We start from the raw sequence: 71,829 nt of genomic DNA, 5'->3' as shown, positions 1-71,829 counted from the left end.
TGGGCCCTGAGGTATAAAAACAATAGCTAGGACAATCTTGGAAAACATTTTTTAGGTGGCTTTGCATATAAACAAATACTTAGAGCACAAAAGACCCACATATTTTCTACTCTTTATCTTTTTTCTATTAGCATTTAGTAAACAATGAGATTTGTTGGACCAATGAAGACCCTCCTGACTATTGTTACTGCAAGTTGTACCAAAGATTATTAAGGAAAACAATTCAAAATGTAGAATCACAGTGATTTAGCAGTTTTTAGCCTTCTGTGAAAAGGTGAAGCTTTTAATGATTTTACTCATTTGTAATGTCAATGTATACTGATGATTCTGTAACGTGCCTCTGACACAGGCAGACATAGCTCAAGCAGCATGCTTGTCTGTTTCCCACTTTTGCCTCTTGGAACATATGCTGAACAAAATCTTCCTGCTTTACTATAACTTTGTGGTGATTTTACCCTAGGACAATTTATAAGAACAATCATTGACAAGCTCTTTCCTGAAATTATGTGAATGGAGCATTGCCTGGAAATAGGGAAGTAAGCTAGGTAACATCTTTAGATGTTCTTCTTAGGTCTACAAGAATCGATGTTTCAGGAGAATCAGGGGTGTCTCGATGGCTTGATAACACCTATTAGTGTATCTTTCCTATGTGAGATGGTACAATATCATGCTGTTTCATTTTGGTATGCTGACAAGTGGGAGGGAATTGGAAGGGCACCAGGGGCTGAGCTGTTGGAATAACCAACTTCAGTTTTAATGGGCAATGTCTAATTTATGTCCCAATGTGTGTTCAGGGTTGCAGGTGCAGATGTCAAGATAGAAATCTAGATATGGTGATGTGCTGCAGGCAAGCTGCCCTCCCTGTTGGAGCACCTGGGATTTACAGGTTTGCAAAAGGCCTCCCCATGCAAGCAGCTGTCAACAATGATGGATGCCGAAATCTCAGGTAGGAGGAGGGCAGAAGGAGAGGCTGAGTTCTGGGAACCTGTTGGAACTTAGTTCCATTCTCTTCATCCTTAACTATCCAAGGACTAGCAATTTGTGATTCTTTTCCAGGTTGCATGGAAGATACCTGAGCCAAGGCACAAAGAGGTGACGTGAGAGGTAGCGGGAACAGTTTAGGAATGATTTGAGAGGGAGTGATGGGAGAGGGGAGATAAGAAGATAGAGACCACCATGGGGGAAACCAAGAAGTAATTTGCATGTCACTAAAACAGTAGGATAATTTTCCATTGAAAATACTATTTTGAACAAGAAATTCTATTCTCCAGCTCAAGTACCAAACCCCAATCACCTTCTCCTAATTTTCAAAGCTGGAATCTTTTCATGGCCTTCCCAAATCCCCCTGCCTACTCTGTCTTTCCTTCCGTTCTCATTCCTTTCTTTCCTCTTTAAAATCTAAAAGAGATTTGCAAAGAAGCGTTCAAATGTTAAGACCCATAGATACTTGAGGGACAAAGAACTAAGTTTTGCCTTTTATATCTGGTTTCTGAAAATAACCTGAGCAATTAAGGTGTTCTTTGTCTTTCTAAAATAGCCAGGCAGGTAGGGGCTACACAGGCCCCACACCAGATGAACTAACCACAGGAAGGAAGGGGGCGATGTAGTCATGCATATTCATTGATTGGATTGATCAAAGCTATGCATTTAGGCCCCAGTCATGCATATTCATTGAGGTTCCAATGGCTAAGGGGTTCTAGGCCTTGGAGTTCTCTTTTGGGAGTCTCTTTTGGAGACCATCCATGAACCAAAGAGAGTGGCACATCCCCGAGAACGATGGTGGCCCATAGCAAGAGCTCTCTCAGACCTTGCCTGATACATCTCTTCACTTATATCTTTTCTGGTTATAATAAATGGGTAACTCTAAGTAAAGGGGAAACCCTGGTGGCTTAGTGGTTAAGAGCTACGGCTGCTAACCGAAAGGTCGGCAGTTCAAATACACCAAGCGCTCCTTGGGAACCCTGTGAGGCAGTTCTACTCTGCCCTTCAGGGTTACTATGGGTCAGAATCAACTCCATGGCAATAAAATGGTTTCAGTAAGTATGGGTGATAGTCTCTGAGAAGTTTGAGAAGCCCTTGCGACACAGTGGTTAAGAGCTACAGTGTTCAAGGGCTGCTAACCATAAAGGTGGGCAGTTCGAATCTGCCAGGTGCTCCTTGGAAACCCCATGGGGCAGTTCTACTCTGTCCTATAAGGTCCCCATGAGTAGGACTCAATGGCAAAAGGTTATAGAAAATTAACAAACCCACAAGGGTCAATGGGATTCTAATTTAGTTCAAGGTAGCTAATTTGGAGGTGGGCTGCCAATCAGATGATCCGTGCGTTTATCATAAGAATTGGTCCAGGGATGAGCAATAACCCAAATTTAAACCCCAGCCACTGTTTATCTCTAGTGCCACCTTCTCCATGAAGCCTGTCTTGCCCACTTTCTCCAGCCCACAGGGTTGCTTCCACCTCAGTATTCCCAAAGCAACAGGCCCCATGCCCATGAAGTTGGCCCAGGTCCTGTGCTTCAATTCACTCTCATTGGGCCAACTTGACCAATCACTAGGGCCCCAAGGGCGTGTCATGAGCCTTACAAATTCAACACCCATTTCTTGACATTTGGAATGGATGTGCTCAGCACTGAGCTGGGCTGAACCCTTTGTGTGCCTCATAGTTTCTATTTATGTAAGAACCATAAAAACTGTAGCATTTACAGCTGGACAGGACCTAAGAGATTGAGCCCAAAACTCCATTTTTTTTTAATGAAAACTAAGCCAACAGGGAAAGTGACTTGTCCAAGGGCACTCAGTGAATCAGAGGCTGATTCAGACCCCAGTGCCCTGACTCCCAGCTCTCTCCACCACACTCTGCCTCAGAACCAGCTAGGTGTTTCTACATATGAGTTAAAAGATTGAATCTTTGCTCCTACTAAAGATGAAAAGGAACGGTAGCTCTGCTACTCACACAGAGTTTGGTATGCCAAAACCCTTCACCTTCTCCAAGGCCTAGATCCCACCAGATATTTACAGATGTCAGAATCTGCCTGGTGGCCTGTTGTGATAAAAATGCTTTTCCCCCATTGGCATTTAATCATCTATATTCTGGTATTAGATTCTCTAAATTTGTATCCTGGATTCTTCCATTGACTATCACATAGAGAAGTTTGCAAGTATCTCTATGACTCAGTTTCTGCCTCTGTAAAACAGGATAATACAGGTACCATTCAGACAACTCTGTCATAAGCCAGTTCTGATGTAAGTCAAATACTTCTTTTTTTTTCTTAGTTTTCATTATTATTGCCTTTTATTATAAGTATCTTTATAAATCTGATTTTTATTTGTCTTTGGGGGTTGGAAATATTACATATAAACTTACAGATATATTTTACTACAGACATGTTGTTGCTGTTGTTAGGTGCTGTCGAGTCGGTTCTGACTCATAGCAACCCTATGCACAGCAGAATGAAACACTACCCAGTCCTAAGCCATCCTTACAATCGTTGTTATGCTTGAGCTCATTCTTGCACCCACTGTGTCAATCCACCTCGTTGAGAGTCTTCCTCTTTTCTGCTGACCCTATACTCTGCCAAGCATGATGTCCTTCTCCAGGGACTGATCCCTCCTGACAACGTGTCCAAAGTATGTAAGACGCAGTCTCACCATCCTTGCTTCTAAGGAGCATTCTGGTTGTACTTCCTCTAAGACAGATTTGTTCGTTCTTTTGGCAGTCCGTGGTATATTCAATATTCTTCGCCAATACCATAATTCAAAGGTGTCAATTCTTCTTTGGTCTTCCTTATTCATTGTCCAGCTTTCACATGCAAATGATGTGCTTGAAAATACCGTGGCTTGGGTGAGGCGCACCTTGGTCTTCAAGGTGACATCTTTGCTTTTCAACACTTTAAAGAGGCCCTTTGCAGCAGATTTACCCAGTGCAATGCGTCTTTTGATTTCTTGACTGCTGCTTCCAAGGCTGTTGATTGTGGATCCAAGGAAAATGAAATCCTTGACAACTTCAGTCTTTTCTCCATTTATCATAATGTTGCTCATTGGTCCAGTTGTGAGGATTTTTGTTTTCTTTATGTTGAGGTGCAATCCATACTGAAGGCTGTGGTCTTTGATCTTCATCAGTAAGTGCTTCAAATCCTCTTCACTTTCAGCAAGCAAGGTTGTGTCATCTGCATAACGCAGTTTGTTAATGAGTCTTCCTCCAATCCTGATGCCCTGTTCTTCTTCATATAGTCCAGCTTCTCAGATTATATGCTCAGTATACAGATTGAATAGGTATGGTGAAAGAATACAACCCTGATGCACACTTTTCCTGACTTTAAACTAATCAGTATCCCCTTATTCTGTCTGAACAACTGCCTCTTGATCTATGTAAAGGTTCCTTATAAGCACAATTAAGTGTTCTGGAATTCCCATTCTTCGCAGTGTTATCCATAATTTTTTATGATCCACACAGTCGAATGCCTTTGCATAGTCAATAAACTACAGACATACATACTTAAAAAATACACAAATTATAAAAATTGACTCTGACAATGAAGAAGAGTTAGACAACATTGGCATTTGGTCAGTGCAGTAAAAACTCCACTTGTGGAAGGTTCTGGATCATCTGAATTATCCCTGTGAATTATCCCTGTGAATGGGGATAGTGTTTCTAGTCAGAAAATTAGTGACAGTTGTCTGTATGGTCCTTTTCTTTTTTTCTTCATATATTTGCTGCCTCCCAAATCTGCCTATTGACTTAAAGCGATCAGTGTTTGGGTTCATGTTTTCAAGCACCTGAAGCCCCTGATTTAGTTTAGAAAAAACTTCAGCTAATCCTTTCACTGTAAATCATAACATTGAACATCTGCGATTGAACATTTGAGAATGACAACGTCAGCAAATGACGTGCTCCAACATTATACATAGGACATATTACTAACAATAAGATATACAAAAAACAGAGGTACTAACTGCAGTTCATGGTAACTCGAATACATCATAAGTTGGGAACTACCTGTAGTTCCCACCTCAAAAGAGATTGGTAAGAAGGAAATAAGCTAATGAATATAAAGGCCTTAGAACAGGCCTTCCACATAGTAAATGCTCAATAAAAATTACAGTATTTTTACACAAATAATGCACACCCTCTGCGTTTGTTTGCTGGCTTCCCTGGGAGATTTTTTCATTGGCACCGCTATGCCAATTTTTTTTTTACATGTTGCCATGAAGAAAAATTAGCATAGTGCTTGCCAGGATGCCTCGAGGGAGGGAGGGCACAGCTGGCAAACAAACATAGAAGACTGCACTTTGTTTGCTTAAAAATAGGTTAGCTGTTAATCTTATCATAATACTCTCCCTTGTGATATTTCTCATGGTTGTCTTGCACTGACATTTCACTCGTAAGTTGATGTTTAGCTTTTTATGAATGTTCTACCCTCTTCCAAAAGCTTCTTCATGAAAGACCATGTCATAGTGATTTATATCTTCTACAATACCTAGGACGGGACTCTACAGTCAACAAAGTGAATACTCAGCAAACAACTAGGGGAAGGCAAGAATTTCCTCTCTAGCAGCCTTAGGAAAGCCTGATTATCTGGCTTGCTAAATGGAAGTTCCAACAAACTAACTTTAAAAATTGGCAAGTGTGGGAGAAGTTCCAGGAGCTCCTTAAAGTGGTAGGGACAAGATAACTGTTGTTGCTGTTGGGTGCCATCAAGTCGATTTGACTCATAGCCACCCCTTATGATGGAGTAGAACTGCCCCATAGGGTTTTCTAGGCTGTAATCTTTACGGGAGCAGATCGCCAGGTCTTTCACCCATGGAGTTGTTGGACAGGTGTGGAACTGCCAAACTTTCAGTTAGCAGCCAAGCACTTAACCTCTGCACCACCAGGGCTCCTTGTGTCAACTACAGGCAAGACCAAAAGAAACGGGGCTCCACTGCAACTGAACCGGTTCGATATAGGCATCAAGAAGAACTTTCTTGCTCTATTGGGGCTCTGACACAGTCTTAAAAAAGGAGTTGGTGTTTTCTGGAGAATTTTAGAAAAGGCGAGACTGCTGTATTCCTAGTATGGTTGGAAAGAGGTCTTCACTGCAGACAAATTGGTAAATGTTTGGTGCTATTTTGCAGGCCTGGGATTGAAGGAGAGAAAAGATACCAGATTCCTGGGACCCAAATCCTGGAAGCCAAGGCCTGAGCATCCCAGGCAGATCCCATCTGAAGCTCCCATACCAATCACCAAAGACGTAACCAGTGCTTTCTCTCCAGGTTGTGATGGAACAAAATGGTTTTGGGGGCAAGGGAGACAGAGATAAGGTTGTCAGAAATTAATGACATTATTTCCCTACAGCAATCTGAGCTCCTTGGGTGTAAGGTGTAGCATAAATACCAGGTATTATTACTATGAATCAGAATTTCTTCTCTTCAAATCCCTTCTTCACCTGGATGTTCTAAACAATGAAACATTTCTAGGAAATGGGAACAGAAGACATGAGAGGCTGTTTTCCAATTGAGCAGAGTGTTTTGGGTCCTTTCAACCAGGCTTCCCAAACTTCCTTTCTTTCAGGGATCAAATGCTATGGACTGGCCAGACACCATTCTGTCTAAACAGGAAATTCCCTCTCTCTGACCCCAACCTTCTCCTCTCTTCTTCCTCCATTTTATTTACCCTTTGACCTGAACATAATATAAATATTTAATCTCCTTTATTACCTGAAAATTATTGGTATTTATTGAGTTTATTCAGTGATGTTTCCTTAAAAACAAAAGAAAACAAAAACTAAAGGATTGAGTCAAAACAACCAGTTTGTCTGATTTTTCCACTGAGGTAATCCCTTTTGGTATTCAATTTAGATCATTGACTACTTGTTACCTACAAACACCAAAGATTTTCCCAGCCCCCTTGCTTTTAGCCCTTCCTCACCAGCCCCCACCCACCCTTTTCTCTGCCCTGCAAAATCCTACTCACTTTTTCAAAATCCATTTCACAAGCCCCCTCCTCTGTGAAGACTTCCCTGAGAGCCCCCCTTCCACCCTCCACAGGCTGGATCAGTCTCTCCTGCCTCTGTGTTACCAGAATGTTTTGGGATGGTTTGCCCACAACATAGGTCTTATCACAGCTATCCTCCAGGATCTACAGGGAAGCATTAAAATGGCGGTGTCCAAGGGAGACGCTAGAGTCACACTTGTTAGATGATGTTGAGTTGATTTTCAACACATAGCAACCCTGTGTGACAGAGTAGAACTGCCCCATAAGGTTTTCTTGCCTGTAATCTTTATGGAAGCAGATCTCCAGGTCTTTCTCCCTTGGAGACACTGGGTGGGTTCCAACCACCAATCTTTCGGTTTGCAGCCAAGCACTTAACTGTTGCACCACCAGGGCTCCTTGGAGTCACACTACCTGGCTTCAAATACAGACTCTACATCTATCTAGTTTTGAGACCCAAGGCAAATTTTTTTTAACTTTTCTCTGGGCCAAGGACAGCATCTTATTCATTTTTGCTTGACAAGTTTCTAGCTTCTAAAAGATACTGGAGTCCCTGAGTGGTGCACACAGTTAATAAGCTGAACTGCTGGCCAAAAGATTGTAGGTTTGAATCCACCCAGAAATACCTCAGAAGAAAAGCCTGGCAATCTACTTTTGAAAAAATCAGCCATTGAAAACCCTGCGGAGCACAGTTCTATCCTAACACACATGGGGTCGCCCTAAGTCAGAATTGAATTGACAACTACTAGTACTGGTTCTGGAGCCGTGGTGGTGCAGTGGTTAAGAACTTGGCTGTTAATCAAAGGTTGACAGTTTGAATCCACCAGCTGCGCTTTGGAAACCCTGTGGGGCAGTTCTACTCTGTTTTATATGGTCACTATGAGTTGGAATTGACTTGATAGCTACAGGTTTTTTGGTTTGGTACTGGTTCTAGAAGATACTTTGCAGTACTTGACATTGGATGGGAACAGATAAGGAAGAAAGTGAAACAAAACAAATGAATAGAGATATGGAAAGGGGAAATTAGAAGAATGAAGGGAAGAGACGGGGGTGGGGCATGAAAGGAGTTTTTTTTTTTTTTTAAGAAAAGAATATATCATTTAGGAGTGGTTGAGACGTTAAACATCTATTTCATAAGTTAGTATCTCAAACCTCAACCTAACAGCCCTCTATGAGTCTATGGTTTAGGGCATGAGGATTAACTTTTCAGTTAACTCTGTTCCTACGCACCAGTGAGGTCTGGGCTGAGCTCGGCTGCGAGACAGGATGAGACATGAGCGGGCTGTGCAATCTGCCGTCCTGGCACAGCTCACAAAGTCTGCCTCTTGGGCAGGACCTGGCTCCTGGGCCCCCTTCCCTGCTAAGCCAGATACACCTAACCCAGAGCTGGAAGGGTCCTGTTACCATGTAACTCAGGATTGTCCTATCCTTTTAACACACAAATTAGACCAGGCCGCTGCCTCCCAACCCTTTCCGCTTCACTCAGGATACAGTCTAAGGTCTTTGCCATGGCCTTGGGCCTTGGCTACTTCTCTGCACTCTGTCCCCCCAACCTACCCCTTACCAGCTGCCTTGCTGTTTCTTGAATACGCCAAACAGCTCCTTCTCCAAAGGCCTTTGCACTTGCTGCTCATTGAAGGACTCAGTCCTCCAGGTAGATGCATGGTCTGCTCTCTCTTCTCATCCAGGGGCCTGCACGAATGGCACCTCTCAAGAGACCTCTGCCCTGGTCACCTTATCAAAGGTAGGCCCTGTCACTCTCTTTCTACTTGTTCTTCTTGTTGTTAGATGCCATTAAGTCAACTCGTAGTGACCCTATAGGACAGAGTAGAACTGCCCCACAGAGTTTTCTAGACTGTAATCTTCACAGGAGATCACCAGGTCTTTTCTCCCATGGAGTCACTGGGTAGGTTTGAACCACCAACCTTTGGTTAGCAGCCAAGCACTTAACGATTGCGCCACCAGGGCTCCATTCTCTCCACTTACCTCACTTTATTTATCTTCATCACATTCATTACCTATTTGTTCACTGGTTTATTTGTCCACTGTCTGCCTCCCCCTCTAGATGCCCCGTGATTACAGAAACTGTATTTTGTTCATCACTGTATCATCTGAACACCTGGCACGTAGTAGGAGTTCAGAAAACAATTGCTGAGTAGAAGAAGAAATAAAGGAATTGAACCCCCTCATTCATGATGAGGAGCCCAGGGCCCAAAGCAGGAAGAACTTATTCAAGATCACATTCTCCCGCTTGCCTGTGGCAGATCCTGGATTCACCCCATGTTACCTGGCTCCCAGATGGAGGCCTCTGCACCGCCTCATCTGCCAGTAACACCTGATCCTCACTACTCACTCCCACACACGCCCTGGGGCGGACTTTTAAGAAAGGTCTTAACCTCAAAAAGCTCAACTCACAAGTGCACTCAGTTCCCAGTTTGCTTCCAATACTTTACCTGAGTCTCTTTTCACCCATTCCTCAGGTGCAGTTCTGCATGCAAAAGAAAATGTGCTCAGAATACCACGTAAAGAAGATCACAGGCTGAAGGGTGACCAGTTATGCTCTATCTATACAGAGGGCAGGACAGAAGTCCTATGGGTTTGCTTAGAATGAGGTGAGAGGGCAGAAAGAGTCTCTAACAATGAAGGACAGTTGGGACCTGAAATGAGTATCCAAGACCAGAGGAAATATTATTAGAACCCTTCAGAGACAAGGTATCCCCAAGCCCCAGCAATCTATTTATGTAACATCCATTCAATCACCAGCACATATTTAATGAGTGCCTACAGCACACCAGGCACATCAAGGGCATTTTTGGTGTCTAAGGGGGGACAGGAGGGGGGGACTGGTGACGCAGTTGTTAAAGCACTCTGCTGCTAAGCAAAAAGTCGGTGGTTCAAAGCCATCAGCCATTCATTCTGTGGGAGAGAAAGATGTGGCAGTCTGCTTCCATAAAAATTTACAGCCTTGGAAACCCTATGGGGCAGTTCTACTCTGTCCCGTAGGGTTGCCATGAGTTGGAATCCATTTGAAGGCAATGGGTTAAGGGTAGGCACGTGGGGGCAGGATGACCTGTGAAGCCTCACCAGCCCAAGGAGCCTGATACTGTGTGACTTTGTCCTCAAAGAACCTCTTCCTAGAACAGCTGCTTCATCTGCTGAAGTGCTACGCACCAGCAACAGGAAGTATCAAACAAAGTAAGTGACACAGCCTTCCTCCTCCTCTTCGCTCTGCGTCAATGACTTAGAAAACAACACCACATCCTAGAGTCCTGGATGCTGGGCTAGCTGAGCCCTCCGCTGCTCATCTTGTCCGTTCCTCTGGTCCTAAGAATAAACAATACTTTCTTTGACCAAGCAAACATGGGTCATTCTTAGAGACTCCCCAGCCTAGTTAGTCCCACAGCCTCCTTTGTTCACCATTCAGTGACTAGTTGCCCTTTCCATCATAAAGTTTTTTCTGAAGCCTGCTCTCCTACCTTCCTGCTACACTTCGTCTTTTTTATAGTTAGTCTCAGTTAGTCACCATAGACCAGTTCTCCAGACATCTAATCCTCTTTTATACCACTTACTAAAGACTGCATTTAAAAAAAAAGAAAAAAAAATCAATTAGCCAAAATATGCACTGGGCTTTAATTACGTGCAAAACTCTATGGTAGGCTTAGGGAGAAGCAGAAAGAAAAGGCAGAGGAAACCACAGTGTGTCTGGGGACAGAAGACCTAGGTTAAAGTCCCAGCTCAAAACTTGTTCCCATGAGAACAAATCCCCTTCCTCATCTCATGTTTAACATCTGTGACATGGGGTTATCAAATCTTGCCCCATCTACCTCACCAGATCGTTGTGAGGCTCAATAAAAACCATGAATAAGCAGAGTTTTATAAACTGTAAAATTCCATAGAAATGTGAGTCAGATGCAATGTGGTGTAGTGGAAAAACACTGAACTGAAAGCCGCAGGTCTGAGCAGGAACCAAGTACTGACAACTTCACTTAGTTCCCCTGGGACCTTGGACAAGTCATTTAACCTCCATTTCCTTATCTGTAAAAGGGGCATAAAGAACCCCTGCTTCATGGGCTTTCTGTAACAATTAAGACACCACACGCAGAAGCACGCATCCTTGGCTCCTGGTACCTGGCAGATTCTCTCTCGGTTTGTATCTGTGCGTTCATTTGCAGGAGACGAGGGGAGAGTAGTGCAAGCAAGATGAACAAGACAAGATTGTAATAGCTTTGAATGCTGGGTCTGACCAGGCATGAAGGGTCAGCATGAGGTGTGGTAAGACAGGAGACTGAAAGGACTGTGAAGGGAGGTTGGGAGGTGAATGGCAGACTAAGGAGCGTGGACTTTAGAGAGCCATTTATGGACATTAAGAAGCCATTGATAACCATGGAGGCTAGACAAACCCCTGAAACTCTGGCCCTGAGATAATCTTTAAAACTTGAACCAAAAATATCCCCAGAAGTCTTCTTAAAACCAAACAATAGTTTAGCTAAACTAGTAGAAAATGTCTGCCTTGAGCATTATGCTCTTTTAAAAATTATCTATATGGGATGAAACTGACAACAGCAACTCAAAAGATTAAATAGGAAACTAGGGGGCGGTGTGTTTATGAGAATGAGAGAGGAGCAATTCAGAAAAGGAGGGTGAGAATGGTTGCACAGCTCGAAGAATGTAATCAAGATCACTGAACTGTACATGTAGAAACGGTTGAATTGATGTATGTTTTGCTCTGTATATTCTCTATAACAACAGCAAGATAAATAATTTTTTTTTTTTTTAAATGCAAGAAGAAGAAGAAGTCCTTGATGGTTTTAGAGCAGGAGAACAAGAGGTAAAAGTATTCCTTTCTTTGTGGGAAGTGGTTCAGGAGTCGGGAACCTCCTGGAATTGCAGGGTTCTCCACTCCAGGGCTGGAAAGCTAATCTGATGGAGCAGAATATGGGATTCAGATGCTCAGGACCTGACTAGCACCTCCTTTGACATAGCTACAGCTGGAGCAAAACCTGTCCTGATTTTTAGAACTGGAGCCTTGTGTTAATCATATACAACTGCATAACAAATTACTTCAAGGATTAGTGGCTGGGAACAAAAATAAACATTTATTATCTCACAGTTTCCATGGGTCATAAATCTGGGAGTGTCTTAGCAGGTCTCTAAGGAAGTTGCAATCAAGATGTCTTCCAGGATTGCCATCATCTGAGGGCCTGACTGGGGCTGAAGGATCCACTTCCAAGGTGGCTTCTCATCCTCCTAACAAGTTGGTGCTGGTTGTTGGCAGGAAGCCCCAATTCCTAACCACGTGAACCTCTCCAGAGGACTCCTTGAGAGTCCTCATGAAGTGGCACCTCAATCCCCAGATTAAGTAAGCAAAGACAGAGCAAGGCACAAGCTACAATGTCTTTTATGACCTAGCCTAAGAAGACACACACCATCACTTTTGTGGTTTTCTATTGGTCACACTGATACTGTGTGGGAAAGAACTACATAAAGGAGTGACCAAGGATCTTTGGGAGTCATGTTGGAGGCTGGCTCTCGTGGCGGGGATGGTGTGACATTGAAGAGAATGATCATGAAACCAGATAGACCTGTGTTCATATCTCAGGTCCTTGACTTACTCCCTGTGTGGTCTTAAGCTTAAACCATCTCTGTGGTAGATTGAATAATCTTCCCTCAAAATGTCCACATCCTGGTCCCCAGAATCTGTGAATATATTACCTTATATACAAAAGGGATTTTGCAGATGTAAATCAAATGATCTTGAGATGGAGAGATTGTCCTGGATTATTAGTATTAATATTAATAAGGTTCCTTATTAAAAAGAGGCAGTAGAGATAGAGAAGGGAGAAGGCAATGTGACAACAAAAGCAGAAATTGGAGTGATGCGGCCACAAGCCAGGAGCCATGGAATGCAGGCCACTTGGAACTAGAAGAGGCAAGGACCAGGTTTTCCCTCTGGAAACTTCGGAAGAAACCAGCCCTGCCAACACCTTGATTTTGGCCCCTTTTCTTAGTTATCTAGTGTTGCTATAACAGAAATACCACAAGTGGATGGCTTTAACAAAGAGAAATTTATTCTTTCACAGTCCAGGAGGCTACAAGTCCACGTTCAGGGTGCCAGCTTCAGAGGAAGGCTTTCTCTCTGTGTCAGTTCTGGGGGAAGGTCCTTGTTATCACTCTTCCCCTGGTCTAAGAGCCTCTCAGCACAGGAACCTCAGGTTCAAAGGACACACTCTGCTCCTGGAGTTGTTTTCTTGGTGGTAAGAGGTCCCAATGTCTCTCTGCTCAACTTTCTCCTTTATACTTGGAAAGAGATTGACTTAAAACACAATCTAATCTTGTAGATTGAGTCCTGCCTCATTAACATAACTGCCTCTAATCCCACCTCGTTAACATCATAGAGGTAGGGTTTACCACACATAGGAAACTTCATATCAGATGACAAAACGGGAGACAATCACACAAGACCAGGAATCACAGCCCAGCCAAGTTGACACTCATTTTGGAGGGATACAATTCAATCCATAACAGCCTTTAAGACTCATTTTGGACTTCTGCCCTCCAGAGCTATGAGAGAATAAATTTGTGTTGTGTTAAGTCACTAAGATTGTGGTAATTTGCTACAGCAGCAACAGGACACTAATACAAGCCCTGGAAGGTATCTAATTGGCGCCTGGAGACCAGGAAGGAGAATGGGTGGGCAGAGAGACAGTACAGGGAGGAAGAGGGGCAGGCTACACATTACTCCAGTACATCAAGGGAAACCCACCACCTTCTTGCAAGACAGAGCGACAGCCCTCATTCCGTAGGCTTGGCAATGGCCTGAGCAAGAGGAATGGATTCAAGACCAAAATGGGGGTGGGGATAGAAAGCAAAGAGTGACAGAGGGGTTCTGAAGTCGACCGGCCAGGCCTCTTGATTTCAAGTGCCTTTTCCTTGACAAGAAGTAAAATTGTGTTGGCCCATTTCCCCAAGATGGACATAATACAGATTTCTTTCTCTCTTCAGAACAGGGGCAGAGAAAGGAGCTAGGACAAAGTCAAACCCATCTCTTGAAGCCTCCAGTAGAGAAGGAGGAAGCAGGAGGTTCAAATGAAGGGCTTACCACAGACAGCATATAAAGAAAAGCACAGCATTTGGTGGTAGAAAATGTCCTTAAGTCCCAGGCTCTGCTACTTGCTGTCTGAGTGGCACTGAGAAAGTCAGTGTACTTCTCTGAGCCTCAGTTTCCTTATCTGTCAAATGAGTTTGGTATGGGGATTACATAAGTGAATTCATATAGTATGCATGTCTCCACAGTGAGCAACCAGTCGCATCAATTCTGACTCGTGTGTCCGATTACAATTGTACTTCATAGAGTTTTCAACAGCTGATTTTTTGGTAGTAGATCACCAGGCCTTTTTTCAAGGTGCCTCTGGGCGGACTTGAATCTCCAATCTTTCGGTTAGCAACCAAGGAGCGAAGGGATGACCAATGTCATGTAGAAAGCATTCATTAAGTGCTTATATGCCCCAGGCAGTGTGGGCACTAGAAAAATAAGACACAGTCTTGTTCTTAATGAGGTTGCGTTCTACTGGGGGAGACAGACAGCTTCCTGTGCAGCCTAGAGTGGCATCTAGGACAGACTAGAGAACCCTGAGACTTATGGCGTTCTCTGATAAGTAAACAAAAGGCCACCGCTGGAGCAAGATAGACTTCACCTGCATAACAGTGCTTGCCAGGACTAAAGAAAGACAATGATAAAAGGTTGATGCTATTCTCCAGACACCTCAATTTCCCCATCTCTAAGAAAGCAACTGCTTTCTGGTAGGTACGGAGACTTCAGTAAAAATATGCACATAGCAATGGCTCCATTCATGTCAGTTGTTGTCAGGAACCCAAGCTTTAGAATCACATAGTTGTTTATTCCAACGCCTGCTGACCCACTTACAGACTGTCTTATCTTAAGCATGCAGCTTAAATTCACTAAGTATCAGTTTCTCATCCATGAAATGGGACTAGCTATCCCTACTTGCAAAGTTGCTGTGAAGACAAGAGGCATTTAAATGTAGCCTGCTTACCATATGGTAGACTCACAGCAAATGTGACACCTGGTAATCTACTTCTGAAAAGTAGCCAACAAAAACCTTATGGATTACATAATATTGTCCAATATAGTGCTAGACCAGTTCCTGGAGGGACCAGTCCCTGGAGAAGCACATCGTGCTTGGTAAAATAAAGGGTCAGCAAAAAAGAGGCAAAGCCTCAGCAAGATGGATTGACACAGTGGCTGCAACAACGGGCTCAAGCATAACAATGATTGTGAGGATGGCGCAGGACAGGGCAGTGTTTCCTCTTGTTGTACACAGGGTCGCTGTGAGTTGGAACTAACTGAACAGTACCTAAAACAGTACTAGCAGAGTAAGTACTAGAAGAGGGGAGCTCTGGTGATGCAGTTGTCAAGTGCTTGGCTGCTAACTAAAGGTCAGCAGTTCAAACCCACTAGCAGCTTTGCTAGAGAAAGATCTGGCAGTCTGCTTCTGAAAAGATTTACGGCCTTGGAAACCCCATGGGGCAGTTCTACTCTGTCTTGTAAGGCGGATATGAGTCTGTGGCAATGGGTTTAGTGCTAGTAGATGAGCCCAAACATACCAACTACCATGAAGATGGTGTAGGACCAGGCAACATTTTGTTCTGTTATGTATAATGTTGCCATGAGACAGAGCCAACAGAACAGCAACTACCAACAACAATTATACTCATTGGCCAGGACCACCTGCAGGGAGAAACCCTCACCCAGGATGGAAGTCAGAAGATGCAAAGAATCCCTCTGTTCCTCTGTGACCTTTGCCACTCACCCAGCTGACCCTGCTCAGGGATAAAGGCTAAGGTGCTGAACTCTTGCTCTATGCGAAACCCAACAGCCTGGGTAAGGGTGAGAGGAACAATTACTGAGCCAGGAGCAGGGCCAGCTGGAACACCTACAGGGACCTGGCTCAACATGCAGTCACCTCCAAGCAGCCTCGCTAACAGATGGTGCTTTGGTTCAACAGGAAAGCAGTGAATCCACCTCCAAGGGCCCTATCAACTGGTTACAACTGGAAGTTCTCACTGGTAGGGAACATCAGTCCTTCCTGCAGCAATCCAGCCTCCGGGTGGGGCAAGAAGGCAGGTGTGCCTTGTCTATGAACACAACCCATGTGGTCTCCCTCAATAGCAGTCATAACAGAAGCTTATGTCTATGCTCATCAGTTCCAGGTATTATGCTAAGCAACTTTCTTAGAGAGGTATATCACAATTATACCCATTTGCTAGATGAGGAAACTGAGGCACAGAAATTAAGTAACCTGTTCCAGGTTACCCCAGCTGGTAGACAGAGAATCAAGATTCAAATCCAGTGGCCTGACATTGGATCCCCAGCTCTTCCCCACCAGGTCATACAGGCACACTGCCTTGGGCACCCACAGGACAAGAAAACTGCCCTGATTGATGATCATGGGCCCTGCAATGTGGTTGGAGGCAGGACGCCTGCCTGCATGGTGATTCTGAGATGGCAAGAGCCTGCCTGCCCAGGTGGAACCATCCAAACTGCTCTTCCCCCTACAAGACCCTGGCCCGCCTCCTTCCTCCTGCAGTCCCTTCTCCATCACTCTCACCTAGGCCTTTGAGGAGCTGCCTAAGAATCCCTGGTGGTGAGAGACCTGCTTCAGCCAAGTCCTTCCCAGCATCTTCAGGTCAGCCACAGGGAGAAGACTTCTTGGCCAAGAACACTAAAAAGTTTCAAACCCTTCGCAATCCCCTTCCAGGCAGGAATTAAAAGAAAAAGACCAACTGAGAGGGAGGAGGAGCAATCTGGAGACCTGAGTTTTCCTCCAAACACTGAGCCAGCCTTACATATCCTGAGGGCTGAGCCTAACAAGTTGCAACGCACCAAGAATTATTTCCCTCCAGCTGCAGCAGCTAATTATAAGGAACAAGTTGAAAGGAGAGTTTCAAACTTTTCGTGACAGTGCAGTTTTCTCTTACTCTTCTTTCTCTCTCCTCCTCCACTCCCCCTTCCCATTCTCTCTCCTTTTCTTCCACACCCTTTTGTTCCTGGTGACCCTCTCCCAAAGGCTACCATAGGCTGTGTGCACTGAGCTCAGAATAGTGAGCCGGAAAAACCTTCCAGAGATCATGGAATCGAATTCCTGCCTCCTCATCCAAACCACCTAGGACCCAACAGCATCCTCAAGAAACACATTCATAAGTGATCTGGCCAGCTCCCGGTCTTCAAAAATAACATTTATTTCTCACTGTACAAGTAAAGCATCTCATGCATAAAGGTACAAAAAGGCCTTTAAGATCCTCCATAATCCCAGCAACGAGATAGAACACATTATCAGTATTTGGATGTGCAGTAAACCCTTGGCATTCCCAAGGATTATATCTTAAGATCTTCACGAATGCCCAAATCTAAAAAAATGGAAATGGTAGGAGAAACTCCAAGAGTCTTTACAAAGAGATTCTTAGCTCTACATCTAACCTGCATTAGCAGAAGCCTAGGAAACCAATGCCTTAGTTTGAGGCTGGAGGATGAATGATGTGTCACCCATTTACAGACGAGGGAACTGAGTCCAAAGGGATATATTTATTTGACCACAGCCCTCAGCAAAATGGGAGTTGAATGTGCAATGCAGAGAAGGGAATGCCTTGGCAGAGTCAGCAGAGGACCGGATGGTGCCTGCGTTGGCCAGTAGCTTGGAAGCACACAGAAGCCAGCAGGCAGGAGTCCTGCTTTCCTGCTTGCACCAACAGGTCGAGCCCTCTAGCTTGACCAAACCTCAGTTTCCTGGGATCCAGAGCCAAGTATATTGTCTGGCTCTGGGGAATGAGATACTGGCGGGGCTGAATGAATACCTCCTGGTCCAGGCGGTCCCCCGCTGAGGTAGTGTGTGTGCTCCCAGGCATTAGAACTGGACTCACATATCCCTGGAGAAGGTAGCCAAGAAGGAGGGAAGCAGCTGCTTGCCCTGGTTGCCACAGGAACACTTGGTTACTGAGTACATGTCCTCCCCAGGCAAACGGCAAGAGCTTGCCAGAGCTGGAGATCTGTGACCAACCTGCCTCCTCACCCCTGCCCCGCACTTAACATCACTTAATCCTGGTCAAGTCCTCTAGCAGCCAGCATCGAGCACTGGCAAATCTTCCTCAAACAAAGAGATCCAGACAGCCCGGCTTGGCGTGTGAGCTTACTCCACCATTCCAGGGCAACCACGGAGCTCCAGCAGCCCTTGGGAGTTAGTTGCAACCTGCAATGCTGCCTTTCCCTCCTCCCTCCTGCAGGATGGAGCCTAGGGTTAAAAGCTCTGGTGGCCACTCCCTTCGCAAAGCTTCAAGCCAGCAGTGTGGAGTTTTCCACTCCTCGACCTGCCCTGCCGCGCGGACTGACTCAAACTCTGCCAGGTTTCCCAGAGCCCCAGCCCAGATCCTGTTCTAGCCGCACCCACAAAGCTCTCGTTGGATGCCCCTCTCTCTTGCCCTGGAACCTCAAAGATTCCATTTAGTCTTCCTCCGCCACACCTAAGCTCCTACAGCTTCTGTCTTCATATTTTATCTCCTCAGTGGTTCATCAGGGAGAAGAAACAAAACGAGAGCAATCCTAAATGATGAGAGAAAGACAAGTGGAACGATCAACATAACTACTCCAAGAATCCCAGCTAGCTCTTTCTTCCAAATAACCTACTGGGGAAATTTAATTAAGAAGATAAATCACTCAGGCTTCAAGAGGCCATTTAGAATTCTCCGAGGAAAAGGACTTGGAAAATGTCTGGAAACAGAAAATTAATAATTTTGGAATCGTTTGGGGGGAAAAAAAGTAAAAACACTGAAATGTTCAGCTATTGTGTCCTCCTAAGACACAGACCTATCACCCATCTGTCAGTTTGTCACACTGTGGTGGCTCGAATGTTGCTGTGATGCTAGAAGCCATGCGACCAGTATTTCAAATACGAGCAGGATCGCTCATGGTGGCAGAGCTTTCAGGCTAAAACAGGCTAGGAAAAAAGGCTTACCAATCTACATCCAGAAATCAACCAATGAAAACCTTACAGACCACAACAGAACATTGTCTGACTCACTTGTTTTGGACATGTTATCAGGAGGGATCAATCACTGGAGGAAGACATCATGTTTGATGAAAGAGAGGGCCATCAAGGGTGAGGGAGTCCTTTAGTGAGATGGACTGACACAATGACAACAACAATGGACTCATGCTGGCGATTGTGAAGATGATGCATGACCAGGCAACATTTCGATCTATTGTCGACTTCTTCGGAGTCAACCCAAAGGCAGCTATTAATCTATCTATCTGTCTATCTACCTATCTATCTAAACTGCGGGTTCATTTTACATATACATCCTTCCTGTTTGCTTTGGTACCATGCATCATGCATATAAACATACATGCATTCCACCACCACACAAAACTGAAGATGCCAGGGCGTGTGCTCACCTTAGGTAGGCTTCCCAGATTTAACAAATAAAAATACAGGACACCCTGTTAAATTTGAATCTCAGATAAAAAAATAATTTTAATATAAATATGTCTCAAATATTGCATGGCACATACTTATACTAAAAATCATTCATTGTTTATCTGACATTCAAATTTAAGTAAGCCAATTTTTTTTTCATATAAGGATGTTTAAAGTATTTCACAGGATGTACTTATGCTAAAAATGATTGTTTATCTGAAATTCAAATTTAACTGAACATCCTATATTTTTATCTGGCAGCCCTAACGCTAAGGCATCTACCTTTCAGTCCCCGAGAGAAGTAGCTTCATCTACCCCCACATAGATGTTCTACTCATGAACATGAACCTTGATCCATTGTGAATATGTTCTATTTTTTTATAGTCATCTGAAAATTATCCAGGAAAGGATCTAGGAGGAACCCTGGTGGCCCAATAGTTAAGCACTCAGCTGCTAACCGAAAGGTCAGTGGTTCAAACCCAGCAGCCACTCTTCAGGAGAAAGACCTGGCAATCTGCTCCCATAAAGATTACATCCTAGGAAACCCTATGGGGCAGTTCTACTCTGTCACATTGGGTCACTATGAGTCGGAATTCACTCGACAGCACATAGCAAGAATCTAGGGGAGGGTGAGCTTTTCTTAGGCCTTTGTCTGTCTGCCTTACTCCTGCTTTCACTCCAGAATGTGACCAATGACTCAAAGAATGAGGCGTAGGGGTGCTCAAACCCACCAAATGTCAAAGACCTTTCAGCATCCCCAAAGCTATCTCACTCATTTTAAATTCTTTCTCCACAGTAGTCCTTGCTGGTCCTGGCAGAGAGAACTTTGGTTAAGAAAAGACTGAAAGCATTGGCTCGTGTAAAGAGTTTTATTTCCAGGTGCTAGAGAAAATCAAAGAAGTGACAAAATCCAGAGATTGCTTTTTTGGATTCTAGGGTGACAGCTGTCCAGAACAGCAGTGGGGACGATCTGCTGCCTTAGCAGATCTGTTGCCGAAGGATTAGAGGCGTGTGTTGTGCTGTTATGAATGGCCTCTACCCTGTACTCCATACAGACCGACCATGGCCATGGAGACAGGGTCTCAGGGACATCACTGTGCCCTTTCCCTGCACACATTCTTTCCCTGGAGAGCTGTGCATCCTTTAAGTTGATGGGCTTTCTCTCCTAGTAGAGAAAAGTCTTGGTAGGGTTCCTTGAAACATCTCCCCTGGGGCCTTTCCCTTGCTGGGCACAGGTTGACAAGGCTCCCTGATGTTTCTGACTCCTTCTGAAGTTAGCTCTGCCCAGGGCTTGGGTCTCTAGCTGGCAGATTGGCAGCAAGCCTGAGATAGTGGAGGAAGGAGGTATTCTCCCCAGGTTTCCAAAGTTGACTAGCCTCAGAGGGCAATACCGCCAGAGGTGTAACTAGGGTAGGGCAGGTATTGTACCAGCCCTGGACGCGTGGCACCACCGAGTATTTTCTATTAACCCGGTATCACCAGCGACATGTTTATGGAAAATGGCACCTATGGAGCACTGAAATTGCGCCCCGTCCAAACATCTGATACCCCTCTTTTAGGAAACTTTACCATTATATCCGCTCAAAGTCAGTCTTGTTAATCTTGTTGATCTTTTAATTAACACATTACCGTGCTTGAGGAAGGACGTTAGGCCATACTGGGTTAATGGAAACTGCTTAGTGGCTCCACACACCCAGGGCCAGTGCAATATCCTAAATACGCCACTGACTGCCAACCAGCCTTCTTCTGGACTTCTGTTTCCAGATTGTCAGAATGGATTTACTTAACCATCCAGATATTGTCAAGAGGATGAAAGAGGTGACGGCTGTCAATAGATGGTGAGCTCTCAGAAGGGTAGAGCCAAGATCCACAACATTGGGCAACATTCAAGAGTAAGATATGGTTTAAAGCTTTCAAAATAGACTCTATGTCAGTTTCTCCCCTAAGAAACTCAAAGTGTTTAGGATGCGGGGGAAAAAAATTCTGGCCTTCTGGAACCCAAACAATTTGTAGAAAAGACAGAGAGCTACAAGGATCCTGGAGGGAATGAAAAGAATGATGATGAGAAAAGGAGTTGAAACTTCAGCAATAGGAGTGAATGTCTGAGGACTGGAGGAGTTTCCCAAGAAGGAAATATTTCAATGGGAAAACCCACAGAATCATGTACTCTTATCCTGCAGCATCTTGCAGGATGTCTGTGAAGACATGCATAATCCCAACACTGTCCAGATGGGAGAAGAAAAGGACTTCAGGGAGAGCCTAGCATCAACAAAATCATAAAATCCAGGAAGATGTTTTAATAAAGGCTCTTGTGGTTGCAAAGAACAGAAACGCTCTCTAACTAGTTCAAGGAAAAAGAAGGGTTGTTGAATGTCATGGAATAATGAGAAAGCCTCCTAGGACTCTGGAACAGGAAAGTTGAAAGCTTTTATGATCCAGGGCTATTCTTGTTCTCGCTTGTCTTTAGCTTATTGGTTCCATCCTCCGCCTTGCTACTGAATATTTGTTCATCTTGTCCTTCTTCCAACATCCCAGCCTCCTAAGGTTTCTCAGCTTCAGTGGACACCACCAACTGGTCCTTTCTTCTATGTCTCATTCATAGTTATGACAGAGGGAATCTAATGGGCCTGGCCTCACTCCTGGGTAGGGCCTGGTAGGGTCAGTTGTCCTCCCCTGAGACAATCACTTTGATAAGTCGGGGAAGGTATAAAGCAAGGAGACACACTGCCCACAAGCAGAAGGAGGACAGGTAATGGTAGCTCTGCCTAGTACAGAGGAGAGGGGAAGCCAAGGCTCTTTTTAAAAGAGTGACCACCCGTCACTATCTAAAATGAGTATGATGAAGAGTTGAAACTTTAGACAGAGTCAACCACTGAAGAAGGTTCTCCCTCTTAAATGGAGTTAAATGAGATGCAGACACTAAAGGCAATCTACCACCAGAATTGCCCTAAATGAGTCAGAATGGGAAGGAAGAGGAAGACCAAATGGGGGGAAGAAGGGATATAGAAGGACAGAATAGTACAGTGATGGAAGAAGTTTGGCCTGCTGGGGTAAGGCAGGGCGTGGGGAGAAAATGAAAGCCAAGGCCATAGAAAGTACTCACTTTAAAGGACTGATTTTTTTTTTCTGCTGTTGGCGTTCTTTGTTCCTGCACAGATGTGCCTATGAAAAACAAAAAGATCCCCACCGTTGCTCCAGCAACAGGCAGAACCAGAGCCCTGCAAGGCCTCTGCCAGTCAGGAGCTTTTCTATCCACCCCCTGCCCCCAACATTTCCATTGTTAAGGATGAGAGGCAGAGGCCTGCGGAGACACACCACCCCCAAGACATGGCAGAAACACAGAGCCCTCAGTTAAACTGGAAGGGCCGCTAAAGGGGAGCAGAGAGGGGAGCAGTGGTCTCTACCCACTCACACCTGGAAAGACAGAAGCAGAGACCAACATCGAGGCCTGAAACTGATCCAAAGAGAAAAGAGGGGAGAGAACAGGAACAGAGAGAAATGCTCAAAGCTAAAACAGACATCTGCACCCAGCCCTAGAGATCCAGAAACAGACACACACACCCCCCTGGAGATCCAGAAACAGTCACGCACATCCTCCTAGAGATCCAGAAACAGACACACACACACACCCCTAAAGATCCAGAAACAGACATACACATACACCCCTGGAGATCCAGAAACAGACACAGGCACACACCCCTGGAGATCTAGAAACAGATGGACACACACATAGAGATCCAGAAACAGACACACACGTATACCCCTGGAGATCCAGAAACAGACACACACACACACACAGATCCAGAAACAGATACACACACACACACACACCACTAGAGATCTAGAAACAGACACACACACACATACAGATCCAGAAACAGATGCACACACACCCCTGGAGATCCGGAAACAGATGCACACACACCCCTGGAGATCCGGAAACAGATGCACACACACACACAGAGGTCCAGAAAAGGATGCACACACATCCCTGGAGATCCAGAAACAGGCACACACATTCACACTCACACACAGAGAGAGACCAAAGCTGAGGGCTGCCTTGTTTATTCCCAAGAACGACATCTGGATTTCTCAGTGAGATCCTGACTTGGGTCTTCCCCTCATTTTCCAGCTGGATTGAACAGTGAAATGCCTGGCGTGAGAGGTGCTGTGAGTCAGCCAAAGATTCCAGCTCTGTGCCTCTGCCCCCTGTTCTGCCCTTTGCCAGACCACATAGCCTCCCTCCCCCTCCTGCCAAGCCTGGCTTAGCTCACCGTACAGGTAACACACTTCAAAGGCACGGGGCAAGACTACAGTGCCAGGCCAGCCTCAGGAAGAGAACAGATTCCAAAGGCCTCAGCCCAAACACTCCTCCTCAATTTTCTTGAATGTCTTCCCATCCTGACACTTTGAATAACTGCTGGAAGTTAAAAAAGTTAGAACTGAAAAATTCAATTTTTTACTGGGGCTGTCAGCCTCTTCTGCACTGCGGGTCTGTGGAGCTGTATGATTGTGAGGTTGACCAGATGTCAGCCAATGCTAAAGCCCAGCCATGCAACAACAGAGTTTGTGTGTTGTCCTCCAGAGTTAGTCCTATTCCCTGGGGCCATCAGAAATACAAAGGGTCACTTAAGTGACAAAAAAACATTCAGCATTTCTTATCAAGCTGTGTATATTATGGGGATGTCCTGGGTATGGGTCTTAACTAGATGTGATCTTTCTTTCCTATAGCCCCCAGGCTAGTTGCGTGCATCTCTCTTAAGATATTACCTTTAGGCTATGTTGTATTAACTATATGTGTCCAGTCTCTCATAAAAAAAAAATTATAAAGATCCCTGCAGTCAGGAAACACTCATATCTGTGTCCCTTGTAATGTGAAGTGCCTGGTGCTAACGTGCTCTCGTTAAACGTCTGCGGACTTCAGTTCTGTTGCTAGTGGTCTCCTCTGGCTTTTTTGAAACACAACAAAACTTGAGAAGCATAAAACCAATGTTCTTCCTCTCTTAAATCCGCCCCTTCTTGACAATTGTGTCAACACATGAGATTCAGCGCTGGCCCAGGGGCTCTCAGACTCTAAGAATCATATATGAGCCGCGTGTTAAGATGGGTGTTTTATTTATCACCTGTAACAGTGTTAGCCATTACAGCTTTCTGCACCTAAGGAAGTATCTACCCTATATCCACATTGTCCAATAATGTAGCCGCTAGCCACAGGTTTTCCAAAAGAAAATTAGGATAAAAACAGAATTTAGCTCTTGGGCTGCTGTGGGGATTAAATGAGACAATCCCTATAAAAGGCTGAGTGCGCTGAGTGGCATACGTTAAGCATATTGTATAAATATCAGTTAGTATATTGTTTTCATTAATATTATTAGTATCATCATTACCATCACCATCATCCGGCTTAGAGTCAGAAAAGAGCTTAGAGATCTTCTTGTTCTACCCTATCTTTTTACTGGTGGGGAAACAGAGACCAAAAATGGAATTGACCTGCCAAGTATTATTGGAGGTGTTATGACCCCCAATGACCATGCTTTTGTGTAATTCTGAGTGTCAGTGGGGCCTCTAACTTATCTCTAAGCAATAGAATGTGGCAAAGGTGGTGGGATGTCACTCCCATGATTAAAAAAAAAAAATTCATGATTATGTTACTTTATATGGCAAAGATGAAGGGATTTCACAGATGTAATTAAGGTCCCTAAGCAGTTGGCTTTGAGTTAATCCAAAGGGAAATTGCCCTGGGTGGGACTGACCTAGTCAGGGGAGCTTTTTTTAAAAAGAGTCTAGGGTTTTTTTGAAATCCGATACTCAAAGCAGGAATTTCTCTCTCTCCATTACTGGCTTTAAAGAAGCAAACTGCCATGAATTCTACAGCCCCAAGGAGGAGGCAGATCACTCCCTTGTTGAGCGTCCAGATGAGGAGACAACCTGGCTGACACCTTGACTTCAATCTTGTGACACCCTAAGCAAAGAATCCAGCTGAGCTGTATTTGACTCTTGATGTGCAGAAACTGTGAAATAATAAATGGGTGTTATAACCCTGTACATTTGTAGCAATCTTTTTCACAGCATAGAAAACTAATTCAAGCATATACCTAAGAAGGGCAAAAACTGTATTTTTTTTAAAGTGTAAATGGTGTGTGTGTTTTCAATCTCTGCCTCATCCCTAACTCATTCTGGCTTTAGCCTATCCTTAGTTCGTTGTAGGATTCCCTAGTTGGAGCAAACAATTAACACGCTCAGCCACTAACCAAAAGTTCGGAGGTCCAAGTCTGCTCAGAGGTGCCTCATCAGAAAGGCCTGGTTATATATAGAAATTGTTAAAAGGGAACCTAATTTGCTGTGTGAACTTTCACCAAAAAGTCAATAAATTTTTTTTTAAAAAAGAACCTAGCAACCTAAACCCACCACCATCCAGTCGATTCCGACTCATAGCAACCCTACAGGACAGAGTAGAATTGCCCCATACAGTTTCCAAGGAGCACCTGGCAGATTCGAACTGCCAGCCTCTTGGTTATCAGCCGTAGCACTCAACCACTACGCCACCAGGGTTTCCACCCAGTGATCTACTGAAAAATCAGCTGTCACAAACGCCATGGAGTGCAGTTCTACTCTGACACAAAGGAGGTCACCAGGAGTCGGAATTGACTTGATGGCAACTGGTAGTTTGCTGCAAAAGGACTGATTGAGCCACTCATTGTCACCAACTGCCTGGCAGGTTTTCCAATCTGTGTTGCTTTGACAGTGATGGCATCAGCACGTCTAGCAATTGGCCTGCTATCCTGGGTGAAAGGTTCTCTGTGAGGTTTCAACTTCACTAGCTCCAGCAAACCTCCCTGATCTTCCCCTCCTCTTCTAGTCCCTTTAACACTTTTTTTAAGTCTCCTCAGCTGGCCTCAATTTTGCATTTACTTTTCCAGTGTCTGTCTTTCCTGCTAGACTGTAATCTCCATGTGGGCAGGCGCCACATCTGTCTTTTTCATTGCAGGTCCTAGCCTAAGGCCAGGCACAGAGCAAGGACTCAATAAATACGGCTGAGCCTGACTGAGGGGAAACTCCCAAGAGGAGACCATGCTTGAGGAAGCTCTTTACTGAGGAAAACTTGTTGGCCTGCCAGATAAAGGAACAAGGCCATTACCAGTTTATCCTATGTTGCCCCCAACACACATTTACCTGTAAGAGCTCTGGTTCCAGTGTGGTACGTGGCATGCAGACAGGCACCTGAAAAGTATTTCGTAACTGACCACACAAAGGTGGACCTAGAAATGGAAGAATATGACCCAAGGGTACCCCAAACTTCTCAAGTGGCTCTGGTCCTGCCCATATTTCCCAATGGGTTTTAACCCAGTCACATCTTTCTCCTTCCTGTTGCTGTCCACATCATGTGACTAAGAGAAGCCCACCTCCTTATAGCCAATATATGTGGCAGATACATATGGTAGACCCCCATCCAGCAGAAACTAGAAAGGAGATGGTGAATTTACTTACGTTTCTTTATGCATGCTGGATAATTGGCTTTGGGTGAGGAGTTAGGGACACTACAGAGACTTCGGGTGATGTTTCCCTGGTCATCCCCCCCACCGCCCAAGTTCAGGGAGGAGCTTACCCAAAAGAGCTGCTCTGGTTGCTCTCTCAGAATGGAGGGACCACTCTGAGAGTCTGATAAAAGCCATGGTCATTACCCACCCTCCAACACCCCCTGCAAATGCATCTCTCTGTCATTCTCTCTCTCTCTCACACACACACACACACACACACACACACACTCACAAACACACGCGTGCACACAACACTTCAGCTTCTGCTCCAGAGGCTTCCCAGACCCCCAGAATATAAACGTGGATGTCTGAGGGTCCTGCCCTGAAGGCTTAAAGGTTAGAAAAATTACACAGAAAGCACATGGCTGGAGAGCGGAAGTGGAGGCTGCACTGCAGGGAAGTGACCTTTCGCCAACCCCTCCTCCCACACCCACTGCCCTCTCCCGTTGAATCACAGGTAAGTATGTGTCTCCTCTGGTTTAGTACCTGCCTTGTACAAAATTCCTTGTGTTCTTGTCTTACTTCTATTACCAGACTAGAAACTTCATGAGGGCAAGGACTAAGATCTTTGATTATTTATTTATTCATTCATTCACTCATTCATTTATTTATTTTGGTATCTATACCAGAACTAAAGTGCCTGCTCCCAAATGTTGAACTGAATTGAGGAGATAAGAGTATCTCCTTTCTAGGCCATCCTCTAACATCCTTAAAAATCTTGAGCATAGCTGGCCACCCTACTAGGCAGCAGGGCTGAAAGCTTAGAGCTCCAGAAGATGCCCTATGTCTCTTAGGGCCAGGTGAGAAGAGGAGCAGGCTCAGACATGTGGGGTCACGGTGCTCTTGTCAGCCACCTCTCTCTGAAATGCTGGCCAGAGAGTTGGCTCAGCAGCCCTGGCCCTGGGAAGCACTTCACTCTGGGAAGAGACCGCCGATCATCCAAGTCTGACTCCTGCCTCCTGAACTTAGTCTGATGCTGCCCAGGTGGTGGCAGGAGGTATGGCAGGAGTATGGGTGCCCTGCCTCCTGCTTCCAAACCACCTCCCTCTTTCCTTCCTTGCACTCCAGGTACATAGCTGGCAGAGGGTGGGTGAAGGCACCAAGGAGCAGGTTTGATCTCATTGACAGGCCTCCACCTGCCTTCACTGACCTTCCCCCCTGCTGGTACTCTTTTTGGTCAAGATGAGCAGGGAATACAACTGCATACTTTTCTGGTGCTCAGACTAAGCCACTTCAAGGCAATTGCATGAGTCCTCCCTCCTTTATTACCAAGCCCTCAGCTCATCCCAGTTGCTTCAAATGTTCATTTCTCTCTGCTTTGGCATGATGACCACTCTTGACCTCCTTCACCAAGGTCAGAACAAACAGTGCCTTCCACTTCTCCTCCCTCCCAAGCACCACCTCTCTGCCTTCCTGGAAAATTCACACAGGCAAGCAGCTGCCTGCTTACCCAGAAACCAAGCCCCTTCACCTACACCCGAAAGTATCTATTCCAGCTTTCTTCCTAAGTCCACTCCTACCACCACCCCTTCCTCTCTAGTGACCAATGTCTCCACCTTCCCTGGCCTCATCCTCCTTGCTTTGAAGAAAGCCAGTGTCTTCCTAGGGCCTTCGCTCTAGCCACTGTCCCATCTCTCTTCTCTCAATAATAATCTCTTAGATTGGTTGGTATGTGTATGTATTGATGGCTCCATGTGGGGGCTCTTACTGGCTTTTCCTTTAGGCAATCTACTGCACTTTTCCTTTATTGGAGTCCCTGGGTGATACAATGGCTAATGCTTTCGGCTGCTAAGAGATCTACTTCAGAAAAATCAGCCATGGAAAACCCTATGGAGCACATTTCTCCTCTGACACGTGGGATTGTCATGAGTCTGAATCAACTTGATGGCAACTAGTTTTTCCTTTAATTAGGGTCTCAGTGACTTTCCTTTATCTGCCAAACCATCCGGTGGCTCCTTCTGGCAGGCTGTCATTTTAGCACGGTGGCTAAATGTGTAGACGCTCAGCTCAAACTGCCTAAACTCACTGCCAACTCTTCTACTTACTAGCTGTGTGGCCTTGGGCTTATTTTTTAAACTAGCTTGTATCTCAGTTTCCTCAGTTATAAAATGAAACTAATAAATGTGCTTTCCTTCATAAGCCTGTAAACCAGACCAAACCCGTTGCAATCAAGTCAATTTCAACTCATGGCGACCCCATGTGTGTTAGAGTAGAACTGCTCCATAGGTTTTCTTGGCTGTAATCTTTATGGAAGCAGATCGCCAGGCATTTCTTCTGCTGTGTGGGTCTAAACTGCAAACCTTTAGGTCGGTAACCAAAAAAAGAGAAAAAAAGAAAAACCATTGCCGTCCAATTGGTTCCAACTCATAGCGACCCTACAGGACAGAATAGAACTGCCCCATATGATTTCTAAGGAACCACTGGTGGGTTTGAACTGCCGACCTTTTGGTTAGCTGCACCACTTAACCACTGCACCCCCAGGGCTCCGTTAGGCTAGTAGTCGAGCACAAACGATTTGCACCACCCAGGAAACTTTCATAAAGTAAAGATGAAAGGAAATAATGCATGTCAGGTGCCCAGCATGTAATAAGCCTTCAGTAAATGTTGGCAAATAGTGTTATTATCCTAAGTTTCTACATTCTCTTAAAGAGTCACTAGATTCAGGAAGGCAGGAACTCAGGCCCGATAGCTCCTTTCATGTCTCTGACCTTTCTCAGTTCCTTTTGGTGGCTCCTCCTTTTCTTTTCCTCCAATAACTTGGGCTCTCCTCCTAAGCACTAACCCCGGCGCTCTACTTTACAGAGCATTTCCTTGGGGAGTTCAGGCTGATATTGCCACATTTTTGTGGACGATCCCAGAACTGCAACACTAGCCCTGTCCTTTCCAGATCTGCTCTATCCTGTGTCCTCAGGGTAGCTTCACCTGGATGTCCCTGCGCCCCCTTCTCTTCGCCACCTCCTTCTTCAGTGCCTCCTCTGCCCAGACCATCTCCCTTCCACCCCATCCTCCCATGCGCAGGAACCTCAAAGTCATTTATCCTCCACCAACCCACTTTCCCCAAATACTGGCTTTTACCGGTCACCAAATTCTTCCTCTGTAACAGGGAAGGAAATCATCTATTTCCCTCCTTATTATTCAGGAATGTTTGGGTGAATTTTCAGAGGATAAGAGAAAAAGAGACCTCATAAACATATTATTCCTGCAGCTAAAGAGTTATATTTTCAATATATTTTAAAACTCAGTGAAAATAGAGAAAGCGGATATTGCCGTGTAGACAGGGCAGGGTTGGCCATGGGTTGATGGTTATTCAAGCTGAATGCTGGATCCGTGGGGGCTCATTATACTCTTCAGTCTACCTTTGTGTCATAGATTGAATTGTGTCCCCCAAAAATATGTGTATCAATTTGGCTAGTCCATGATTCCCAGTATTGTGTGATTGTCCACCATTTTGTCATCTGATGTGGTTTTCCGATGTGTTGTAAATCCTATCTCTATGATGTTAATGAGATGGAATTAGTGGCAGTTAAGGAGGCAGGACTCAATCTACGAGATTAGATTAAGTTTTAAGACAATGTCTTTCAAGATATAAAAGAGAGAAGCAAGCAGAGAGACAAGAAGACCTCATACTACCAAGAAAGCAATGCGGGGAGCAAAGTGTATCCTTTGGACCCAGAGTCCCTGTGCCGAGCAGCTCCTAGACCAGGGGAAGATTGATGACAAGGACCATCCCCCAGAGCCGACAGAGAGAGAGAGAAAGCCTTCCCCTGGAAGCTGGAGCCCTGAATTTGGACTTCTAGCCTCCTAGACTGTGAGAGAATAAATTCCTCTTTGTTAATGCCATCCACTTGTGGTACTTTTGTTGTAGCCGCACTAGATAACTAAGACAGTGCATGTTTGAAAATATAATAGATAGACAGATGGCTACCATTGAGTTGACTCTGACTCATGGCAACCTGATGTACAACAGAACGAAACACTGCCTGGTCCTGCACCATCCTCACAACAAGTGGCATGTTTGAGCCCATCATTGCTGCTATTTCTTGTCACTCCATCTCACTGAGGGACTACTTCTGTTTCACTGGCTTGCTTCACCAAATATGATGTCCTCCTCCAGCAACTAATTCCTCCTAATGACATGTCCAAAGCAAGTGATTTGGACAGTGTTCTGTCGTGATCCATAAGATTTTCATTAGCTAATTTCCAGAAGTAGATCGCCAGGCATTTCTTACTACTCTTAGTCTGGAAGCTCTGCTGAAACCTGTCCACTATGAGTGACCCTGCTGGTGGCTTCCAACATCATAGCAACACACAAGCTACCACAGTACAACAAACTGACAGGCAGGTGGTAGGCTTCGTAATAAAATGGTCTTTCTATTAAAAAAAAAAATAAACAACTTTAAATAACCAGGTAAATCTTTATAAACAAGGTGAGGGGAGGGTGTGCCAATGCTGTCTTCATCATCCCAATGTAATTGTGGGACAAATAACTAAGTTTGGCTTATTGTTGCTGGTTTTTTTTTAAAAAAAAAGTCTGAGCAATTAAGGTGCTCTTTGTCCTTCTAAAAGAGCCAAGCCAGACTTAAGCAAGTGTAAATAAGTTGGGGGCTGCACAGGTCACACTCTGGCAACAGGCCTTAGGAAAGGAGGGGTGCAAGATGCAGTCATACATATTCACTGAGGTCCAGATAACTAGGGTCTCTGGACCTTGGTGCTCTCTCTTTGGGGCTTCCAGGATTGGTGAGAACATCCATGCACAGGAGAGGATGCGCAGTTCCCTGGGGACAATGGAAGCCTCATGCTGAAACCTCTCCTAGGCCTTCCAGATGCATCTCTACATTCATATCCTTTCTGGTTACAATAAATGGGCAACTACTTTTTTTTTTTTTATAATGCTCTTTCGAGCCCTGGTTGTTCAGTGGTTAAGAGCTGAGCTGCTAACCAAAAAGTCAGCAGTTTGAATCCATCAGCTACTCCTTGGAAACCCTATGGGGCAGTTCTACTCTGTCCTATAGGGTCGCTATGAGTCGGAATCTACTCGACAGCAACAGGTTTGGTTTTATAATGCTCCTTAGAAGTGAGGATGGCGAGGCTTCTTTTCACGTACTTTGGACATGTTATCAGGAGGGGTCAGTCCCTGGAGAAGGACGTCATCCTTGGTAAGGTAAAGGGTCAGTAAAAAAGAGGAAGATCCTCAACGAGATGGATTGACTCGGTGGCTGCAATAATGGGCTCAAACATAGCAATGATTGTGAGGATGGCACAGGACCAGGCAGTGTTTCATTCTGTTGTACATAAGGTCGCTATGAGTAAGAACCAATTCGATGGCATCTAAAAACAGCACAGTATAGGATGCAGCCCTGGTAGTGTAATGATTAAGTCCTTAGCTGCTAACCAAAAGGCTGGTGGTTCCAACCCACCCAGCCACTCTGCAGGAGAAAGACCTGACAATCTGCTCCCGTAAAAATTACAGCACAGAAAACCCTACGGGGCGGTTCTGCTCTGTCATATAGGGTCACTATGAGTTGGAAATGACTCAATGGCAACAGGTTTTTTTGGAAGGACAGTGTCTTAACCTGTGGGGGCCCAGCTCCAGGAGGTTAGGTCAAAGAAAGTGCCATGCAGTGGCTGGATGATGAAGTGAGAAAGTGGGGATATGAGTTATCATCACACTTTGGAAATTAGCCTTACGTCAGCTATTATTCACACAGTAACAATAGGCCAGAGCTGACTTGCACTTGTCCCCCTCGAACATGGCATGTTTCTCCAGTCCCCACCCAGCCTGCGTCACTCCTGTTTCCTGCTGGCCACTATGTATATTTATAACTTGAGTTCTACAGCTGTAAGAAAAGCAGTAGATACGTAAACATCTACATTTATAGATGACGCTGATCCATCCATAATTATTAGTGTGTTTTCAGTCATTCCTTTCCGTCAGGGAGGAAGGTGGGTCCAGAGACCCCCTTCCCCAGAGCTACTTAACATACTCATCTGTGGGTCTCTAGAACACAGAGCACTGTCTCCCTCCATTTCCTACTCCAGCTACTGTCTGAGTCTAAGAATGTTTTCAGAGCAGAACTCATCCGATCCGGATAGCACAATCTTTGGGGTCTGCACTATTGGTCAGTGAACCAGGAAATCCTTTCTTCAGATGAGGGGGTCATGCATCTCACCTTTCCGAGGACCAAATAAAGGCCCTGGACCTGCCAGGACCCTGGCTTCTCATTTAGACTTTGACTTGCAACCTCTAGAACCTGGTTTCTTTCCAGTCCCTCTAATTCAGTGGTGTTAGGTCTCATTTATTCCAAACTCTAGAGCCTGGTAAATGTGAAGCCCTAGGAAATGCCCAGCTCTAGCTGAGACAACCTCCCACCCCTGCCCCCACAGTCCTTTCCCATCTGGTTGGATTTCTAACTGGCTGCAGAGAGCTAGGAAGGATTTAATAATTATCAACAAAGGAAATTAAAACTTGTTTGGTTTCATTTCTTTTGCCTTTAATACTTTGGCAATCTGGAGAAGGTAACCAAGGAGATAGGCTGGCCCTTGAGATATTTAAAAAAAAAAAAAAAAAAGAAAGGGACTTCATCCCTTATCCACAATCATGACTGAGGGTTTACTGTGTGCTTACTGCTGTTCTGGGCAATCATGCAATGGTGAATGCTACAAAGTGCCTGCCTTCATGGGGCTTTCACTCTAGACATCTAGACTGGACACTCTAGTCAAGGCCTGGACAATCAGAATAGAGATGAAGATCCAAGAATTTGGACTATAAAAATACCTGGGATAAAGATGATTGAAGAGGATATTGTGAATAATGTCCTTTGAGAGCTTACTACGTAACAGGCACAACCCCTTGATAGGCATCTTATCCCGTTTTGTTGTTGTTAGCCGCCATCAAGTCAGGCCTCAACTCATGATAACCCCATGTGTTACAGAGTAGAACTGCTCCATAGGGTTTTCTTAGCTATAATCTTTACAGAAGCAGTTCACCAGGCCTTTTCTTCCGAAGAGCTACTGAATGGATTCCAAAAGCCAACCTTTCCATTAACTAGCAAACCCCTTGTGCCATCCAGGCTTACAGAAGGGTAAACTGAGCCAGAGGAAAGTTCAGTAACTTACTCAAGGTTGAGCTGTTTTAGTCAAAAAAGGACAGTGGTGTTCAGAGCTTGGAACTCAGAGAAACCCGCCCACCACACCCAATCTACCCCGAATGGGTAAATCCCACGTCTTTCCACTCAGCCTTTCAATCCTTGCTCCAAATAGATGTTGTCACTTTGGTTGGCTCATGGTTAAGGTGCTTCCTTTTCTTGCTTGTTGGTTGAATTGGTGCATTTGCCTAAGTCTATACACGTGGATAACCCTAATGAGTCACGGTGCTTTTTCTATATGCAAGTATCTCCACTCCTACTACTTCATTTTCTAACGAATTGGAAGCCAGCTCTCCTGACCTCATGCCATTGCTGTGTACAATTTCTATTACCACCCCCATACCCACCTGTCATCATTTTACAGACTGTTCGTGTTATTTATGGTTTTGTCCAAGGCTTGTCACTCCATTGTGTCCAGATTCCTTACTTCAGCCTGTCAAGTGTGTCCAACCTACAGTGAAGCTCTCAAAAGACAGGTCCTAGGTCTGTTTTAAAGTCACTAATTGCCTAGTTAAATTAAATGAGTTCACAATCCTACCAGCAGGACGTGAGTTGGAACAGAATCTCTGAAGACAAGCTTCCGAGAGTCCTAATTGGCTCAAAAATCTGAAACTGTGAACCCAACTTTGGGCTCATGGTCAAGTGTCTGTATTCCTTGCATTGTTAAGGAGGGACACCAGTGACCCTGGACTAGGGAAGCAGTCACTGAACACTATTCGTGCTCTCCCTGAGTACCAAACCATCTCGGATAAGACAGAGAAGAACAATGAAGAATTGTTTCACATAGAAGTGTGTGTGTGTGTGTGTGTGTGTGTGTGTGTATTTCATTTGTTAGTAGTCGTCTCAAAAATTAAATGTATTCTAGGTTGTCTGATCACCTTACAATCCAGCTCTAGAAGACCTTTTCTGTTTTTAAAAGCATAGGAACCAAGTAACACCACTTTCATTTTTATTAGCTAATGGGCTAAAGAGCAAAATTGGAATTAAATTTTAAATTAAGTATGGGAGCGAGAGGAAGCTGAGTCATGTGATGCCACATTATAAAAGTGAAGGTTTTGCAATACTGTTCTGTTTTACAAGTGATTTAAGGGATTTTCGTGGGTAATTTTGATTATATTCAATTTTTGTACTTCAAGTTGACTTTGAAACTAACCACTATGTAAGACATGACTCCAATGTAGTTAAAAAGAAAAAAAAAAGTGGTGATAGAATTAAATTATCAAGCAGGATTCAGTAGTATGTGCATGTCAAGCTCAAAAAAAACTTGTTTCCATAACAGGCCATAATCACAAGATAAGTAGTGATTTATTTTCAGCAAAACATCAACCAGCACACTAAACTAATGTTGTTATTTTCAATTTTGTTGGCTTTGTAGATTTGATTGAGTTTATTTACATAGGGTTGGGTTTTACAGTGAGATAAGAATATATAAAGTTTATACTTGAATATGTGGGTATTTGGGTTACAGTACAATTTACATATTTCAAGTCCAACAAACAGAAGTCTGTTGGAATCTATTCTTATTTTTGAAAGGTCAATAAATTACTGACATTCGAGACATGCGGGGTTAGAACAGACTATAAAAACGGGTAAAACCGAAACACGGGAACTTGGACATTACCAACCATCAGCCAAAGGAGATGTTAGAATCATTCAAAAACAATTTCTTATGTGCCTTCTGTGCTAGGAACTGTGCTAGGGGCTCATGGCCAAAACATAGGGAAAGAAGGAAAAGGGGAAAATGAGATACCCAGATGAATAAGATCTTGGGCTCTTCAAGACATTCCAGCTAACAGGGAAGACAGCGCTATAACAGTAATATTGACTAAGCATTAAGGAGGTTCACATGGACAGCCTCATTCAATGCTCACTACAATCCGATGGGGTAAGCAATACTATTCCCCCATTTAGCTGATGAGGACACAGAAGTGCACGAGGGATAAACGCTTCTACCTAGCTAGGTACCCTTATGATATCCCACAGGGGAGCCATTGTCTGCCTTTGGAAATCAGGGAAACCATCCCAAATCAGTGCAATTTCATCTGGGTCTTTACAAGTTGATCAGTCAGTAAGGAGGGGGAAAGTCATTCCTGTCAAAACGAACAGTTTGTGCAAAGACACAGGGCGTGGAAGAGCATGGTTTATCTAAGGAACGGCACAAGAGTGTAGATTGGCCCAGCTGAGAAAAGAGCCAGAGGTGATCACTTTGAAGGAGTTCAGAGCCATTCCTAGCCCAGGTAACAGATCAAACCATGTCACCAGGCCAATAATACCCATACCAAAAATCAGTTGCCATTGAGTTAATTCTGATTCATGGCAAGCCCATGTGTGTCAGAATAAAATTGTGCTCCACAGGGTTTCCAATGGATGATTTTTTGGAGGCAGATCACCAGGCTTTCCTTCTGAGGCACCTCCGGGTGGGCTCGAACCTCCAATCTTTCAGTTAACAGCTGAGTGCATTAAGCATTTGTACCACCCAGGGACTTTAACACTTTCCACATTAGTAGAAGGAGCTTTGTTTCCTGATGGTTTGGAAACCAAACTCTTCCACCCAGGGCTATCCCTTACAGCTATACAGGTGGTACACTGCACGACAGAGTCCCCGAAGTGGTACTATTCACACAGCAGACATCATAAATATGTATGTTCATTATGACAATTCCCTAGCAGGGGCAGTGAAGTACTTTGACAATTTTCTGATGAATGAATTTGTCTCGGAGAAAGGTGTCTTTTCCTAATTCACGCAAATCTGCCTTACGGGCTAGCAGGGGTAAGCTAGCCCTCACTGCTTCTCCCTCTTGAACTGTGACAAAATCTAGGTTCCAGCCAGGCACTGTGGTTTTATTTGTCCTTTTCATGGCTCAGATACATCATATTAAAGCCTCAAGCAGCTAACACTCTTTGTTTTTCCTCCTAGCCCGTACAACTCTATCTCCTCTCCATTTCTCTCCCTTCTAGATAAGGATCTACCAACATTGTCTTCTAAATCATAATAGACCACTTTTCCTGGTTAATCTCATTCTTCCAAAATTCAAAACAGCTTCAGGACTGTCCGTTGTAGGAACACACCAGACCCCATCATCCTGGAAGATAGGAGCCTCCAACCCAGAGACTATTTATGGAGCCCTCGCTACTCTACCCTGTCTGTCTGGAACTGCTCCAGAAGCCTCCTAAACATCAATTGCTGAAACTATTCACTTATATACTACTCACATAGAAATATAAATCACTCTGAGTTGCAGCTGGCTCCCACTCCTTCAAAAGCCAGCCCAGGGGTCAAATTGAGGCTCTAGTTGCCACCAGAGTGAGTGCCATTAGAAAATTAACTCTCAAGTAGCACATGGTTTTGTCCTCAAAATCATTCCACTTCTCTTCTATAAAAAACTTCCTATAAACCTAGACAACCTGGGCAGAAAGGATAGGGAGCTATTGCAGAACGGTGGTTACCTCTAGGAGGGAAGACACGAATGGGGTAAAGCAGGAAGTTAGCAGCTATCTGTAACATTTTATTTCTTTTTTTGAAGAAATTTCAAACAATGATGACAAAATGTTAACATTTGTTGAATGTGTGTAGCAAGTGTAGGATAACCGCTATATTATCTTGTTCTTTGTATGTTTGAAATATACCATAATAACATTTTAAAATAAAACAGGAAATGTTATATGCACTTTGGCTGAAGACCACATTCTAACTAGACACCAGAGAAGCTTTTTGCACATTCTTTGATGAACCCAAAATAATCAAGTTCTGGCCTGGCCCCACCTTGTCTTCCAGGTAAAGTAACCATGAAAGGGGCTCCCTGGGAAACTTGGAGGATTTGTACCTAAGGCTGGATTGGTGCTGTTCTGGCAAAAAAAAAAAAACGGTAGCGCCAAGGCTGGAGTGGCATGACAAATGGACCACAGGGTGTTGACGTCTGTTCCTCCATACACACTTTTGCTCCCCGCCCCCCCGCCCCCCACCCCATTGTTAAAGATTCTACCACTGTCTGGTTCTTTGGCCTTTCCGAAAGGAGGCGTGCTTTTAACGGTGTATCTATTCTGCCACCTAGCTTTCGGCAACGTTACTACAACAAAGCTGCCTGAAGACACTCTTATGCACAGACCTCAGTCTTGCTGAGGTTCCCTTACCTGGGCAGGGACCTGAGCGACTAAGCATGTCATTCCCTGAAGATCACATACCTTAGTTTTGGACCAGAATGAGGCAGCAGCATTAGATGCCTACTATGAGCCGTTTTTTGGTTTTTTTTTTTTTTTTCTATGAGCTGGCTTCTAGGAAAGGTGCTAATGTCAATCTCATGAGATCTTTAAAACAGAATAAATACTCATAGCGGGCAATGGTAGAAACCCTGGTGGTGTAGTGGTTAAGAGATATGGCTGCTGACCAAAAGATCAGCAGTTCGAATCCACCAGGTGCTCCTTGGAAACCCTATTGGGCAGTTCTACTCTGTCCTATAGGTTCTCTATGAGTCAGAATTGACTTGAAAGAAACAGATTTGGTTTGGTTTTGGTAGGCGATGGTTTAGGCAGGCTTGGCTTTCAGAGTGATGAGAGTGGTGCACAGAAGAGAATGAAGAAAGACCACTCCAGCTGTCTTCTTTCCTTTCCAAATAGAAGAATCCATAATATTTTATGCCCTCCTAAGAAGGTCTAGCTTTCCCACGCCATGTTATCAGGCCTTACCCTTTCCTTGGAACTTTCATATAGAAACTCACAGAAAATGATCAGAGACAAGGACTCTGAAAATTTATAAAACAAAAATGCTGTCCACCCTTGGAAAAGTTGTCCAGATAAATACATAAACCTTCTACTCAGTTCCATATCTTGGAACTTGGTTTTGATATGCAGTTAATCTTTTAAGGAATGGGGAGGAGTGTTCTCTGGGGAAACGTGACACGGTGGATGATATTTAACTTCCTATTTCTCCAAGAAAGATGTGGTTACAGGGAATCAAAACTTGTATGTGCCAGAGTTGGGAAGCTCGTGGCAATGAAAACAAGTCAGCAGTGAAGGAGGCCTCTGGGAAGACAACCCGGCCTCTGACATTTGCATCTGGCAGAAATAAGTGAGCCCATCCCAGCTAAACTCATTGATGCAAACTATTTTTCCAGAAGCAATCTTCTAACAGCGATTGTGAGCAGATCTAAGCCTTCAGAATGGAGGGGAGGGAGAAATGGAATTAAAAAGGCTTTCTTAGCACCCCCAACATGCCATTATAATGGAACCAACGCCTTCCCACGTGCTGTCATTCATTAATTATGGAGTTCAGAAGCAAAACCCACCCAGCCAGTCCCCCCACCTTTGGACAAAAATCACTCTAAACGATCCCACACTACCCAGAATTCTTCTCTGTCTTATGCCCTCACAGGAAGCCAAGCCTGGGTCCTCTGGACAATGGTTCTAGTTCTATCAGTCAAATCGAAATCCCTCATGACATAAGCCCATTTCTGGGTGGAAATAATGGATGGTTGCTTAATATCTACAGACTCGCCAAGTGTATCCTCTCTACTTGGCATCCTCTAACCGCTGGACCCCATGGACCAGCTCCCACCACAATCTCCTTCCTTCTCTACCCTTTCATCTTCTCCACGAGTCACCCCTCTTCCTTGTACCTAACCTCAGACATTTTATTTTCCAGTCAATGGAAGTCAGCTAGACAAAAGGCATGTCCCTAGTGGCTGTCTCTCTCAGAATACAGGGTGGCTGGAACTAGGCAACATGTTGTTTCTCTGGAACGGGTACCACCATTCCCCCCATTCATCTGAAATGCTGCCAGTGTGCCTGAAGTCGGCGGGGTTGCTCAGGTGGTCCTGAAATAGGAGTTGGGGCTGGAACACACACCACACACTGTCCTGCTGCCCTTCTAGTCTGAACAGGACACAAGTGAGAAGGTAGTGCATCATCTCCCTCGCTCCTAAAATATTTCAACCAAATTTTTTTAATATTAACGCATCCCCTACTTTAGCAACCCCCCAGGTAGAGAGGAGATGCAATGAGAATGGGCCTTGCTCCTCTTTCACTCGTTTTTTTGGTAATCATCTTACACAGCTCCTCCTCTCTCTCCCAGCCAACACCTAAAATCCCTTTGGCAATACAAGCAAAAGCACAACCTTCAACTTGAGCCTCGTTTTAAGATGTGCCTTTCAGCAAACAGATAAGTGAGAGGCGAGATCAGGATCTTTGGAGTGTTTGAAGCATAAAGCAAGATCCTCCTAAACCAAGCTAGCAAGAGGAATGTTTTCTTGAAAGCAGGCCTCCAGAAAAATTCTTATCATAGATAAGGGTGCAGTCTAGTGGCAAGCTTCATGAAATGCAGCCCCTTCACCAGAGAAAAGTTAGAACATTTCTAAAGAGAAGGAGGAAAATGCAAAGAAGTTAATAGCCCCACTTTGAGGACACCCAAACGGGGCAGTGACGATGGGTCATTTTTCTTGGACTGACCACGAAGTCCACAGCTTGCCCATGTTAGTTTCAGAAATCACCACCTTGGTTTTGTATCATTCAGCTAAGGAGAGAAAAGGTGCATAGCCTGTGAATGGATTGCCCGAGGAGGTTTCAAGCAGGATGATAATATTCTGGGTCAGGGTCTCTTAGGAGCAAGTCCCGTGGCCTTCTCAGCTTATATTCCTGGGATAGTCCTGTGTGTACCAATTAACCTTATAACAAGGGCTTCTGTGACCGGTTCCCTCCAGGGACGTGGCCCTGGCCAATCCCTTCAAAGCAGGTGGAGGGAAGGTAGCGCTCCAGTCTGCCTTCCTTCCATCTAAAAACCCCACACCAGGACACTTCCAATCACTGGGCAAAGGTTTCAGACTTAACAATGTGTTGTCGTCTCTGTAACTCCGCTCCCAACAATGCTGAGTTGTATGAAGGTCCCTTCCTGCAAGTACACACAACACAGACACACATACAGATTCCCTGATCCCACAGTGTAGCTGAAGAAGACCATAGGACCAAAGACAGTCACACCACCAGCAACAGACACAACCTTGATTAAGCCCCCTTCCCTGGACTCAGGGCAGGGAAAATCCATTTTTTTCTTTTTCTTTCTTTTTAACAGAGCTCACCACCCATCACTGGCCAGCCTAGGCTACCTTCCCCCACCCCACCCCCAACACACACACAAACCTTACATGGTAACTAGCAGACAGCCGGTTTAACAAAGCTTAGGAACGAGTTCTGGGGCTCTGCATATATCCAGTTGGCTAATGAGAAAAGTCTCCCTCCAGCCTGTGCCTTGGCTAGTGAAGGGGTAGGAGGGAGGGGCAGACGAGTGCCTCTTATTGTATCCACCCCCGCTCTGGAGAACTCTCTCTTCCACTTGTCCCCCCCACCTACCCCCACCCCCAGGAGCCAGAGCCCAGTCCCTGTGCCCCTTTCTTACATTCCGGGGGGAGGAGGGCGCTGTTCAGGAGCGAAGGGGAGCCCCCGTGTGTCTAGAAGGCCTCTCCCCACCCCCACCCCATGTGAGTTTGTGCTGCAAAGCTCTTTGGCATCCTTGCCTGGGTTGGGTGTTGGGGAGCTCAAATTGCAGCTACAAACTGGCTGGCAGCCAGGGGCCGTCTATTTAAAAGCGCCTGCTCGCCCGGAGCCGGTAGTCTCTTTGGAAACTTCTGCCGGAGAAAAAGAGCTAGCAAAGCGCTGCAAGGCAGTGTTGGGTTTTTCTTTTCTTTTCTTTTCTTTTTTCTTCCCTCCTTTTAATTACCCCCTCCTCCGTTTGCACCCTTCTCCGGGCTTTTTGCACCCTTCTTCTGCGAATTTCGAAGAGGTGGTGGTAGAGTGGAGAACAGAGGTGTTAGGGGGTTTTATTTTTTGTTTTTTGCTTCCCCCCCGCCCCTTGATTTCAACATTTTTCCCACCCTCTCGGCTGCAGCCGCCGCTTCTTACCAGTTCAGTGGCGACCGCGCGCCGCTGACTGCTGGAGGTTAGAAAGGAGCTGGGAGTGTTTTAGATTTGAAACAAAAATTTTAAAAGACAAATCCCCCCGGCCCCTCCCTTCTCCTCCACAGCCTCAGAACTCATTATTCCGGTGGCTGCTTGGGGTGGCTTTCCCCCCTGCGATTCTGAGCAGGTCGGACTTGGGAGGTTCTCCGGTCTTCACTCCCTCGCCGTGCACCTGGCGCTGCTTTTTTCCCCAACCTGTTGCTAGTCTTTAATCCTTGCAACCGGGACTTGCTTGCAGGCACCCCAACCTTCCAACTCTCCCTACATTTTGCAAGTGTCTGCGAGAGGGCACCTGCTCTACCTGCCAGAAATTAAAACCCCCAAAAAATCTCCGGGCGCTCTCTTGGCCCCTCTCTCCCTGCTCTCGCTCTCTCCTGCCCCGCCCCGAGGTAAAGGGGGAGACTCGGAGAAGATGGTGCTCACCGCAGTCCTCCTGCTGCTGGCCGCCTGCGCGGGGCCAGCCCAGGGCCTGGGTTCCTTCGTGCACTGCGAGCCTTGCGACGAGAAAGCCCTGTCCATGTGCCCCCCCAGCCCTCTGGGCTGCGAGCTGGTCAAGGAGCCGGGCTGCGGTTGCTGCATGACGTGCGCCCTGGCCGAGGGGCAGTCGTGCGGTGTCTACACTGAGCGCTGCGCCCAGGGGCTACGCTGCCTCCCCCGGCAGGACGAGGAGAAGCCGCTGCATGCCCTACTGCACGGCCGCGGGGTTTGCCTCAACGAGAAGAGCTACCGCGAGCAAGCCAAGATCGGTGAGCGCGCTCAGGGTGCCCGGAAGCCACCCAGCGCACGGGCGGGGGACACGGGCTCAGCGGAACCGCGCGCTGTGCCCAGCAAGTGGCCTAGAGCCGGGTGTAGTCCGGGAGTTGGGCGGGGAGGGTTCCTGGATCTTTGAATCGGAGCCCTAGACGATCCTGCTACCCTAGGCTGCTGCCTAGTCGAGCCTCCCATTTTCGCTCCTTTTTCTCCCTGCCCCCACCCTACTCCACCACACCCACCCATCCTCCGAGTCTGAATGCTGACTCTGAGCTAGTATTCCGCCTCCAGGTCCAGATCCCCTGGTCCCCCATTTCCAGTCTGAAACAGTGTATGCCCATTATTAACTCCCTCCTTCACCCCCCAGCCAATATAGTTTCCCTGAACTTATTGTTTTAATTGCGAGCCTGGAGAGAGAGGCAGTGTCCGTCTTCTGAGCTAATTCCACCTTTGTTCCTTCCAGTCCCCCTGTCTTCCCCAATCCCTCTGGACGTTTCTATCCTCCACCCCAACACATACACACACATTCTAGGTAGTAAGTGCCTTTTGGGTGGGGGCTTTGGTCCCCGGTTCCACGTGCGCCCATTACTTTTGACTTGATATGATTGATTTTGACGATTGTTAAATATTCAAATGCAAAATACTTTTTTTTTTTTTTTTTTTTCCTCTCAGGAAAGGAAAAAATACCTTAGGGGGCTGGGTGAGGGAGGGCAGGAGGAGGGAAGGATCGGTGTTCTTGCTGGGTTTTCGTCCCTGAAATGAATTATTTTCACCCCTCCCCAATTCAGATTTTACCTCGGAAGAAAGGAGGATACGCGGTTGGGAGGCAATAAGGGATGGGAGATTCAGACATCCCTACCTCCCCGCCTGTGTTCATCTTCTCCATCCCTAGCCCTAGTCTCTCAAACCCCATCACAAGTGGGTGTGGTGTAAACGCGCTGAGGGGCTCTGGAAACGCAGAATGCAAATTAAAGGGGGCGGAGACAGAAAAGCCACGCACCCGGAGTCTCCACCCCACATCCAAGTTGCCCCGCCCCCGCGTTGCTCCGCCCCTAAATTCACGGCGCGGGTAGTCTAGGGTCTAAATGATTGACAGAGCTACTTGTTCAATCAATAGTTCTGCCCCCTTAGGCTGGATTTGTTTTTGAAGTTACCTGGTAGTAAATTATTTAAAAAAAAAAAAAAAGTTTAATGAACTATACACAAAAGGCTGGGGTATGAGGCGACAACCTGGTAATTGATTCTCTCCCGGAGGGGTAACGACTTGGCTAAATACTGTTTATTCAGAGCAGATTTGCACGAGCTTCCCAAAATGGTTTTCTTAAACTACAGACTTTTATCTTGTAGGAGAGGAGTGAACCGGCATTCGACAAAAGGCAGGAGAGCTTTCCTGGGCTTTGCCTGTTGCAGGCGACCGCCCCTCTCAGCTTTGAAAGAGGTAGTCGCTGTCCTGGTTGCCATCTGCAAAAAGAGAAGGAGGGCAAAGTGCAGGCCCCAGAGGTCCTAGAGACCGGTTCGCGGGATTATTTTTTATTAAGAGCCGCTTTTCAAAGGCGGTCCTGCTCGCCTTCATCTTGGGGGTTGTGGATTTAGAAAAGCTGAGCGCTGGGAAAAGGTCTGAATTGATTTCCTGACTTGGAAGCAAGCGCTCTGGTAACAATCCGGTCACATCAAAAGTATGCGAAGTATCCCCTCAGCCGCATCCTGGCCTGCTTTTCTTTGGCCAGCCATGTGGTGGGTGTGATGTGGTTGGCGTGGAGGGTGTGCGCCCCGGGCGCACACGAGCCCGCGATTGCAGGAAGAGTAAACAGGCACATCCAACTTCCTGGGCAACCCATTTCACACACAGCCCCCCCCCCCGCTTTGTCCCCAGAAAGCTCCCCTTTGGATTTCTTTACAGCCCCTTAATCAACCCCCCACTTTAAGTGCGCCTTCCCGCGCCTGCCTCGGCTTCTCGCGGACTCCACCCCGCCAAAGGCAGGTGCCTAGAGAACGACAGTTGCTGGCGGGCTGCGCTTGGCAGGCGGCCGCGGTCTGTCGACACCTTCCTCTAGGCTGATGGGGTGGGAGCGGGCGCCCCTGGCGAGTGCCTTTCAGCTCGAGAACTGTTGAGTGGGTCCCTAAAAAGTTGGAGATAGCGCAGAGACAGTTCTTAAGGAGATAAAAACTGGACAGAGAAGAGAGTGGGGAGTCCTTTGGCCAAATCTCCGGCCCCCCAACCCATAAAAAAATACACCCCCAAAAATGAGCAGCGCCAAACGGATTTCCCCTTCCTTCCTGCGGTTGCTATATATATATATATATTTATATATATATATAAACAAAAAACCCAGTGCCGCCGACTCACAGCAACCCTACAGGACAGAGTAGATATATATATGACATATATACACACACACACAAAAAGTTTTTTTTTCTTTTTTGTACATATATATGTATTTATATATGTATATATATACTTTTTTTTTTTTTTTTACAAAAACAAAAAAAAGGTGCACTTCTAGAATCAGAAATGTGGAGCGGAGGTGGCAGGCAGCCAAAGCTTCTGGGAGGAAGAAGAGAGGGCGGGCAGCCACGACTGGTGTTTTGCTAGACGCGTCGCTCAGCAACCCGAGAGGGAGTCGGCCTGGCCCTGCGTTTTATTTTGGCCAGTTCAGGGCCAGAGATAGATATAGAAACAGGAGGCGGTGCGTGTGATGCTGGAGGGAGACGGGAGTTATTTCTTGGGCCAAACTCAATAAATACCCAAGCGCCTATCGGATCAAGGAGGGTGCAGAGAACTGGGCGTTGTTTGGGGCAGGGGCCTTGTGGCTTTATGGGCGCCTAGCACCCTCGCTGGGTTCTGGAAGGTCTGTCCTGTGCTGGTGAGGCATCGAGCTTGGGATGAGAGAAGTGTCTGCATGTCCTGAAGGGGGCGCTAAGGCAGCCTGCCATCCCTTGGAGACAAAGGAGAGTCAGGGTTGAGGTTGGGTTTGAGGGGCACTTGCCACCCTACCCTGTGAAACCTGGCATGTGCCAAGTGCACCCTCAAAAAATCCCGCAAAGAGGCATGTGGGAAGAGGCAATGGGTCAGAGGAACCCGGAAAATAAACCGGGGAAAGTCAGGCAACCAGGACAGAGCTTTACTTATTTGGGGGGGATTCTGTGTTTGAGTTCTGTCATTGAGAAATAGGAGAGGAGGGACAGAAAATATGCCTGGGGGTGGGGTGGGGGAAGCATTACTTAAATAAAAATGAATTCAGTCTTTGAGTCTTGGAGGGGTTTGGCACCATCACCCTGGCTTCAACTCCAAGTCTGGTCCCAATGCCATGTTGAAGGCAAGTTCCAGAGTTAGGTTTATTGGCCAACTTTATGTCTGGGTTGAACAAGCTCATGGAAAACTGGAGGAGCCAGAAGCCTTTCCCACCCGTACTCCCTGCCTTTGAAACAAGCCTTTGAAAGTCTGGCTGTGCCCTGCGCCAACCAAAACGGGAGTGGGGAAGACAAGCAACCGTGCTTTAACGTGACTTTTCTTGCCTTTTCCCCCTTCCTTTCTCTGTTTCTGCTGCGTCAGCTCAGCCTGGAAGAACAAGCACAGTTGGCTGCAAGGAGAGCTCCTTTTCTTTCCATTTCTCTTTTTCCCCTCTCTTATCCTCCCACTCTTTTTTTTCCCTTTCTCCATCCCCCACCCCAACTCTAAGACATCCCCTGAGGGTTTGTGTCTGAAGAGAGACAGAGCAGCTATTGGTTAGTTCTGGGGCTTGGGTTGTACTTGAGCAGGCAGGTGGGCCTGCAGCTGTGGAGGGAGGACAGGGCTGACCCCAGAAGCGAGAGGTCACTGGGAGCGTTAGAGCAAAGGGCATAGGAGAAGCCCTGGTACCTTTCACAGGGGCTGGGAGAGCACAGGAAGGGGAAGTCTATTTGTGTAAAGTTTTTACTCTACACCTGAGCAATGGCTGTGACACTTTGAGATATTTAGTGTGTGTGGGAAATAATAGTTGGGAGAAGGAATCACCACACTCCAGATCCACTGCTTCCAGAAATTACAAGAACATATACATGGACCATATACCAACAAGGGAGCAGGAGCAGAGGTGAAGAGGGCAGGAGAGCAGTTGCGGTAAGAGACAAGTAGCAACTTAGAGCCTTTGTGTTCTTGTTTTACTATTTCACTACAGTCAGTCCAAAAGCTGCAGTTCCCAGAGACCATCCTTAAACTCTCATCTGCCTATCGTTTCTCAAATCTCTAAGGTTTATGCATATTTGCGAAAGTATATAAGTAAATAACCAAGGACACCAATGCAGGCTTCTCTACCTTCCTTTTCGGCCCATGTCTAGAGAAATCCCCTCTTTTGTTTCCAATTTCATTTCTTTCCCTCATTTCTGTTATGATGTCATTTCTCTTTATTTTCTTTTTTAATATAAATTCTGATGAGTGACTGGAAGTCTCTGTCGAGAGGGGAAGTGGCCTTTCCTGCCTGGCCACTCAGTTTAGCTTGGTCCTTGCTTCTCTCCAGGAACTGTCTGGGTATTGGCTACAGAACGTTAAAGCTGATAGGAGCCTGCAGCAATCATCACAGTCAAGGGCCTCATTGTACAGATGAGGACGCTGAGGCCCATAGTGGGAAGTCATTTGCCCAAGATTAGGCTAGTGGCAGAGACGGGGGTGGAGCTCAGCAACTCCGTCTATCAGAGGACTCCTTTCCACTCTACCTGGCTTCCTTCACCAGTGACTAGAGCGGGGGCCCAGGCCTGGTCTAACCTGCAATAAGGCCTTGTGCAAACATTACCAGATGCTCTCATCCCATGATGGGGCTTGTGAAGAAGAAATAAGGGCTCAGAATTTGGGGGTGCTCTGCTTTAGGGGTGGTTAGTAAGGGAAGGAGTAAAGTAGCCCCAAAAGTAGAGGATACAACTCCCCCTACATTTTTCTTTTCAATCACAGGCTGTTCTGTCCCTTCTTCTACACAGTCTTGCAAAGAAGACTGGTTTAGGCCAGTGATTTGGTCAGGGAAGAGGTGCAAGCAGGGTGTGAAGGGGTGGTGTTTGGCCCATATGCCAAACCTCATTTCCTGAACACCAGGGCACTCTCCTGATGTGGGCGGGCAGAGGGACTGAGCTGTGCTTCAGGCAGTCCTCTCTAAGGAGAATACCGCATGGAAGTGGTCTGCTTCCCATGGCAACCCTGCCTCCAACAGCAAGGGGCCAGCGGGGCAAGGGGGATGACATGTGAGGTATGGTGGGGTGTGGTGTGGGTGGTGACTGGGGGAATTTCTGCATCACTAGGAAAGAGAGAAAACCATATGCAATAAAAGCTGACAAGGAAGAGAGCAAGAGGGTCCCCTTTCGTCAAACGTATGCAGGTATGTTGGAGCTTTTTCAGCTCTTGTAGCTGGAGGCCTTAGGCTGATGGGAAGGAATTGCTGACAGTGCAGCTAATATATCCATAAGGCTTTGGAGGTGCGTAAGTAGGAGGCAAGGAATCCTGGTGGGGCAGTGGTTAAGCACTCAGCTGCTAACTGAAAGGCCAGTGGTTCAAACCGCTCCGCAGGAGAAAGATGTAGCAGTCTGCTTCTATAAAGTTTACAGCCTTGGAAACTCTATGGGGCAGCTCTACTCCAGTGGCGTCAGGGACAGATTACCAAATAAGCAAGGTATGCACGGGCTTACTCGTGCTTACTTACTAATTTATAGTGCACAATTTCACCTGTTTTTCACCACATCAGAGATGTGAAACCCATGTGAAATTGTGCACTACAAATGAGTAAGTAAACACAATGAACCCGGGGCATACCTTGCTTACTGTAAGCCAGTGTGTGCTGTTCTTACTGGTTAATCCACCAAGTGGCGTCACTAGGTTTGGTGTCACCCAGTAAGGTAACTCATCGGGTCACCCCCCACCCCGCCATGGGCCTCCTCCCGTACCAGACCCTACAGAATCCTTAGTAATGTTTTTTGTACTAAGGTTACTCGTAAATCGTAATCCCTGTATATCACTCCTTTTTTTCCTTTAATTACTACTTCATTCTCAAAACAGTTATTAATACAGGCTTGCAAATACTAATTACCACAATATTGTAGCTAAAACACCAGAAAACTTGACAAGATAAGCGACTATAAAAACACCGGCAGCAACGGAAACAACAGAGTTGTCATTAATAGCACATGTGGACAAAACCTCGTGATTGGAAGCATCGCTGTGATTGGGTAATAATGACAGCTCTGACCAGAGTGCATTAGAAGGTTCAAAAAGTAAATTAGCATAGACTTTTAGCCTTGTCACTATATTGATACATGTAAGCTGGGCTTACGAAAAATGTTTTTGTTGTTATAACTAACCACAGGGATATTCGTATAAAAAATAATACATTTCTGCTAAAACACCGCACAAAAATTTTATAGACAGTCATTTGGGTATCACCCCCTCTGATAGTGTCACCTGGTGTGGTCCACACCCTCCAAGCCCCTCTAGTGAAGCCACTGTTCAACTTTGTCCTATAGGATCGCTGGGAGCCGGAATCAACTCAATGGCAATGGGTTTGGTTTGGGTTTTAAGAAAGAGGCAGAGAAGAAAATTCCTTCCTCCTAGTAGGTTAGGTCCACCAGGTGAATCCTAGGAGAATTTTAAAGAAAATACTTGATCTCATCTCTGACCCCTCAACCTAAACCTTCAGTACCGGCCCTTTCTTTTGCCACATCTTGAAGCAGGGCCTCAACTGAATTTGCATTCAGATCCAGCCCCCAGCTGACCTCTGCTGGTTTGGGGAGACGTTTTATGTGAGCTCCAGTTACCCTGAGCCATTTAATTACACCATCACAACTGTGAATTCTCTTTTGCACCCCAGCAAAGATGACTTTCATGCCGGTTCCTTTAGAACAAGGCTGTCAAATCAAAATATAATGAAAGCCACATATGCAATTTTTAATTTTCTTAAAGCCACAGTTTTTAAAAAGGTAAAAGAGAGGACAGGTGAAATTAATTTTAATAATATTCTTCAGCTCAATATATCCAAAATAACATTTCGACATGTACTCAAAATCAAAATTTTGAGATATTTTACATTCTTTCGTTCCTTTTAATCTTCACAGCACATCTGAAAAGGAACACGGATTTTTCATTGAAAAGGAACACAGATATCTCATGGAAAATACTCCATCTATATTTAGATTTTGTAAAATTTACCGTTAAAAAAGTAGGTGCATGGAGCCAAGTTGTTCCAAACATACTTAAAAGTTGTCCAGTTACCAAATTATTGGTTTTTAATTTTAAATTAATTAAAATTAAGTAGATTTGAAAATTCAGCTTCTCTGCTAAACTAACCATGTTTCAAGTGATCGGTAGCCACAAGGGGCTAGTGGCTGCCGGCCATATTGGACAAGACAGAGGCCAGTAGAAGCCCCTGTCTCACGTAGAAGGGAACCACTGCCTTCATGCTCTCATCCTGCCCCCAGTCTGAGTCGAAAAGGCAAAGAGTCTGAGCTTTCGTTGCCAGGCCCCACTCCCTTGTTGGACCCAGCAGAGTCTGTGTTCAGGGCGATGAAGGAGAAAGTGCTGCCTGATCCCCGCCACCCCCTTCCTGGTCACCCAGGACTCTGAGGGGAAGGTGACTGCCTAATTGTAATGTTCTGAATGAGTCTCTGGCAGCCCAAGTGGTGATGAACCATGAGTGGAAATGTCTCCAGGTCTCAGGAAATGGCCCAGGGCTTCCTCAGCCTCTTCTGCCCCCACCCCTTCCATTCAGAGGTTGTTCCCAGCTCCCACACACCACCCCATTATCTTCTCATTTGGGGTGTGCATGGGGAGCAGACACTGATGTTCTACTGGGCACATTGGTCCTTCTTCAACTGTCAGAGAAACTTGGCTAGAGATACTAATCTTGGGAGTTGTACCTAAGTGTGTATTTCCTATGTGTAAACATATCACTAACTCCCTCCCAGGAACCAAAAATGTGCAGTGAAGTCATAGCCCTGAATCCTAGGTTGACCTAGAAAGCAATGAGGAGATGCCTTTCTTTATGTCTGGTCCATGGACAGTAAGGGATGAGTAAGTGGGACCCCAGGCTTTCACTCTGGGCCAGTGTCACCAACTTGACTTCATCACATCTACATTGTGGAAGATGGCGGGTCTTTTGTATTTCCATCTTTATGGAAGGAGACCTGGTGCTTTAATGGAGCATGAAGGAATGGTCTTAGACCGAGGGGAGAATGCCTGGGGTGAGTTCTCCGGGAACTGGTTCCCAAAAGCACTTGTGCAAAGTCCCTTTCACTTGGGGTTGACAATAAGACTCCCTGGAGACAAAAATAGTTCCATTATACTCTGGCAGAACTTTCTGCAGTCCAAGGAGCCTTAGATTTTGTGGTCTCCAGGTAGAAGCCAGCAATTTTTAGTTGATGATTGGAATTAGGGAGGTGAAAAGCAATGGAGACCTACCAAGGCAGAGGCTGTGCTAACAGTTAATTAGTGCATATCAGCTTATTTGATCCTCACAATGACCCCACGCAGAAGGGGCTACTGTTTTCCTCATCGTAATTCTGACGGAAAAACCAAAACAGAGTGGGGAAGTAACATGCACTGCATGGTGTATCCATTCTGTGGTGGAGCTGGGATTTGAACCTAGCCAGTTGGTGTCCTGATTCTTAATGTTTATCCACTATGCTGTATGGTGTTCTTTATTTCTAGGTCAGGATAGAGAAAGCAATATCAATAGATAGGATAGAGATGTTACATTTCCATGTTGGCCAACTTCATTGCTGGTTTAGAATACCAAACCACTAGTTCTCTTGAAATGGGGAGGGAGCTGCAAAGTGGCTCATGCCAAGGTGAACATTTTGCCCCCATTATCCAGCCATAAGACTCTGAGTCTACCCCCTCTCCACCATTCTTCCCATACCAGCAAGACTCCCCTCCAGTGTCCTCCACCTGGCCCGCCTCCCTTCTGACTGTTCCTTGGGATGGTGGTTGTCTGGGTGTGTTTTCCTCTTGGAAGATCAGTGCTTGTTTCCTTCTCAGCCCATAAAAAGAGTTATGGGTTAAAAAGAGCCCAGAACATGCTTGTCTGTCACTGACCACAGAGGAAAAGGAAACAGTGTCTTCCAAGAGAGATGGGGGAAGGCAGACGCTGCCCAGAGATGGACAGGGTGGTAGGAGGGACACGGCAGCTCCCCTGGAAGGTTCCACAGCCCCTCCCTGCCTTCTCCATATAAATGCAGATCCACACATTGTAACTGAGTTATTTGGCAGCCACAGCTGCAGAACAGTCAGACTTCAGGAGACTGAGACATGGCTTACATTTTTTAAACAGTGAGCAGCCAGTCCATTATTCTCCCAGAAGCCTCATGTTGTAGCAAAGAGCAGGAGGCTGCAGTTTGGCTCGAAAATGGGGCAAGATGGCTGGGGACACGGTATCTAGCCTGGGCCTTAGTATTTTCAACCCTACTCAGGCAGGGATCAGTGCCTCAGATTAGCACTGTCCCATAGAACTTTCTGCAATGATAGAAATGTTCTACATCTGCACTGTCCAATATGGTAGCCACAGCCATTTGGCTATTGACCACTTGAAATATGGCCAGAACAACTGAGGAACTGAATTTTCAATATTGTTTAATAATTTATTCATTTAAATAGCTACATGTAGCTAGTAGCTACTGTATTACACAGCACAGCCTTAGACCAAAGAGAAATCAGTAAGTCTAGGAGACACCTACTTCTTTCTCGCTCTCGAAATGCCTGTCTCTCTGCCTCCCCACTGCCTTCTTCAGCAGAGTTACTGCGCTTGAAGTCAGGGGCATGGATGAGAAGACCCCTCAAAACAGCCGCTGAGCTCTAACTTGCCCCAGCTCCTATTACAGAAATGCTTCCAGACATACTTCTCTTTGTCTCTTGGGCAGATTCATGCCTCTCTCCATTTAAAGAATATTTATTACACACCGTACACTGGAGAGACAAAGACATATGACAAAGCTCTGCCTTAGGAAGTTTACAGTTTAAATTCCAGCTAGAATGAGAGCCAGAGGAAACCCAGCTCCCCTTTTCATGTCTTATAGAGAGATTCTGGGGGTCCCCACCTTGTCCTCTGGCTAGAGACTTTCCTTTCCCCCAGCAGGTGGCCTGGCAAAGCCCTACATTCTTCCAATGCTGTGAATTCTGATGACTGACACCTCAGTTTCTGCAATTTCCATAAGCCAAGTCACAATATCTGGGCCACCCAGTTTCCTCTTAAGTGTGATTATGAGGTCAAGATAGAGTAGGAAACTCCTGCCAGCTCAGGACCAGGTTGTTAACGGTGCCAGGGCATGACTAAGCCTCGGAGCAGCAGGTCCCCGGCTGGACCCACCCATTGCTAAGACAAGGCAGCAGGGTGGAGTCAGAGTACTTCTGAAGAGTATGTGCCTACTTCTGCTGGTGAACCTTCTCACCCCTGCAAGATAGCATCAGCAACAAGAGGGTGAGTTTGGAGAGAGTGGCTCAGCTTGGGTAGGGTGTATGCATTATGCACTGTGTTATGTGTAACCCTGCCCACCTCACAACACCTCTGTGACCGTAGCAGCTAGGCCTGCACCCGACACTCTCTGGGTTTGCTGGGACACAGAGAATGGTGTAGTCCTCAGGCGTGTCAAAGGGAGGAGCCAATGTACCTGGATGTGCATTTGTGCGTGCCACTGCACCAGTGTGATTGGGGAATGCTTTCTGAATGAAGGAGGAACCGAGTTGGCCACCCTAACATGGCTGGGGTTTGGGACGTTAGAGATCTGGTTGGGAAGGATTGGGGATAGAACCCGCAACCCACCCCAAAAGTAAATATCAGGACAATCTGATAGCCCTACTTACTTAGTCACCTGGGAAAGATCATTAGATTAAACGTCCCTCCATAACTTCTGGAGTCCCTGGGTGGTGCAAACAGTTCACACCCTTAGCTGCTAACCAAAAGGTTGGCGGTTCAAGTCCACCCAGAGGCGCCTGGCAATCTACTTCTGAAAAGTCAGCCACTGAAAACTCTGTGGAGCACAGTTCTACTGTGCCACACATGGGGTCGCCATGAGTTGGAATCAGCTCAGTGCAACTGGTTTTTCCTTAGCTTCCAGGAGGAGGGAAATATACCACCTTTCCCATCCTCTGCAGAATCCTTTCAAAATGGCAACTAGAGATAGGAGTGAGCTCTGGTATGTGTCTCTTCCCTCTCTAATCATTTTTCAGTTGGAGATTACGGAAACAGCAGGGAGCTATGCACAGATAAGCCTTGTCCCCTCCCACCCCACATCCTAGCTCCCAGAACACACACCTGCCTTCTCCACCCTCCCCACACATCGGTTCTTTCCAGTCTTCACTTGTCCCTCTTCCTGGCTTTTTAATACATGCTGCAGACACACAGGGAGAGGGAGAGGATTTGAGTGACTGAGAAATAGGAGAGGGAGGCACACTAATTTTAGATTTTAAAATTGCTTACAAAAAAGCCAGACCAAACCCATTGCCATCTAGTCGATTCCAACTCATAGTTGTGACCCTGTAGGACAGGATAGAACTGCCCCCAAAGAGTTTCCAAGGAGCACCTGGCAGATTTGAACTGCTGATCCTTTGGTTAGCAGCCACAGCACTTAACCACTATGCCACCAGGGTTTACAGTCTCTAGGAATAAGCCTTGGGACATGGTGTGTGGGCATCGGTCTCCTGCGCCATCTACTGGCCATTTGGGGGTACTGTCCTTTTGCGAAACAGGTTCCAGAGCCCACTGTTGAATACCTTTGATTGCTCACGTGCAGATCAAACTTTTTCAGGAAGTCCTCCCACATATCCTACCTAAATCCCTTCTGCAACTTTGGTCCATTTTCTCTTGATGAAATAGCTCAGGAATAGCCAGCCTACTTGTGCCTCCTCATTTTATCTAAAACTTAAACCCTTCTAAAATTGAAAGCCTATTTATGACTCGGCCACAAAGCAGCTGAGTCGGGCTAGCTGGCCCTGGCACTCCAGCTCCAGTCTTACTTTCCAGCCCTTTAATCTTCGTGGCTCTGCATTGGCTCCCCTCCAAGTTTCCACTGTCTCTCTGGAGCCTACAGGTGACCACAAGACCTTGATTAGTGTCTTTGATACTCGACTCTCCCGCTGCCTAAGTAATATAGGTCCCACGGGGTTAGGTGGCACCAAAAACCGGGAGGCGCATCAAGACATTAAGCCTACCTTCAGAAGCAGCCAAATTGCAAACTGGGGAGGGTATACCCTCAGGAGCCCCGCCTGGGGAAGGCTGGTGGAAGGAGAAAGGGTTTGCAAAATTGTCTTAAGTTCCTCAAAGAAAGATACAGGAATCTACATGTTTTCCAGTATCTTCACTGTTTGGCCTCAGGGCAATACTTGAACACTTTCAAAGAAAAGACTAAGAGAGGTCAAAGTAAACTAAAAAAAAAAAAAAAACCCAGTGCCGTCGAGTCAATTCCAACTCACAGCGACCCTACAGGACAGAGTAGAACTGCCCCATAGAGTTTCCAAGGAGCTCCTGGTAGATTTGAACTGCCGACCCTTTGGTTAAACTTACCCCAAGGTTTACTGAACTATTGCTAATATTCCCAGCTCCCAAGGAAAGGTGACTTAACGGTTAAGGGTGGACTACGGCACAACTTAGAAAAAGCCTAAAAAGTAAAAGGGTCTTGAGAAGGGCTGTTGATCTGGGAGGGGAGGGGAGGCCAAAGAGAGAAAGAACAAGCTAAAACAATATCTGAAGGATGACCTCTCTGACTAAAGGGACAGAAGGGACCCCCAAAATGAGTGACCAGAGGAGGCAGAATGGCATACCCGTTGCAGAAGTCTAAGAATTAGAAAGAACACCACTGGGACAGTTTCTACTTGGGCACAGGGAGATTACTGAAAGGATGCCAAAGCTGAGGCAACCATCCCTTGGAGGTGAGGCAGCTTTCTGGGCTGTTTCCTTTTGAAGAGATAAGTCCTGGGCATCCAGCTCCACAGATGCTCCTGAGAACAGTTTGCTGGCTTTCTGGGCTGCGCTGGAGCAGCCCACTGAAGGCGATGCTCCTCCTTTCACTCAGTGGTCAGCACCCACCCCAGCCCTCTTGCCCTCCTGCCCCTAAAATGATCTGGTTACAATTAGGATTGGGGAAAGAGGTTTAGCCATGCACCCCCACAATGCCCTCAGCCTTTCAGTGACAACCATCTCTTGCCCTGCCCCCACCCCAGCAGTGGTCAACGGCTTTTTGAGGATTAGAACGCTTGGTAATGGCCAGAGAAGGTGAGCGAAGTGTCTCAGGATAGGCCCAACAACCCGTCTTTGCCATGGTTAGTTCTTTCTTGAGCCTTGGGTTCGGAGCCGTGTTCTAGATAACAGAGTCCTGGCCTTTCAGTTTGCAGAGTCCTCCGTGATCAGCCATGCTCCCCGCTGCACCCTCACCCTCATTCTAACTTGTCCCACAACCAAGAAAATTGGCTTAGCTCCAAACATCCCTCTTAGCTGATTCCTAGAAGGCCGCATTGCACCTATGAGACACGCTATCATGCCAATTAATCCTCACGGCAGGTTTTCATCAGGTAGAATTAAGGCACTGAGGACATCAAGACACAGCTGGGGAGAGGGGATGAAAAGCCCAGAGGGGATCCTCAAATTGCATTTTGCTCAGGGACAGCCTGCTACCACTTTCCTACTTGCTTACTGCCCCCCCCAATCCTCCCACCTAGTAACTACTTCCCCTCCTTTCCTGTGAATAAATACGCACACTAACCACCCTCACACTAACCACCCGGAGTGCTGCAAATACTTGGAAGAACATCCCTGCCAGGGCCTTAAAGACCGGATACCCATTTAATTCAACTTGATAAATCCTGAGCCAAGAGAGAAACAGGTGCTTAGGTGCTTCCTGCCACCTGCCATCCTGACCAGGTGAGGCCAGGTCTCTGACTGCCTCCCTCACACACACCTGGAACTCTCCCCCCAGGAGGGGGTGCACAGGTTCCCCCCACCCCCACCCCCCAAGAGCTCAGCAGTCAGGTTCTACACTAGCGTCCGGAGTCACAAAACATTGTGTTCTCAAAAACTTTCTCCTTCTTTGCACCAACCCCTTCCTGGCCCACTTTCTAGTCATTCCCCCTCCTGGGCATCCCAGTCCCTGTGGATATGGAAGAGGGGGAGAACGGGATTTTCCTTCACCCCATCTTAGTTATCTAGGGTCACCCCCAAGCCCTAGTTCTTTTTTGCAGCGCTTGAAAAGAGGGCAGTGAAGATCTGGCCTCCCTGTCCCCCCTGAGCCCTCGTACCTGGTCTCACCAATGAGCCTTCTGGCCACACCCTGCCCACCTGGGAACAGCAACCTATGCTCTCCCCACTTTGCATATACCCAGGCTGGTGGAGTCGAGGCGTTAAGAGGAGAAATGGGGTCCCAGAGAAGGGTGCCTATGAGATAAGAATGTAATTGAAATCCTTGGACCCAAGAAAAAGGCTAGGGGAGGGTGGAATTAACAGATCAACAAATAAATGAACAAAGTCCTACTTCTTTAAAGGTCATAAGTCAGCTAAGTATAGACTGTCACCAAGTCACTCCTATATATAACTGCTCCAGCCCCGGCCAGCTGTCGCCCATCTCCGCCTGGAGCTGAGTAATGTCCCAGCCATGTAGGGCCCAGAGCACAGAGCCAGTTCTGAGCTAGAGCAGGGAGCGAGACCTCCCGGTCCCATTTGCCCTGTTCTCCATGGCTGTATTTCTGGCTCTACCATCCCCCACATCCCTTTCTCCTGCTCTTCTTGATGTTCCCTGGCCACTTCCAAACCCCCGGAAGCCTCTTGCTGCCGTTGTCCAGGCCCCAAAATATCTCAACTCCCAACAGTTCTGAAAGCACAAAGACCCCACAACGAGGACAAGTGTGACCTTTCTTGTCCACACCTTGGCTGTCCCCTATTTTCCTCTGTTAGCATGGGCCTCTAGGTTTTGTTCTTACATCTCAGCCCCGTCTACTTAGCTGTCTCCCTGGCAGGCAACCCAACTGACCACCACCCTCATCTTCAGACCATGTCCCTCCCCTTTCCATCCCCCAGAATGCCTTCTTCCTCTTGTCAAACTTCCCCTTAAAAATCAGCACAACAATTTCAAGATTCACCTAGTACATGAAGTCTTCCTGGACTTTCTGTTCTTAACCCCAGTCATCCCAGCTACTTCTCACCATTTAAATGTTGGCTGAAGCTTATTCCCTGTCCTGGTTTCCATGCTTTCACCAGTCTAGTAAGGTCCATGAAAGCAGAGGTTGAATCTACTTTACCCTTTATTACCTCCTCACCCCAAACCTCTGATGTGGACCCTGGAGGATGATAGTTCGCCCACTTCTTCCAGTAGAGAGAGACTCGCGTGAGCACGAGGAGCCCACCACATCAGAGATGGCAGAGGAGACCTACTCCCCCAAAATCTTCCGGCCCAAGCATACCCGCATCTCAGAGCTGAAGGCTGAGGCCGTGAAGAAGGACCGCAGGAAGAAGCTGACCCAGTCCAAGTTCGTGGGCGGAGCGGAGAACACTGCCCACCCCCACGTCATCACAGCCCCAGAGATGAGACAGGAGTCTGAGCAGGTGAGTCCAGAGGGACACCCCACAGCTCCCTCTGTTTCCCACCCCAGCAGCCTCTGTCTGCCAGCAGCTCAAGGGGCATTCGTGCAGCAAGAAGTGTTTAGGCTAGACCTAGCAAAAGACCCAGCGATCTGCTTCTGTAAAGATTAACCAAAAACACCATTGCCCTCCGGTCCATTCTGATTCATAGTGACCCTACAGGACAGAGTAGAACTGTCCTATAGAGTTCCCAAGGCTGTAATTTTTACAGAAGCAGACTGCCAGACTTTTTCTCCCCAGGGGCGCAGGTGGGTTCGAACTGCTGACCTTTCAGTAACCAGTCAAGTGCTTAACCACTGCACCACCAGGACTCCTTCCATAAAGATTACAGTCTAGGAAACCCTCTGGGGCAGTGCTACTCTGTAACATGGGGTCACTATGAGTGGGAATCCGCTTGACGGCATCCAACAACCAAAGACCTACCACTTACTGTGGTGAATGGAGAGCTTTCAGAGGTTATATTTATCAGGGTGAGGCGTTGGTGGTTCCATGGTAGAATTCTCACCTTCCATGCAAGAGACCAGGGTTTCGATTCCCAGCCAGTGCACCTCATGTGCAGCCACCACCCCTCTGTTAGTGGAGGCTTGTGTTTTGCTACGATAATGAACAGATTTTAGTGGAGCTTCCAGACTAAGCCAGACTATGAAGAAAGAAAGGCCTGGGGATCTACTTCTGAAAATCAGCCACCGAAAACCAGGTGGATGACAACGATCCAATTCCCAGGTGATCATGGGGATGGCGCAGGACTGGGCAGCATTTCCATTCTGTTGTGCATGGGGTTGCTCTGGGGTGGGGTGGGGGGAAAGATGTCCCAGTAGCAGCCAACAACAACAGCAGCATTTATCAGGACCAAGAGCTTGCACGTGGGAGCAGGAGCGGAAGTGGTGCTAATTTAAAGAGAGTCGCTGCCAGCCAGCCAGCCACAGCAACCACACGCCAGGGGTGCAAGCCCGTAGCTCTGCCCAGTCCTAGCCAGAGGCTGACCACCCTCTGTGGAGCATCCAGAGAGGGCAACCTCTGGACTGAATGACTCAGCAAAACGGAAACGCTGGGAGGGGGCAGCATAGAAGACCAGTGGGACAATATGGCTTCTGTACCTGGCCAAATACAGGTGCTGTACACCCCCCAGGGCACGTGACAGGTGAGAGGGAGGCAAGATCCTTGATTGGGACAAAAAGTGGGGACTTTACTGTGGGCCGTCACACTGCAGACCCTTGGCCCCTGCACCCTGGGCCCCCTGTTCTGCACATCTGGATGCTTCTACCTCGGTCCCATACACACTTCTCATCTCTCCCTGTTTGCACGCAGGGCCCCTGCCGCAGACACATGGAAGCGTCCCTGCAGGAGCTCAAAGCCAGCCCTCGCATGGTGCCCCGGGCCGTCTACCTGCCCAACTGTGACCGCAAAGGATTCTACAAGAGAAAGCAGGTACGTCACGTGTCCCGGGCTTAGAAGGGTCCTGAAATGGCACCTGCGAGGAGACCTTGCCCTCAAACAAGTGCCTGAGACTTCTACCACAAAGGATACAGTGCTTTCCAAAGCTCCAGCATCCATTCACAATGCACAGTCAGGAGTGTTCCCAACCCTTCCTATAATCTACTTAATGTTGATGGATTCACAGTATTGACGTGAATTCATTTAAAGGGGAAACTTTATGTGACAGCATCACATCACATGTTGTAGGTGCTACTTAAATTCTCTGCTGATATATATATATATAAAATATATGTTTTCCCCATATACCACCTGCAGTCATTTCATGTGGTACATAACCAAGCCACACTTGAGACAACCCTCCTTCAGATTTAACGAGTAATCCTTAGTCTATTAAAGGGGTACACATTTCCTTAAGACGGTGGTTCTCACACTTTCTAGGGCATCAGAATTACCGGAAGGGCTTGGTAAAGCACAGATTACTGGGCCCCACCTGCAGAGGCTCTGATTTCTAGGTCTGGGGTGAACACTGAGAATTTTCTAACGAGCTCCCAGATGAATGCTGATGCTACAGGTCCCGGGACCACACTTCAAGAACCCCTGCCTTCAGTGCACCCCTGAGCTAAGTTCGTGGTGAAGAGCCAGACTGCCTTGGGTCGAATCTCAGCTCTGCCACTTCCTAGCTGTGTCACCTTACCCCAGTTACTGAATGCTTACTTATCCTGTGCCTCACCAAAAGGTCGGTAGTTCGAATCCACCAGGCACTCCTTGGAAACCCTATGGGCAGTTCTACTCTGTCCTATAGGGTTTCTGTGAGTTGGAATCAACTTGATGGCAATGGGCTTTATGGGTGGGTGCCTCTGTGTAATATGGGGGATAATAATACCCACCTTACACAATTAGGAGGAATAAGAAGTTAATATTTGTAAAGCACTTAGAACAGTGCCCACTATATAAAACCGAATCAAACCCGTTGCCATCGAGTCAATTCTGACTCATAGCAACCCTATAGGACAGAGTAGAACTGCCCCATAGGGTTTCCAAGGAGCACCTGGTGGATTCAAACTGCCAACCTTTTGGTTAGCAGCGGTAGCTCTTAACCACTACGCCACCAGGGTTTCCCCCCACTATGTGGTAAGTGGTAATTAGTCTCTGGCACATGATAAAGCCATACAAGTGATGCTATTATTATTACTATATAAGATCCCATAGCTCTCTTGAGAATCTTTTGAGAATGCCAGGTTAGAGGACCCTAAAGGTGTAACGTAAAAAAGAGATTGTGGAAGCTAGCCAAGGGCAGATTACCTAAATTCACATTTTTCCCTGGGCCCTCCTGGTGAAATGAAGACACCAGACCCCCAAGGGTTGACTATAACCCTCCACAGCATTCTAGGATGAGGGTTCTACCTGGGAATGGGGAAGAGGATGGGCCAGGCAGGAGCAGAGCTGGGGGGTGCAGCCCCCCTCACTGCCTGTTGTTCTCGCCAACCCAGTGCAAGCCCTCCCGTGGCCGCAAACGTGGCATCTGCTGGTGCGTGGACAAGTATGGGATGAAGCTGCCGGGCCTGGAGTATGTCGACGGGGACTTTCAGTGCCACGCCTTCGACGGCAGCAACATTGAGTGATGCGTCCCCTCCCTGTCCTTCCCTCACCCCATCCCACCCCCAGCCCCGAATCCACCCAGCGCCTCCTTCACCCTAGGACGCCACTCATTTCATCTCATTTAAGGGAAAAAATATATATATATCTATTTGAGGAAACTGAGGACCTCGGAATCTCTAGCAAGTTCTCAACTTTGAAAGTGGCAACAACAGAGACATGAAAAGCTAAGGAGACCCCTTTTACGATGTTTTTTTCTTTGTTTTTGAGGCAAGTTGAATGAACAGGGAAGGAGGAGAGGAAGAACGAGAGACAGCGACAGAGCAGGAAAGAAAGCACGTGGGTAGGAGAGAAGGAAAGCTGATTAGAGTGGTGGGCAGGGAGGAGAGGTTGCCGGGACTACGGCTGGATACATCTTTTGCATCCAGCCCTGGCCCGAGATGGGGAGAGGCTTGGGCACTACAAGGTGTGGCCCGAGATGTGGCATTTGGTGCCACACTGGGAGTTTTCCCAGTTTGGATTGGTCAGTAGGAGAAAGGAAAAAAAAAAAAAAAGGATATGTGGACACCTCTCCTGCATCTTTCTCCTCCTCCAGCCAGCGATTTGGATGGCTCGACCCCTGTGCTTCCTCTGCCCTTGCCCCAGTAGGGTGTTCTCTGTCCCCAAAATTGATAAAAACAAAAATGCATTCCACTCCTTTAAGAGCAAAGTAATAACTGAGTAATAATAGATAGATTTTCCTAGACAGATACATAAATATTAAATATGGGTACATATTTATCCCACCCACCCCCTCCCCCCATACAGACTTTTAGAAATCAATACACACCCCAATATTGAAAAGACTTGTTCCTCCGGGGTGACTAAAAACACATGCTCAATCAAGTATGTGGTTTCAGCCCCACCTTTCATTCAATCCACGGCTAGCACAGCCCCTGGGGGGAGGATAGGTTAAAAAAAAAAAAAAAATGTGTGGGCTTGTGTTTATCTGCAAGACTCCATGTAGTCATATATAGGCATATAAATCTTTTTTTTCTTTCTTTCTTTCTTTCTTTCAATGAGTTTGCATTAACTTTTCGAAGTAGTTCCTATAGGGCTTTGAGGAGCGTCCTCATTTTGGGTAAACCAGGAGAACCCAGTTCTTCTACTACAATCCATAATACCAATTTTACCTGCTTCTAGTCAAGCCTTTATGGGACAGACTGTTGGATTTTTTAATGATCTCCCATGTACACGTGTCTTCATATGTACATGTGTGTGCTGCCACACCAGGGAGATGCCAGCATTCAATGATGCACACACCATGTCCCCAATACATCCCACGTTAGTCTTCAAACCATCAGGAAGTAACTGTCTCTGGACATCACACCAATAAGACTTCAACAGGTCCAAGTTTGACCCACTCATCCTGCCCCACCACCTTTTTCATTTCCTCTGGACAGAGCATACATTTTGAAAGCCTCTCTCAGTCCTTACGCTGGCAGAGCAGGAGAGAGATTGAAATTAGAGGTGGCAAAGAAGGAGATAGAAGGGGAAACATTTAAATACAAGGAAAAGAGTAAAATTGATGGTTCAGGACAGGGTAGCCTGAGTGGAGGAACAGAAGGCTTGAGGAGCAGAGGGCTGACTGCCCATTCTAGCTTTGGAACAAAGCCAACAGAAAGGAAGAAAAAGCCAATAGAACCTTCCTTGGCTTTCCCACCCTATAAGCCCTCTGGGATTCAAGAGAAAGGAGAGATGAAAATGGAGAAACTGATTGTAAATAGAAATGAACTTAACACAGGCCATAGAGTCAGCGAAGGTGGGAAACATTAGGTGGATTCTGGACGTTAGAAGCTGGAAGGGAGCAAGGATCAGTAGAGACTGGCGTGCTTTTGAAGGGACAAGACTATGTGCTCAGATGCCCACCTTCAGCCTGCAATGAGGGATTGAGACCAAAGTGTCTTTCAAGCTCTTCATCCATTCTCGCCAGTCCCTGCTTCCTCCCTTGGATGGAGGATGGAAGAAAGGACCAGGATAACCAGGGAATGGATGCTTCAGGGGGAGCCATCGTTGGCAGCCAGATTCTGAACCAAGAAAAATCTCATTCTCCACTGACTTCCTCAACTGATGGGTGGCCTTGGGGCTGTCCTCTAAGGCTAGAAATAGCCTTCCTAGAAAGGGGACTTGGACTGGCAAAAGAGGCTGTCTCTCTCTCTTTCTCTGTGGACACACTCTCCACTCTTACCTGATGGCATAACACAGTGGAAGCCAACTCAAACACTGAACTTGGGGCAAAGAAGCAAATCTATTTCAACTAGTGGAAAACGTACCGCTATGGAACTTGGGGGGATGTCTCTTACTCCCCTGGACAGGACAGTTGGCCAGGGATGGGAGAGGTGGCCAATCTTCATGAGACAAAGGGCCAGATGGGGAAGGCAACAGTGAGGACTTACTGACCTGCCACGTCAGCATGCCCCATCTCTCTGCACAACTGTCCCCAAAACCCTGACTCACATTTCTAGATGTCTTAGGCCAGTATCCTAAACCGTTTCCACCTTACTCTTCTTTCTGCCCATTCTTTCTTTGGATCTTGAGCAGTCCTATGAGATCTGCCAAGTGGATACCAGGGTGCCATTCACCCTAAGAAAAGACTGAGCCAGGAATCGCATACCCCCTCCCAGCCCTCCCAAGGCCTGGACCTGATTCTTAAGAGGGGGCTCTCCCTTTTTCCCCAGTGTTTGCTGGACTTTGAATGGGCCTCTGCCCCTTACACTGGCTCTTTCTTTGCTGTCAACCATAAGGTGGGAGATGATGAGCTGGTTTAATTCAGCCAGACTCTTAAGAGTTCCCAGCTCATGCCTACTGACCCAAACCTGTGATGGGTGATTCTGGGCGGCTGCCCACTCCTACAGGAAGCTGGAACTTCATGGACAGGTGGAACTAACCCTACCAAATGGGAAGTCAGACCTGAGCCAGGGGCACAAGACAATGGGAAGGGAGTCATTGAAGGAAAAATGAATACTCTTCCCTTGGCAGGAAGGCAGGTTTGGGATGGTGTGAGGATGTTTAGTCCTGAGAGGGTATCTCTTTGATGGCAGGCTGGCTGTTGGCCAACTCTGCTCACCTGGAGGGCTCAGACATCAGGTTATCAGAATATCCTTTCATGGCCCCCATCTAAGAGACACAGGAGGTCTCTTCTCATCCTGCTTCTGATCCCCTCACTCCAGCGTGGAGAAGATACCTCTGTCTTCCCCCACTACTGCCAGGTAATTGAGGAAGGCCTAGCCAGGACAGATCCTCTTTCCCCTGGCCTGCTCTGACCCACTGAGGCAAAGCCAGGCATCTGGGAAGGAAGAGACTCGATAGTTTCACTGACAGCCAGGCCTAGACAGACAGGCCTGGAGACACTGAACCCCCACGGGAGAGGAAGGCAGGCACAGCAGGCCCCCGGAAGGGCCCTGTACAGTCCCACCTCCTCTCCCTTTGCCCAATTTTTCCATCACTCCCTCTGTGGTCTCTATGGTAACCCCACAGGGTTAACCTCCACTGGGGGAGGTGGCCCTCAACCACCGTCCCCCACTTCCTAGCTCCTTAGCAGCAAAAGGACTGCCAGGGTGACCACCAAGCCCCGCCCAACGTGGGGTCATCTGTTCCCCACCCCCCCCCCCCACCTCCTGCCCCTGTCTCCATCCACTCAGACCCCTAGAGGGCGCCGGTTCAGAATGGGAGCTTCAGAGAGGTGTGGGCCAAGGAGAAGAAACTCTGGTCTCCAAGAGGAACGTTTTGGCCACGTTTTGAAAAGTGGTTGGACCAGGGCACAGGGGTTGTACCAACTAGCAACCTGGGTGTTGTACTGTCTTTATTTTTAAAACCACTAAAAGTGCAAGAATTATTTTGCACTGTTTCTCCACTTATTATTTTAGGTTTTTTGTTTCTTTTTTGAAAAAACACTTTCTTGGTTTTCTAACGGAGTATATAGCTTAGCCGTTTCCACAGACTCTGGCCTCCTCTCTAACTCCTTTTGGATGGGGAAAGGGAAGGCAGGAGGGTCAGAGGCGAAGGGGTTCCCAGCTTCCTGCGCCCCTTCACCCTACTTCTCTGGTCTCTGGTCACCTGCCACCACCACCACCGTCACACAGTAGCCCACATGGATAGCACAGTTGTCAGACAAGATTCCTCCAGATTCCGAGTTGCCGACTGGTTTTTTTTTTTTTAAAGACAGCAATAACCACAGCACGTATTACTGTAGTTCTTTATAGTTTGACATACATACCATAGCTCTGTTCTCTCCTCTTTTTTTTTTTGTTTTGTTTTGTTTTGTTTTTTAAATAAATGCTCATAATCTTGACTGGTGAAAAGGATGGAAAAAATAATAAACCAACAAGCAAAAGAAATTTGTGGGAAAAAAAAAAGGCGGAAAAACATTGTCTGAATGCGGACGAGCTTGGCTCCTGTTTAGCATTTCATACTTAAGAAAATAAAAAACAGGATCTCACACTTTATTAAAAAGTGAAGATTGCTGTATACTATTTATTCAACTTATAATTTATGTTACTCCTTGATCTTTGTCTTTTGTCATGACAAAGCATTTATTTAATAAAGTTATGCATTCAGTTAGCCTGCGTCAACTTCCTCCCAGGGCCCAGGGAAGGTAGGCAAATGGTGAAGCAAGCCCCCAGGATTCTCCTCAGGCCACAAACCAGAGAGGAAGGAGAAGGGACCCAGGAGAAGTCAGGCCAAGGGCCCTGCTCCCTCCAGAGGGCATGCCCTGAGTGGAGATGGCTGATCCCTGAAGACAAACCCCCAATCCAGAACACAGGTGTCCCTTCATCCCATTGAAAACTGCTTTCCCAGCAAAGCCTCTGCAACTGTGTGACCTAGGACAACTTACTTAACCTCTCTGTGACCCCCCTGGCCTCTTGGGTAACAACCTCATAGGACTGTCGTGAAGATTAAATGGGTTCATGTACGTAAAGCACTTAGAACAGCGAATATTCAATTCATGGCCACCTGTTGTCGTTATAATCATTTAATCCCAGCCCCTGCCATTAAGCAAAGTGGCCTTAAACTCCAGCCAAAAAAACCAATTGCCATCCAGTTGATTCTGACTCACGGTAACCCCATGTGTCTCAGAGAGGAACTGCGCTCCATAAGGTGTTTGTGGCTATGATGAAGCAGATCACCAGGCCCTTCTGTGGCAGCTCTGGGTGTGTTTGAACTGCCAACCTTTAGGTTAGTAGCCTAGCACTTAACCATTTGCGCAGCCAGGGACTCCAGCCTTAAACCTCCCTCAAGCAAATGATGAGTCTCAAAGAGAAATTTCACAAAGGCATTTCTAGCATATTTCTCAGTCACTTACCCCATTACCTTATAAGCTGTCGGAGCCCTGGTGGCATAGTGGTTAAGAGCTTAGGCTGCTAACCAAAAGGTCAGCAGTTCGAATCCAATAGCCGCTCCTTGGAAACCCTTTGGGGCAGTTCTGCTCTGTCCTATAGGGTCACTTTGAGTCGGAATTGACTCGAAGACAACAGGTTTATAATCTCTTAACTCCTGGGAACCTCTGGCCAAGGCAAATCCTATCTCCCACTCTTACCCAACCCCCTACTGCTGTTTCTGCCCCATGAAGAGGAAAGCCACGAAATGAATGTTCTGATTTCAACCTTTCAACAACTTAAAGAGTGCAGTTCGTACATTCTCCTCCCTTCTCCCTGAATCACGGATTACTTTTCCTTCCTCCCTCAGGCTTTTCCAATAATTCTCCATGTCCCTTGTTTATTCATAGAGCCCACAGCCACAAACTGCCCCTTGTTCATTCCCTGACTGACCCTAGCAAAAACCTCCTAGCCCATTGAGACAGCCAAGGTGGCTGAGTTGGCCGCACCTCCCCTCTCCCCAGCTCAAGGGCTGAGGTCTTTAGAAACCCAGTGTCCTGCAGCGTCCAGCTCACGTGGCAGGTGGAATAACTGAGAGAGTAAGTCCCAGAAGGGTCGCTGAAACTCTGCCCTGAGGACCTCTCAGCACCCGGCTTCCTCAAGGTCTTAGAGTTGTCTGACTAGCCAAACAGGCTGTGGACAGCTTTCCCACACCCAGTCATTCAGCCACTGCACTGTGTCACCTCTAGCGGCAACCTCCAACCACCCAGCCGTAAAGGTGGAGATGGAGGTATGAATGCCGCACTAGGAGCTACAGAGAGGGAGCTGGTGCCCTCCTCACTGCATTCTGAGTGTACAGAGGAGTGGGCGAACAGGAAGAGGAATGCACAGTAAGCCAGCGATGGTCTGGATCACACCCATGTACCATCTGCCTGAGACTGGCTGCAGGCTTTGCCATGAGAAGCTGCTCACTCAACTGCTGCTGGGAGGGGTTGTGAATCAGGAGTCCTCTGCACCCCCACAGACACCAGCCATTGTCCCTCTAGCTCACTGATCCTCCTTGAGGGCTCATCTCACCCCCATACCTCCCAACCCTATCAACTTCTCCATTTTCCTCTCTCTCTCCCTTCTCCCCTTATACTCTCATCATTCGCTCCCTGCTCACGTCCCTCAGTCACTTAGACACTGGCTCCAGGCTGCTCCACCGCTTGTCCTGCCACTACCCTGTGCAACTCAGTGCTCACAGGGACAACCTACATAACACCTGAGTGATCCTACAATTCACCGTGGGTACCGGGGCCCCACCCAGAGCCTCGGATTCAGCAGGACAGGAGCAGGGCCTGGAATCTGCTTTTCTCCCACCCTCACGCGCACTGGTGTTGTGGCTGCTCCTGGGTCCACGCTTTAGGAAACACAGCGCCTTGCCCTCCTCAGCTCCATTAGTCTTCAGGCCCCTCCGCTTTAGCCACAGTCTGAGCCTCGGTACCCTAAAGTGTTCCACACCTGAAATCTGAAAATCCCACTCCAATCATAGGCTATCACGTGGGAGAAATGGGCAGAGGGAGCTGGACAGCCAGCATTTTACATAATGAAAGCACCAGCCTTTGGTCCCCTCCCCCTTTTTTTCCAATCCATCAGCCCTCTTTGGCTCCGCTCCCTGTCCTAAGGAGCCAGAAGCTCACAGCTCTGCTGTTAGCATCCACTTGGCAGGTGTCACCTCCCTCCCTGCAGGACCCCCCAGCCCTGGATAAGCCTTACTGTCCAATATTGTCTCATCCAATATTGTCTCAGCGATGTGGTGAGACCCGTGTGAAATTGTTCGCCACAGATAAGTAGGTAAACACAATTAAGCCCAGTGTACCTTGCTTACTGGTTAATCCACCCCTGATCAAAGGCTGCTTTGCCTCCACGCTCTTAACCACGACCTCTTATGTAGGCATACCGACAGAGGCACATCTAACGCAGGCAGTCAGTGAAAACGGCAAATTTAGAGGGCTTACGGACACGGTCAACTTCATGGGTGTACGACCCTGTGCTTGGTTTAATGCTCCACTGCCACCATCTTGAAATTCTTAATAATTTCTGAAAAACAGGCTCCTTATTTTCATTTTTCCCTAAAAAGCCCCACAAATTAGGCCAACAGTCCATAAGAATCACCCAGGAGGCATGTTAAATGGAGATTACCAGGTACCTTCCCAAAATTCTAACTGAGGAGGTGTGGCATAGGGCCCATGAATCTGCACGTTTAACAAGCACTTCCATTCTAGACTTCTGGGGCCACCTCTTAAGAAACAAGTGTAGGACTACGAATGATTATCACGGGTCTTGGAGGGTCCATGTAAGATCACCTGCAGTTTCCGATGCTGCCACACTGTGGCGGTATAGCCCCGGAATTTGTAAGGCTAAATTTTAAAGAGGCAGTTCTAGAAAGTGAGCAATCTCCTCGACATCTTAAAGATCCCTGCCCAGCCAACCACCTTCCCACAAAGGTGCAATTAGGCTTTATCTTAGTAAAGGTTTTTAGGTCATACTACATACCAGTTGACTCAAACATGCTGGCGATTGTCAGGATGATGCAGGACCGGGCAATGTTTTGTTCTGTTGTAGATAAGGTCTCCATGAGCCAGAATCGACTTGGCGACGGCAGCTAACAACAGTTTGCCAGTTAGTGTAGCCCTGGTGGCACAGTGGTTAAGAGCTCGGCTGCTAACCAAAAGGTTAGCAATTCAAATCCACCAGCCGCTCCTTGGAAACCCTATGGGCAGTTCTACTCTGTCCTACAGGGTCACTGTGAGTTGGAATCGTCTCTATGACAACGGTTTCGGGATTTTTTTTTTTTTTTTTTTTTTTTTTTTTTTTGGTAGCTGAGAGCCACAGGGGAGATGCTGCCCCACCTCTTCAGAGGGCATGTGACATGGCAAGGGCAGGGAGGTTGTGGCTTCTTCAGGAACCCTCTGCAAAATGTTACAGAAAGGACCCAAGCAAGCTGGTAACCTGGGGGCATAGGGCTGGCTCGAGGGCTGACCTGGCCAATGGCTCCATGATAACCACTCAGGGTCCTACAGTTTTCAAAGCGTGTCTCACACTGACACCATCTTGTTATCGGAGGCTGAACCCATCCGCATTAGGCAGATGCAGAAAGCTGAAGGTCAGAGAAGGTGAGTGAGACCGCCCAGGGCGATGTAATGGTAAGTGGTACAACGGAATTCACAGCCAGCTGTCCAGTATTCCCCCAGCCTCACTTTGGTTCTTAGACCTACGTTAGAATTACATTAGAATCACCTGGGGGGCCTTAAAAAATAAATAAATACCTGGCCTGAGCTCCGCCTTGACCAAGTGGGTCAGAATCGCTGAGGGTCAGGCATTGGCATCCTAATTTCTCTTAAGTGCCCCAATCGGTTCAGCCAAGGTCGCGCAAATGGGCACTGCGCTCCCCGAGAGCCTGCACGCGCTGCCCCACCCGTCAGCAATCAACAACTGAGGGGGTGGGGACGCAGGAGCACCCCTCAACTGGATGACAGGAAATCAGGCTCCACATCGGGACCGTTTGCCTGCAAGGACCAGAGCACTCCAAGCTCTCTCCAAGCGGCCCACCCTGCTTCCGCCCACAGGGGGCAGTATAAATCAGGGCGGAGTAACATCCAGGCTCTGGAGCTGGAGGGGGTAGGGGGGCAGCCTCGGGGTGGAGGTTGGGCACCTCTAGGGACATTTTTCCACATATGTAAAGTACTGTTAATAATACAGCTGCTTACTTGAGGCTACGAGGATTAATTAACTGAATTAATGTACTTCGTGTGCGGCCGGCGCAGTGGCCAGATCTCCTGCTGGCATTGGCCTGGAGCGGCCTAGAACATGCTTGGCTGGAATTTGTCTATCCTTGGGGACCTGATTTTATTCCACCCAAAGCCCATCCCCGGAAAGCCCCAGGTGTTCCTTTGCCTCTCCAGACTTGCTGTAAGATGGAAGGTCAGGGTACATGGATTGGGCAAAGCCACCAATGGCGTCCCCTCCTCTGTGGCCGGAAAGGATTCTGACTCCAGACACAGGAGAGCAGAGCAACGTGAGCTGTGAGGCTCTGTGCTGTGTACGTGTGTATGGGCGGGGCGGGGGGGGGGACACATACTGAGTATGTCCTCACCGCTTGCCCCATTGCAAAGGGGAGGGGGGGCTCCCTGGACTTGCACCAGGGGTTTAGGGGACCAAGAGAAGAAAGTGGGTACAGATCTCAGAGTTAAGAAATAGGGCTTGCACTCTGTGCCTCAGTTTCCCTAGTCCCTCAGCCTTCTTTCACACACACACACCTTCATACCCAGTGTTGAAGAGAAAAATTAGTAAGACATTTTACTTTGATTTTAAGGTTTTTCTTACCCATGAAACCAAATATTGCCTTAAAAAAAAATTCCTGGCCAAACGTTCTGCCAGGGTCTTTCTCACCCAAAGTTGCTAATCTTTTTTTTTTTTTTTTTTTCCTGTTTGAAGTAAGGCTTACCCACCCAGTGCCCTCGAGTTGATTCCTACTCATAGTGACTCTATAGGACGGAGTAGAACTGCCCCAGAGAGTTTCCAAGGAGCTTAATTTAAATACCAGGAGATAGCATAGCTGCAGTTGGGTGGAGAGGCTGAGACTAAACTAGCTTGTGACCGGTATCAGCTGATCTCAGTTAAAAGGGGGAGGGCAGTATTCAATCAATCATGTTAAGGTAAGCCAGTGGTTGATCTCTAGTTCTCCCTCTTTTCTTTATAAACCTCACTGTAACCAGCCTATTGGAACAGTTTGACCTTTTTGGAATCAGAGTGGTCTCCCTATATATATAAAGAATAACTGCTCAGAATAAACCATGTTTCTATTTCATTGTTTTGATTATTTTTAATAACAGTTAACACTTGGATCTGAATTCTCTAACACCTTTGTGAATAACAGTGGCCCTGGGACCCCTTCCCTTGGAGTATAGTTGAAATATCTCAGGCTGGGGAAGAGAACTCTCCTTTACTTTAGGGGCCAAACCAAAACCAAACCCATTGTGGTCCAGTGGATTCCAAC

At 46.7% G+C, this 71,829-nt stretch overlaps 1 protein-coding gene across 2 annotated transcripts; it reads left to right on the top strand.

Moving 5' to 3' along the window:
- Window positions 1-41,727: 41,727 nt before the first annotated feature.
- IGFBP5 (insulin like growth factor binding protein 5) lies at window positions 41,728-66,044 on the top strand. Of its 2 annotated transcripts, none has more exons than XM_049888121.1 (4): window positions 41,728-42,828; window positions 58,136-58,365; window positions 59,710-59,829; window positions 61,329-66,044. In XM_049888121.1, the coding sequence occupies exons 1-4, from the start codon at window positions 42,495-42,497 to the stop codon at window positions 61,458-61,460; spliced, it is 816 nt and encodes a 271-aa protein (XP_049744078.1). In that variant the 5' UTR covers window positions 41,728-42,494; the 3' UTR covers window positions 61,461-66,044. The 2 variants fall into 2 exon arrangements, with proteins under 2 accessions (XP_049744078.1, XP_049744077.1); XM_049888120.1 differs by having other exon boundaries at window positions 41,729-42,828; window positions 58,133-58,365.
- Window positions 66,045-71,829: the final 5,785 nt, after the last annotated feature.

This window comes from Elephas maximus, chromosome 6 (assembly GCF_024166365.1).
Source record: "Elephas maximus indicus isolate mEleMax1 chromosome 6, mEleMax1 primary haplotype, whole genome shotgun sequence".
Taxonomy (NCBI): domain Eukaryota; kingdom Metazoa; phylum Chordata; class Mammalia; order Proboscidea; family Elephantidae; genus Elephas; species Elephas maximus.
This window is presented reverse-complemented; position numbering and strand designations above follow the sequence as displayed.

Bases quoted from the DNA above. Each gene is read 5' to 3' on its own strand.
- IGFBP5 (XM_049888120.1), top strand. From the start codon at position 42,495: ATGGTGCTCACCGCAGTCCTCCTGCTGCTGGCCGCCTGCGCGGGGCCA. The intron at 58,366-59,709 runs GTGAGTCCAGAG...GTTTGCACGCAG, and splicing joins TGAGACAGGAGTCTGAGCAG to GGCCCCTGCCGCAGACACAT. The intron at 59,830-61,328 runs GTACGTCACGTG...TCGCCAACCCAG, and splicing joins GATTCTACAAGAGAAAGCAG to TGCAAGCCCTCCCGTGGCCG.